This window comes from Protopterus annectens, chromosome 17.part0 (assembly GCF_019279795.1).
Source record: "Protopterus annectens isolate FY-2018-M chromosome 17.part0, PAN1.0, whole genome shotgun sequence".
Lineage (NCBI taxonomy): Eukaryota > Metazoa > Chordata > Ceratodontiformes > Protopteridae > Protopterus > Protopterus annectens.
In genome coordinates this window covers 58789859-58861947 of record NC_056751.1, presented here as the reverse complement: position 1 = coordinate 58861947, position 72089 = coordinate 58789859, and positions in this window count along the sequence as shown.

The following is a 72089-nucleotide window of genomic DNA, read 5'->3' as shown; positions in this document are numbered from 1 at the left end:
GGGTCTCTGGCTAGCAAAGTTTGCAGATGACTGCAAACTGGGAGCCATTATTGAATCCCCAAATTATGTGGATATTCTACAAAAGGGCCTTACAGAAACAGATGCTTGGTGCCAGAGCCATGGGCTCAAGCTCAGTGCCAAGAAGTGTATAGTTATTCCATTTGGGAAAAAACATACACCCATGAATTACCACATAGGTGGCAGTACACTAAACACCGAAAGTGTGATAAGAGACTTAGGAACACAGGTGGACAGTGGCCTCACCTTCAATAACCACATCACCACAACAGTCAGGAAATCCTTCTATGTGGCACACCTCATCACTAAGGGGTGTTCATCCAGAAAAAAGGAGGTCATTGTCCCACTGTACTCATCCCTCATAAGACCCATTATAGAGTGCAACGCCCCATTTGGTATGTACCTCACAAGACATCTGCAACAACTGGAAAGGCCACAGAAACACCTCACTAAAAGAATCGTAGGCCTAAAGCAGATGCCCTATGCTGACTGACTAAAAAAACTCCAGCTATACTCTTATCACATATCGTCTACTCAGAGGTGATCTCTGCTTAACATACGAGGCCATGTCAAACCCAGAGTTGTTGGACATGCTACACTTAAAGAAATCAAAATCCATCAGAGCCACATGTTCCAGGGACCTAAACCTTGTCACAATAAACACAACATGCTGGAGGGACAGTTTCCTGACCCAGAGACTCCCCATACTCTGAAATAGACTGCCCATACATGTCAAGCAGAGCACCTCCTTGGCCCTCTTCAAAAGGAACCTTGACGATTGGATGGGAGATAGGAAATTTACCCCGGGGATCACGTCAGTCGCCCTGCTAGACAGGGGTCCAGGGAAGTAAATATTGTGGGAAGAAATAGCCAGGGAATTGTTATGGCTAGGCTTGTATAGGCCCTAGGGCCAATAGCCTAGTACCAACCTATGAACTTCAGAATGCTTCTAATTGCAGATGTGCAATTCCTCAGTGAACCAGATGCTAAAAACTACTGATATGGAAGATTCTATAAAGACTGTAACGAGGGAGGTGGTGTCTTAATGTATTAAGGCAATATCTCTCACTTTTGAGTGGGCATTCACAGAAAAGCTTAACATTCCACCTTTAAATCACTGCAGTGAGGAGTAATGCAGTTGATAAGAAATCCCCCCCCTCCTATATAGGAGCAGGAGTGAACTGAATATTCACGTGTGAATGATATGTGTAACATGCCAGTACGTTGAAAGATAGCTCAGAAATTGTTACCGCTGTGCCACCCAGTAGAGAGGAGGAATGTTTCTGTTATGCATACCTCCTAACTTTTTAGATAAAGAGTGCAAAGACAGGCCAAAATGTGGGACGAGAACATATTACATTCACAAGCATGCCTGCATATCCACCAGAAACTATACATATTTATTGAAATTTGTATTAATGTTTATTATATAATTGGAGTTGGGCAATGCTGTTCATGTCACAGAGATAGGCGGGAGCAATTTCTGGGGAAGTGAGTTCACTTAAACTCTCCCAGAAGAATAACTCTCAGCTGTCCTGACATCTGCAGACAGTACCTCATCAAATGAGTGATTGAGTGACTGATCACTGTCAATTATAGCAATTTATATCACCAGTCATTGGAGTTACAAACTTATTGTTCAGAAAATGCATGCTGATACAAACCACCTGTTCAATCAACTATTGAAGTGATCTGGAGTAATATTTAAATATTGTCCTTGATTTTGAAAATATGTTCCTGTTACTTTTGTCTTTCTGCAGATTTCTTGCACAAGGAAGCGAAAGAGTGATACTAAGGCAAGTACTGGCTAAGGGATCTGAAATCTGGGTTTCAGCAAGCTGTTCATTTAGCAGCTTAATCCTATGCACTAACAGCAGGACAAAGAACACAGACCATTTCAGAAGGTATTCTATCCACAGAGCAGCGACATTAGGGTGGTATGGTAGACATGTAACTGCCAGGGGGATTCACTGAGTACATGCATGCTGTAGTTTCCTTTTGCAACAGCCTAAATTCCTCAGGTGACTGTCTCATGTAACAGATTGTTTTTTTTTTTTCATATGAACTCCTCCCATGCATTAACCCTCCTTCCCCTTCTTTCATCATGAGACCTCACCTCCCATGCATTAAACTCTCCTCCTTCCCTTCCCTTTCTTTCATTCTGATACCTCCATCCCCCATGCATTAACCCCTTCTCTTCCCCCTCCCCTTATTTAATTCTGGGACCTCACCTCCCATGCATTAACCCCTTCTCTTCCCCCTCCCCTTATTTAATTCTGGGACCTCCATCTCCCATGCATTAACCCCTTCTCTTCCCCTCCCCTTATTTAATTCTGGGACCTTCACCTCCCATGCATTAACCCCTCAACCTCCCCATGCTCTTCTTTCATCATGGGACCTCCACCTCCCATTCACGCAGTTCAGTTTGTTGATTTGTTATTTGGTAGCTGAAGCACATCAGTCAAAAACATTCAGCCATTCAAGAAATGGCAAGTTGTCCTTTGTAAGCTTGTAGGAAACTAATTCAGGACACATTACTGGTTAGTTGCCACATGAACACCTGATTTTACTATTAGAAAGTTGCAAGACAGAGTGCATGACAATAAAGTAGATCCATGTGTTGATTTATTTCAAAATAACTAATGAAAGTAAACTGTATGTTCATAGGTTCGTAGGTTCATACTAGGCTATCTGCCCTAGGGCATTTATAAGCCTAGCCAGAGTGTGTTTGGCTTTAGCCACCCATTTTAAATTAATTTTGTTATGCCCTTTTTCGAGGTTAGTATACTGTGCCTCTGTCTAACAGTGACACAGAAGTGATACCCGGGGTAGACCTATGATCTCCCATCCGCTCATCAAGATTCCTCTTGAAGAGAGTCAATGAGGGACTCTGCCTAACCTGGACTGGGATTTTATTCCAGAGTGAAGGGAGCCTCTGGGTTATGAATCTGTCCCTCCAGCATGTCCTATTTATTTCAGTGCTGAGGTTCAAGTCTCGAGCGTAGCTCGATGGGATTTGGATTTTCTGAGGTGCAGCATGTCCATTAATTCCGGGTTGGATATGGCTTTATACGTCAGGCACAGATCGCCTCTGAGCAGGCAGTATGCCACTGAGTAGAGCTGGAGTTTCTTTAACTGGGCAGCATATGGCATCTGTTTGAGCCCTTTGATCCTCTTGGTGAGGTACTTTTGGGGTCTTTCCAGTTGCTGCAGGTGTCTGGTAAGGTACAGACCAAAAGGGGCATTGTACTCAATAATGGGCCTGATGAGGGATGAGTAAAGAGGCACGATGACCTCCCCTGATCTAGATGTGAATCCCTTCATGATTAGGTGGGCTATATAAAATGTTTTTCTAACCACTTTGGCCACGTGGTTGTCAGATGAGAGATTGCTATCAACTTGGGTCCCTAATTACTTCTTCTATTCTTAATGGATTACCACCTATGTGGTAATTTGTGGGCACTTTGTTTTTGCCAAAGGGGATGACTATACACTTTTTGGCGTTTAGCTTGAGGCCATGGCTCTGGCACCAGTTGTCTGTTTCTATGAGGCGCTTTTGTACGATGCTTGTGTCAGCTGGAGAGTCGATTATGGCGCCCAGTTTGCAGTCATCTGCGAACTTGGTCAGCCACAGTCCTTCCGTGTTGGCCTGTACCTCTGAGAAATATATACCGAACAAGAGAGGTCCCACTTGTAACTGGTTTGGAGTCTGACATGGCTCCAGCAATTCTAACCATGTGGGTTCTGTCCTTGAGCCAGTTTGCAACCCATCTAGTGACATAGGGGTTTATATTTAAGCTGGTGAGCTTATCTATAATGCCTGAGTGGGGTATTGTATCGAAGGCTTTTGCGAGGTCCAGGTAGGCTGTGTGGCCTTGGTGACTGTTTCAAAGAAATCCACCAGGTTTAAGAGGCAGGATCTGCCCTTAACAAAGCTGAACTGGGTAGGATCCAGTGTCTGTAGGTCCCCAATATCTTTATTTATGAGGTCCATGATGACCCTTTCCATAGCTTTGCAGACCAGGCTAGTCAGGCTTATGGGGCGATAGTTTCCAGGATCCGTTGAGGCACCACCTTTGTGGAGAGGGACCACTGTTGCTGTACGCCAGTCTTTGGGTACATATCCTGTAGTAAGGCTGAGATTGAACAGTAGCTTTTTGTTTGGGTTTAGCTCTTCTTGGAGTTCATGTAGGACGCAGCCCGGGACACTGTCTGGTCCCATTGATGCTGTGTTTTTTGCTTTGGAGAGGGCGGCTCTTACCTGAGCATCTGAGATGTCAGAGGGGCAGCACTCTGCTGGGATAGATATTTGCCCTTTTGGTGGGGAGGGGGGGGGTTTGCGCTGAACCTGTCAGCTAGGATGTTGGCAATGTCTGTGGGTTTGGTGTATTTTTTGTCATTTTTGACTAATTCTGAGCATATCTGGGAATTCCCACCCAGGTTCCTAGCATAAATAAATAAAGCCTTGTGATTATCCTTAGTGTCCTGTGCAATTTTTCTCTCGAAGCTGGCCTTTGACGATTTTATGAGTGCCCGTAGTTCCTTTCATAGGTTGTAACAAGCTTCCTACCAGAGTGAGATTCTTAACACTATTGTGTAAGCTGTTCTTCTGGCATAATATTTAAGGCCAATAATGGCTGAGTGTCCATTTGGCAGTAAAACCTTTCCTTCCTTTTATAGTTTTTCCCTTGCTGAATACAGCCTTTAGAGCCTTCCAAAACTAGTCTGCTGAACTCCAAATTTATAGTTATTGTCCCTCAACTATGCATTCAGTCTAGTCTTTAGCATACTTAATGTATTTGATTGTTTAACCATTGCAGGTATCAGATTCCAAATCTGGGTAGTAATTGTATCACATGTCTGTCTCTTGTTATGGTTCTGCTGCTTTTTATTAAATTGCTAGGATCCCCTGTCCTGTATTCCAGGACAGGATTTAAAGAGCGATAGTCCTAATTCTGTGTTTAAGTCATTGTTGGCTAGATCCTTATATGCTAAACATAGCTTACCTCTAACCAATCCATACGGTATACTGTAGAGACCTAAGAATTTAAATTTGGCAGTATAAGGCAAGTGTTTATTTGATTTTATTCTTCTAGTAAAATAGTTTTCTACAATTTCTTATACTCCTATATCTGTAGTTGTTAAGCTACATAAGATCAAGTTATATTCAACTAGAAGTCTTACCATGGATACAAATATATATTTTAATACATTATGATCTAGAATTGCAAATATATTCAGTACAACGCCAACTTGTCTTATTACTCTAGTTTCGATTTCTTGAATACAGTATTTAAAATTCAAAACTGTTCCTGCAGTAGTACCTAGGTCTTTTACTTGATCAACAATTTCTAATACATTATTTCCCATCTTGATCTGACCCTTTATGCATTTTCTAAAAACAACAGCCTTATTTTTTATAATCCTGCATGTAGCCCATTCATTTAAAATAATTAAATGGCTATTTATTTTGTTCAACATCATCAGGAATGTCAATCTGTGTACCAACTTCACAATGGTTGGCATATTTTATTAACTTCTCTAAATAGAAAGTTCCATCTTGAATGTATACACCTTGTAAAATGACACTCTGCTTACATTCAATTAACCATTTTGCTATCCATTTTATTATAAAAGTATTTACCTTTAATCAGTGAAGACACTGAATGTGATCATGTCTTAAGCAATCACAGAATTTGTATCCAACTACACCACAACACATCTTTTCCCTTGATCTCTGTTATGGATACTCCATATTGATTGCCATCCAGTTCCATCCAGAAATATCGTTAGTAAACAGTTGTAATATACACCTCCTGTTAGCATTGTTTGATTCATTTCCTCCCTTACATATAGGAACAATGTATAATTTCTTACACTGAGGTACTTGAACTTTTACCAGCATACTATTAAATACATCTGTTAAAGGGCATACAATTATGTAAGAAATTAGCCTGATGAATTCTCCAGGCATATTATCAGGAATCACTTAATTTTGTTTTAAACTTGACTTATTGATAAAGTTATATTTTCTTTTGTTATTATTGGACAAATATCATAATCTGTATGTATGTGTCTTTTGGTTTTTCCCGGTTAGGGGTCGCCACAGCGGAACTCCAGTCTGCTAATGATTGGCAGTTGATTTTTACGTACCGGCTTGCCAGGCCTGACGGACAACCTTCAACGAAGGTACGCCCATTCACGCATGTCTCCATGCAGAAGATGCTCTAGCTGAGAATCGAACCGGACAGCGTCTTACTGTGAGGTGACAATGCTACCGCAGCACCACCACCACGGGTAAATATCATAATCTGTAATATTTGTAAAAATGTATTACATGCAGGTTATTATTGTTAAAATTAGTTGACAGAGTTCCCCCCACCTCATGTCAATAGTCACTTTATACTGGAATATAAAGCACGAACTCACCGTGTTTTCTCCAGATTTGACCCATCAATGATTTGGCTATCTCTCTTTACAAAGTTAGTGTAACAGGAATGCAGTATAGTTTTATATTTCTAGTTTCAGCAGTTATGCCATCTAATCTTACATAGTTTAATCACTCTTGTGGTTCATATTTCCTTGAAAAGGATTCCATTTGCTTTGCCTCTTTATTTTTATCTAATTCACAACCCTATTGCCTATCCCATCTGCCAGAGTGTCCATGCAGATATAATGATCTGAAGTGCAAATTACTGACAAATGTTAGTAAAATGAATGTGAGAGGTAAACATTGCTCATTTCAGGAATGCCTCGTTTATTCCTAAAATACACAGAATACAATAATACAAGAAGAATAAGCACATGGAGTGCAAAAGTGTGGACTATAATGTGCAGGAAAGGAATAGGATGAATTTTACCAAAGACACAGACCTACTGCAAACCCATTCATCTTCTCCACTGCCTGGTGGGGAACCATATATTTCTTCTGAAATTATAAGGTCAGTGTCAGTAGGTCATAGACTGCGCTGACTTTACCAGCAATCATGCAACTAATTCATAGATTCATAGATTCATAGATTGTTACTGGGCTAATGACCCTGGAGGGCCTTTCTAAGCCTAGCCAAGTTTTCCCCTAAAGAATAAAGATGGCCTGTATGCAAATAGGACATTGAGGGCCAGGCATTTATAAGCTACCTCTGTCCATAAAGGACATGGATGCCAAGTTCAGTGTAAATTTTCTATTCCCCATTCACTGGTCTAGGTTGCACTTAAACTGGTGATGGATGAACTCAGCGTAACATGGATGGGAAGGCTGTTCCATTGGAGGGACAATCTCTAGGACACAAAGCCGTCTCTCCAGCATGTTTTGTTTAAGTCACAGACAAAATTGTAGGAAATTCATAAATGAGAGGGTTGCAGGTGCCTTGTAAGCCAGGCATAAATCACCCCTCAGCAATCTATAGGAGACTGAGTACAGGGAAAGGACTTTAAGGCACTCTGCATATGGCAGGTTTGTTATGCTTTGTATTCCTTTTTTAAGGAACCTCTGTGGTCGGTCTTGTTGTCTAGTCAGGTATATACCAATGGGAGCATTGTACTCTATGGTTGATCTGATAAGGGTGGAGTACAGTAGGTTAATGACCTCTTTGGACCTAGATGTCATGCCCTTTCTTATAAGTTGTACAACATAAAAGGATTTCTTCACCACTTAGGCCACATGGTGGTTGAAGGTAAGGCTACTGTCTATGTGCTTACCAAGATCCCTGACCATTGAATTGACTATTAGGGCATATTGTCAACACGGTAATTAGCTGGGATGGATGACTTCCCAAAGGGTACAGTTATGCATTTCTTAGCATTGAGTTTAAGACCATAGCTTTGGCACCATTTGTTAGTTAGAGATTAACCTTCTTGAAGAATGATAGTGTCTGCAGGGGAGTCGATGAACACCAGCTTGCAAACATCTGCAAACTTACTCAGCCATAAACCTTCAGCATTTGCTTCCATTTTAGAGAAATAAATGTCAAAATACATCAGGGCCAAGTACTGAGCCCTGGAGACTCCGTTAGTGACTGGCCTCTTGGTGGAGGTGGCCTTACCTATTTTGACCACCTGGGTCCTATCAGTGAGCCACTTGGCTATTCAGCGGGTGATATACCTAAAAAAGTGAGCTTGTCTATAATGCCTGCATAGGGTATTGTATCAAAAGCATAGGCCAGATTGAGATAAGCTGTGTGCACAGTCTTACCTTCATCCAGTGCTTTTGTGACCCTTTCAAAAAAAGTCCACTGGCTTTAATAGGCATCACCTTCCTTTAACTGTGATGGGTTCAGTGTTTGCAGGTTACCTATGTCCTCATTTATCATGTCCATGATGATTCTTTCCATGGCCTTACATATGAGGCTAGTAAGACTTATGGGCCTTAGATACCCAGCTCAATGGTTGGACATTCTTTGTGCAAGGGAATGACAGTAGCCATCTTCCATTCCTTGGGCACAAAACCTGACTGAAGACTCCAGTTGAAAAGTGATTCAAGTGGACCAGAGAGGTCATGTTTCATGCTGTTTATTAAACATCCCAGGATGTTATTGGACCCATCAATGCAGAGTTTGTTCTGCAGCAATTTAGAGCTTTCCACCAAAGAGACAACCACTTCTGCTTATCTGTTTCTTCATTGCTGCTTCTGTGGGTTGTTGTAATGCTACAGTGTTGCTCCAGTCTGTATTTCCAAGAATGAGACAGTTTTATCAGTTCTTCAGTTGGCAGTTTTAGACAGTAGCCTCCTTTTCACTACATGGTCAACAATACTCCAGGCCAACAACCTCCACTGGCTTTTCCTATCCCATCTGTATATAGTGATGTCCCAAGTCAAGTTTCATGAAATGCTGCCACCCAGTTAAGGAGCAACATACCTCTCAACCTCTTAGAGCAAGAATTTTGGGCAAAGCCAAAAAAAACTTGGGGGGGGGCACCAAAGCCCCAAAATAAAGGACATATTTTAAATTTTATTCTTATAAACTTATAATATTGTTAGAATAAAATGTTTTGCATTTGTTTGCATTTTCTGAAGGATATGAAATATGAAAGTCAAATCTTAGTCATTATTTAGTGACTTCAATCATCAATGATTTGCCAGGAAACCATACATTTTAAGAGGAAAAGACCAAAAATATTAGGCAAAAATCTGGGCATTCTGCAACATTTTTGACAGCTGAGAAGTATGTAGGGAGGATAATATATCATCTTTTTTGATGAGGGATACTGTCTTGTACATAATACTGGATTAACAATAACCTTTGAATCTCCAACGCCACTTTAGGCCTACATCCATAGGGCACCCTTATGACTTTCTATTGTTTTAATTATATGCATATAATAATGTAAATACATAATGATGTAGTTATTCAAGCAGTAATGTGGCTCCTTATCCTACTTTCTTCAACACCATTATTGAAATATCACTTGTCACATGGGAAGACTTACATTTATATAAAAGAAACCAAACTATATTAACATGGTCACAGTTACAAACAGTACACATCACATATAATCTTCTGTACAATATAATCAATCCAACATTACATAAGTCTGTCAGTTCCTGCCTTCCCGTAAACATCATTCCTCCACCAAAACATTTTTCTGCATGTACTGTTCTTACAGTTTCCATTTTTTCTATGTAATTTGCTCCTACCTTTTTCTAAAGATCCCACTTCCAGTTCTTTTTTCTCTGTTACTATAGTCATCACTTCAAATGCAGTTGGTTTAGACTTTGATTTCCATTTTCTAGTAACTACTTTTTTGGCAACCACCAGCATTAAATTTTACAAGGCCTTACTATATCTAGGCAATCCAGATCCTTTATCCCAGTTCAAAAAAATCATTTCCTTGGTTACACCTATTTGCTCACCCGGTATTTCTGATAGAGTACTCTGTAGGGAATTTTTAAAGTCTGAAAACTCATTATACTCCCAAAGGATATGCTCTCAGCTACCTCTTTATTCACCATCATACCTCCAACATTTGTCATCTACTTGAGGAAAAATTATCTGGAGTTTGCACGGAGTATAAAAATACCTATGCAAATGCTTCCAAACAAAAATTCTAAATCTTCTAGACTTTGTTGCATATTTGGGAGTTATACATATATCCCCCATTGTTGATTTGTGAATTGCTAATCCATTTTCTCTTCCCAGTCTTTTTTAACCCCCTCTGATGGAATCCTATAGGTTTTGTGCAATATTTTATACACATACTAAATGGCTTTCTAAATGTTGAGCTTGGCATTAACCTCCAGTTTAGCTGTAGCTTTTATGCCCTTCACTCTGCAAGTTTCCTTGATAAAAGCTTGCATTGTATCTACCAACACACAAATTCTCAGTTGTACCGAGTTTGTGACAATCTTTTGCTGCCATTTGAACCTTCTTGATTGAATGACAATTGGTTTTAAACTTTCCTATTCACTCCGGACCAAACAGGGGCAGTCCTCCCTACACGCACACATGCGTGCACACACACACACACACACACACACACACACACACACACACACACACACACACACACACACACACACACACACACACACACACACACACACACATTCCACCTACTTCTCTGTTTTATACGCTGGCATAAGGGAAAACATTTTTGTATAGTCGAAAGTGGAAATTATGGAGACAAAAGCACAATGTCTAATTCCATTTTACTTTTCACCACAACATCTTCTGTAGGGTTGTAGGTAGGTATGTGCCATACATGCAATGATGCATTCATTTTCTGAAATGAGATGTGCTACAATATAAACTTACAAAACCCTGACATGTTGACCATGGTTTTATTTTATTAAATTCTAGGTGAGTATGGGACTGCACCAGGAGTGTACCTTGTCTCCCCGCCTATTCATGCTTTTCACAGACAGATTAGCTGTGATGTCCAGTTTGCTACTGAGTGCAAAGTAGCTGGGATAAGAATCAGGACTTCTAAATTAGGGGTCATGGTTCTCTACTGGAAAAAAGTGGATTGTCATGTGCAGGTGAGGAGGGCGCATCTACCTCAAGTGGTGGAGATTAAGTATACTGGGGACTTGTTCACAACAGAGGGGAGAGTGGAGCAGGAGAATGACCAGTGGATGGGTGCAGCTGCAGCAGTATTACAGGCATTGTAGTATACTGTGGTGGTGAAGCTGGACCTAAATCGAAGTACAAAGCTCTCAATTTGTCAGTCAGTCTACACCTCCATCATCACCTATGGTCAATACAGAGTGAGAAGCTCAGAAATCTGTGAGGATCTTGGACAAGAAATGTTGCTCCTCAGGACCAAGAGAAATCAGTTGAGGTGGTTTAGGCACATAATGTTGTTACCTCTTAAGAGAGTTGTATCAGCCACAGCCCTCAGGGGTTTAGGGCAGACCCAGGATATGCTGGTGAGATTATGTCTCTCAGTTGGCCGGAGAATGACTATGCATCCCCCATAATAAACAGGAAATTGTTGCTGGGAATAAGTCCTGATCTTCCCTGCTCAGCCTGCTAGTGCAAACCCCACCAGGATAAATGATTTAGAAAATGGAATGACTATATATATATATATATATATATATATATATATATATATATATATATATATGGATCCCTAAGAGTTGATAGAGTTTTCAGAAACTCCAAGTTCATATTGGCGACTTGAGACGATATAATCAAATTTCTGAAACCCAAAGCTTTGGAATGGAGTTTGCTGTACAGTGAGGATCATGAAATTTACCATTTTCCTCAATGAAGGGGAATCTCGGAGTTGGTATATATAATTTGCAGGAGGTGTGGGTGGTGCAACCCTGCAAAACCATAAAAAAGTTAGAATTTTGTTTTTTTTTTTAAATGTTCAAATTTTCAGAAATTAGATCATATTGTCTCGCTGATATGAATTTCGAGTTTCTGAAAACTAGATCAACTGACATAGATATAAATAAATAAATAAATATATATATATATATATATATATATATATATATATATATATATATATGGGTCTAGGACTATTCCCTGAAAGCACATTTCACTAAAACACATTTGACTGTGCACAATTTACTGAAAGCTCAATTCACTGAAAACACAATTCACTGAAACACATTTCACTGAAAGTTATATATGGCCTTTTCCCCACTGTTGTGTGACCTTGGAGTTAGTATATATAGTAAGGAGGAGGCACCACCCCCCACATCAGGGAATGTGAGGGGCATAGCCCCCCACCTATTGTAAATATGGATACTTGCAATTCCAATAAATGACTCTTTTCTGAACTTAATATATATCCAAAATATGTGGGGGGGGCTATGCCCCCCACTCCCCCCGATGTGGGGGTTGGGGTCCCCCCACATACCCTTACTACATATACTAACCTCAGGGCCACACAACAGTGGGGAAAAGGCCATATATAACTTTCAGTGAAATGTGTTTCAGTGACTTGTGTTTTCAGTGAATTGAGCTTTCAGTGATTTGTGCACAGTCATTTGACTTTCAGTGAAATGTGCTTTCAGTGAATAGTCCTAGACCCATATATATATATATATATATATATATATATATATATATATATATATACATTTTGACCACTCCACACCTAAAATCATTTGCTAACATTGGTCAAGAAGGGGGACAAATTTTATGGTTTGAAATTTCGGAGTTCAGACTTTGCGTAAGTGGGTTCAGCAATGTATCGTTCAACATTGTGATGGTAAACCTATATCTATATATATATATATATATATATATATATATATATATATATATATATATATATATATACAAATACATACACACACACACACACACACACACACACACACACACACACACACACACATATATATATATATATATATATATATATATATATATATATATAGTTTCAAAGTAAAGAAGGAGCCTGAAGTTTGTGGATTTTATTGTCTATTACCAGTTGGTTTTCTTGGTGCTTTGCACTTGAACTCTGTATATATATATATATATATATATATATATATATATATATATATATAAATATATATATATTTATATATAATATAGGTTCATAGGTTCATAGGTTGGTACTAGGCTACTGGCCCTAGGGCCTATACAAGCCTAGCCATAACAATTCCCCAGCTATTTCTTCCCAGAATATTTACTTCCATGGTCCCCTCTCTAGCAGGGTGACTGATGTGATCCCCGGGGTGAATTTCCTATCTCCCATCCAATTGTCACGGTTCCTTTTGAAGAGGACCAAAGAAGCGCTAAGCTTGACATGTATGGGCAGTCTATTCTAGAGTATGGGGAGTCTCTGGGTCAGGAACAGACCCATCCAGCATGTTTTGTTCATTGTGATGACCAGGTTTAGATCCCTGGAGCATGTGACTTTGATGGATTGGGATTTCTTTAAGTGTAGCATGTCCAACAGCACTGGGTTTGACATGGCCTTGTATGTTAAGCAGAGATCGCCTCTGAGTAGGTGATATGCGACAGAGTATAACTGGAGTTTTTTTAGATGGTCAGCATAGGGCATCTGCTTTAGGCCTGTGATTCTTTTAGTGAGGTATTTCTGTGGCCTTTCCAGTTGTTGCAGATGTCTTGTGAGGTACATACTAAATGGAGCGTTACACTCTATAATGGGTCTAATAAGGGCTGAGTACAGTGGGGCAATGACCTCCTTTTTTCTGGATGAAAAGGCTTTAGTGATGAGATGTGCCACATAGAAGGATTTCCTGACTGTTGTGGCTTTGTTGTTATAAAAGGTGAGACCACTGTCCACCTGTGTCCCTAAGTCCCTTATCACACTTTCGGTGTTTAGTGTACTGCCACTTATGTGGTAATTCAAGGGTACATTGTTTTTCCCAAAGGGGATAACTATACATTTCTTGACATTGAGCTTGAGCCCATGGTTCTGGCACCAAGCATCTGTTTCTGTAAGGCCCTTTTGTAGAATATCCACATCATTTGGGGATTCAGTAATGGCTCCCAGTATGCAGTCATCAGCGAACTTTGTTAGCCAGAGTCCCTTAGTGTTGGCCTGTACTTCAGAGAAGTAGATGCCAAACAAGAGCGGTCCCATGACTGAACCCTGAGGTACTCTTGTCATTTGTTTGGAGCTGGATTTTGAGTTAGCTACTTTTACAGTGTGGGTTCTGTCAGTAAGCCAATTGTCAATCCATTGAGTGACGTAGGGATTAATGCCCATCTTAGTAAGTTTATCTGTGATTCCAGAGTGGGGGATGGTGTTGAAGGCCTTGGCGAGGTCCAGATAGGCTGTGTGGGCCACCTTACCCTTGTCCATGGCTCTGGAGACTGATTCACAGAAGTCAATCAGGTTGAGGAGACAAGATCAGCCTTTTACAAAACCAAACTTGGTGGGGTCCAGTGTTTGAAGGTTGCCAATGTCTTTGTTTATAAGTTCCATGATAATGCATTCCATGGCTTTGCAGATCAGACTTGTCAGACTGATGGGACGATAGTTCCCGGGATCCAAGGTGGATTCCCCCTTGTGGAGTGGGATAACTGCAGCTATGCTCCACTCATTGGGCACGAAGCCTGAGGTGAGGCTATGATTAAACATGACACTTAGGTGAGGTGCCATTTCATTTTGTAGTTCATGTAGTATACAGCCTGGGATGTCGTCTTGTCCCATGGATGCTGTATTCTTAGCTTTGGAGAGTGTGTTTTTACCTGTGTGGCCGTGAATACCAGAATTTGGCAATCTTTTGGTATTGAGATTGGCCCTTTATGGGGTGAGAGGGGGGTATAGTTGGCACTGAATCGATCTGCCAAGATATTGGCAATATACTTGGGATCAGTATATTTAATGCCATTCTGTTGTAGCTCAGAGCAGATCTGAGCATTGCCATTTAGAGTCTTAACATAACTATACAATGCCTTATGTTTGTCCTTGGAATCTTTGGCAATTTTATTTTCGTAACTAGCTTTGGAGGATTTTCTGAGGGATCACAGCTTCTACTTGAGGCTGGTAAGGGAGTTTTTTGCATCCTGGGATTTTCCTCTTTTCGGCAACAGTTTCGTCTTTCTGTTGTATAGTTTGTTTTAGGCAGGGGACCACCAGACTTGGTTACTTTTTTTGGATGACGAAAAAATGAAGTGTCTCGTACCTGAAAGAAGACAAAGAGACACTGATAATACACAGGAGCAACCTTTCCCACAGAAATATTGTACAATAATTTTGTTAACAATCATTGTTCTTTCTGTGTTTCTGTTTTTGCCTTTTCTGTTTACAGAATCTGTCAGAAAACCTAGTAAACGTACATCATGACATCCACCTTTTAATACCTACCAGGCTGTTAAGTATGCCTATGCTTCATCTCTTAATATTTCTAATTGTTGGGTATGCACTGCTATTCCTACTGTACATGAGGGGTTAATGTTGAGAACAGTCCCTTTGGGGGCTAATGAAACATGGACCAACTTAATATTTGACACCTCAAATGTTATCTCAAAGAATAAAATAGCATTACCTCTCATGGGTCGTCAAAATGGAACAATATGCTTTCAAAAACTTGGCAAAAACAGAGTTGGGTGGAGCCAGTGTAATACAACAATAGTTCATAATTGTACCACAGATAACTCAGGTTGTGTAACAAGCTTTACACCTATAAAAAGACTTGTTAAAGACCCTAATTTCTTTCAGAAAATGAAGTCTGTGTATTATCTATTGTTTTTAGGGTTGCAAGATGTAGGGGAACGTTTTAATCCTGTCAATAATACCATTAAAGTAAAAGATTGCTACTTTGTCTGTGGAAGAAAGGCATATAAGTGGTTACCAGAAAATTGGTAGTTGTTTTTTAGGTTATTTGGTACCAGCAATAAGACATGTATTTACACTACCCCAAGGTAAAATACGAAATGTACATTCTGTTAATAAACCTATTAATCCCGTAGGTAACATTGATGCATCCTGGATCTATCATCCCGATTTAGCCCACAGTAGCAGCAAGGGGCTATCACACATGGACTTGGGTGATGATGTCATTTCTGGTGCTGGTATTTTTCCAGCATATGGGACAGTAAAATCTATCTGGGAACTCAGAAAAATTGTCAAAACTGTTAGAGACTCTGAGTAATGCAACTTTTTCTGCGCCAGAATTGGTGACGGACGAATTAACAGCAATGAGAACAGTAGTGTTGCAGAACTGTATGGCGCTTGATTTCACCCTAGCGGTGAAAATAGGTACTTGTGCTCTTGTCCAAGAGGAGTGCTGTTCGTTTATCCCGGATAATCAGCACGAAATTGAGAGTCACCTCGAAATTATTCAGAAGGTGTCTGAACTGACAAAACCAGGACAAAATCCATTGACTGAATTCTTCCAGAACTGGTTTGGAAGTTGGGGAAGTGTTTTTATGAACATTCTAATTGCTGTATGTGTTGGTGCCATTATATTCTTGTTTCTAGGTTGCTACTGTATCCCATGCATCCGAATGTTAATGTCTAATGTAATAAATGCCAATATGACAAAAGCTTACTATTATGGGTACAAAGGAAACAAATCAAATGAAAAACTGTATGACCAAGATGTGTAGTAACATATTTTGCATGATAAAAAGTGTTGTTAGGGGGGAAATGTAATAAAATTCTGTATGAACAACTACTTTGTATCAAGCATAATAAGGGTTAAACTGTCATGTGTACAAAGAAAGAATTTTAAAGAACTGTTTGACTTGCTTAAATATGCTGACCTTGAAAGAGATGTTAATCTGAAGTCCGAGAACAAACAGAACTTGTGATTATCTTGTGACAGTTTGTGGTTACACCCTGCATATTTCTGTCTAACTGAAACTCAGTGTCTGGTAAACATCCTGTTGAGTACGTATGTGTACATGCAGAAGGGGCTATAAAACCCCCTGCAGTTTGTACAAAAGTTAGACTGCTGACATTCCATCATCGATGTAGCAGGTCTCCATGTATGTAAATAAAGCTTTTATGTGCTTATTGAAATCGCTGTCTGTTTCTTCTGACGAATGTTAGAGAAATAAGTGTTTTTCTTTTAACATTGGTTCTGATTGGAATGGCATGGTTCATGCATGTGTGGATGTGCTCATACAGTGCCTTAGTGTAGGATTCAGCGGTCGAACTTTCAGTTCCCGTCTGCATGGGTGTCATGAAGTTTGTCACTTCTGACTTGAATAGTATGAAGATGGCTTTGGAGAAGTTTTTTTATGAAGGTTTCCCTACTGGGGGTGGGGGTGGGATGTGGACATCAAGGGTTATGAGCTTATGATCAGACCTGACCAACAAGTGGGTGACCACTGGTGTGGAGCATTGATCTCCCATGTTGGTAATGGCCAGGTCTAGGATATTTGAGCCCCTGGTGGGACTATGGATTAATTGGTCCAGGTGTTGGAATTTCTGAAGTCCAAGAACCTTTGGGCAAAGGTGTTGGTACCTGAGTAGTTTTTCCAATTAATGGCAGGGTAGTTGAAATCACCCAGTATTAGGGTGTTTGGTTGTATCTTAATATTATCTAGTATGTTTAGAAAGGTGTAGTGAGAATCTTGGGACATGGTGGGGGATCTGTAGCAAGCTACAATTTGGATTGCAGTCTTACCTAGTGTTAGTTGCACCTGTAGAATTTCAGATGCATTGTGTTGGGCCACTAGCCTGGAGGTGTGAATATCCTTGGTGAATATGGACATTCCTCCACCTTTAGTGCTTTGGTCCTGGTTTGGAAGCCGAATATGAATATGATTATGGTTCATTTGATTTAAAAACAAAAATAGTGGCTTATTTGAGCAAAACCACAAAACATCAAAACTTATTTCACTGAAAATGTCGCATACACTAAATATGTCTTTAAAAGTTTTATTCTTGTAGGTTGCAAGCCCCCCTGCACCTGTCTATCTTAAATATACTAACTCCACATTTTCACAACTGTGGAGAAAAGACAATACTACTGACACACTGAATCACTGCTGGTACACATACACACATTCCTAGATAAAAAAGATACAACTTAACAGTGGGAATTAGTAAGGAACTAGTACTGATTCAGTCATTTGTGGTTTGGATTAAATCAACTTTTGAGTAAATGGGCCACTGTTTATCTTTTTAGATCAAATGAACTTTAGATCAACTGAACTGTAACTATATATCTATATATATATATATATATATATATATATATATATATATATATATGTGTGTGTGTGTGTGTGTGTGTGTGTGTGTGTGTGTGTGTGTGCATGGATAAGGGTTAGAATAAGGGTGAGGTGAGGAAATAGAACAAGCATGTGTGTTTAGGGTTAGGTTTATCTAAGAGCATATATTTAGTCCCAGCCCAGAATGTATGTGTGTGTGCATTTGAGTTGTTATTGTATTGTGGCAATGCTATGGGAAGAACTTTTTAAGTTAAAATGTATGCCTGCAGCACTGTATGGACTACCTATGCCGTGTATCCTACAACTCAGGCTCCTTCATGTGCATGGGAAGGTACTATGATTGCCAGCTTTGATAGCATAGTCCATGCCTTTCCTGCAATAAGACTCTGCTTTCCATGATTCAGGCTTTATGAGCAGCATTGAACTGTTCAGAAGCACCCCCCCCCCGTGCAGTCAAACTGTAGCTATTTATTTCCTGTTCTACCTTGCACAGCTCTTCCCATACCCAAGTCACTAAGTAAACTTGGATTGTCTGGATTGTACTCATGACTTTACCTCTCTGCATTAAAGACATGGTGATGCGTGACTGAATTCTGTAATGTTTTCATTTTTTAGGGGAGGTGACTTTGCATAGCATTAATAACTGTCAATACATACATGCAAATAAAAAAAATACATAGATACAAATATGGGTGTGGAAACCTGTGGCTATAGAGACAGAACAGAAATTGGGGAGTGGGTGGTTAGGTGGCGCACTACCTCAACTGCAGCACATAAATAGGTGCATAAGGGTCTGGGAAGGTTAGCATTAATAACTGTCAATACATACATGCAAATAAAAAAAATACATAGATACAAATATGGGTGTGGAAACCTGTGGCTATAGAGACAGAACAGAAATTGGGGAGTGGGTGGTTAGGTGGCGCACTACCTCAACTGCAGCACATAAATAGGTGCATAAGGGTCTGGGAAGGTGGAGAGTATAGTCATCCTACAGCATACAGTACACACACACACACACACACACACACACACACACACACACACACACACACACACACACACACACTCGCACACTCGCACACACACGCACACACGCGCACACGCGCACACACACACACACACACACACACACACACACACACACACACACACACATTCTGCCAACAGGGGTACATATAGCAGCATGGCCCCTGAGGGAAGTAGCACCTCCCAGGAGAATGAAGTGGTACCGCAGGCTGTCTGTACACATGACATGCACCTCCTGAGAAAAACAGTATCAGAAGAACATTTGGCAGGGAGTGGTGTAGGATGTGAATGCTGTGAGCAGCCATAATAGATTCCCTGCAACAAGTTCACTGGAGGGTTACTGATATTATACTTCATGTGAAGGAAAAGACATGTGAATTTGTGACAGACAGGTCTGCCATAGAGGGTTGCACTACCCACACAGAAGCAATTCACTCAGGTTGAGGAGTTTTTCGTGTTATTTGTCAGACAGGAGGAGAAGACCCTTATATCCATGGATAGCTCAGATATAGAAGATAGGCTGGCACCAAGCACCTGTATCTCATTTGGGGATGCACCAGGTTAGACAAGAATGTCCACCACAGTACTGTATTGTACAGACAGTACAGTACGCCCTTGTATACATTTGAATGGAATGTCTGTCAACATATGCTTGTGTTCCTTCTTTCATGGGCTCCACTGGTGTATAGTCTCACCAGGTCATGACAGACAGCTTCTACACAATAGTCCCTTATGTCCTCTACTAATGTCTTGAGCTCAAAGCAACTGAACTTTACACTGCTTCTGATGTATGCATGGTCATCATAGGGGATAGGCATGGGATGGGGGTTAAGGTGTTATTATGCCTCCAAATCCATCCCTGATATGACTTCAGCACTTGGCATTAACCAAATGTGCAGATCAGTGATATAGGAACAACTGGCTGCTGTCCACACCTTGGTGATAATGGTTAGTGTGCTCCATGGATTTCAGAAATACATGCAAAAAATGCATAGTGACATGGAATAAAGGGACAGGAGGCAGACAACACTGCTGAGGTCACTAGTGGCAAGCATTACCTTCATTGGTGCCTCCATGAGACACATTGTAGCCATCCTCAGGTCTGCATCCAGAGGCCAATCCTTCCATGCCCATGGTAGGGTCAGGATGCAAGTTAGTCAGGCACAGACTGTCTCAGGTTAGACTGCTGAAACTGTAGAATACACATCCACAATGTCACCTGTGGGAATATAACCTACCATGCCGCTCTGTGGTAACAATTCAGGTCATGGTCAATAGCACTGCTCCTTCTCATCACCTGGGACACCTCATCAAGCTACATGTGCACACTCATGAATCACTACCTCTTCCATATCACCAATGGGCATACAGGATGCTACCTCTGCTTGTCACTGACAACCACTTTCAGGACACCATTGTTGATCATGATCAGTTATGGTATGCCCTGACAAGCTGGATGACCACAGTCTCAAAATTCTACCCTTTCCTGCCATGGAATGCATCAAGGCCCAACAAGACAAGCCAGCCAAGTGGACTATACAAATGGCCTTCTCATGGAAGCTTGACCTCACCATTGGACGATGTGATCCCTGACTCCATAACCTGCTAGAGTACGTGGATACAGTGAACACCTAACATGATCCTACCCCATTTCACAGTGTTGTTATCCTCTTTCATTGGGTCCCTCTTGCCACTTTCATAATGCTAACACATCTCATATTGCTGTAGTCACATGTCGCTCTGTCCTTCTGATCACCTGTGCAAATGGTGAGAACTGTGCTCTGCCCACCACCTAACCTGTGATGGTATGGTTATGTCCAATGCTCTGCAAGACCAGCACATGCACTGTGCTGCATAGTCTGGATGTGATAATGCATGCATCAGCTTATTTTGTGTTGTCTCTGTCATGGTCCACAGCTGTGGACCAAATGTCACTACTTTGCCAGAGCTGCAATGTTCTATGCCCTTCTCTGTCTTATCTAGTAATACTGCTGTTGCTGCTATGGCCTTCATCACCTGACTCTCCATTCTGCCCTTCTGTTGCTGGAACAACTAGAATGGAACGTTCTGCCAAGATTTTAGCCTACCACTCCAACTGTTTACACAATGCCATATTGTCTAGCACTGTACACACAGCAAACACCTTGCTGCAGATTACAGGGCTGAATTATGGACCCTCTTCTGATGTATAGACAATAGAACCTTTCCTTGTGTAGACCAAATACCAACTCTACTAAGTATATGTTTTTGTATGTATTATGGTATAGGTCATTTCCTGCATGGGGATTTGTGGATGGGGGTCATCAACCAGGGCTCTATGACATATCTGATATCACTCACAGCACACAACATATAGCATATGTGGCCTGTTCTCTGCTTGCATGATACCTATGTGTATAGCTCTGTCTACCTATCCTGTTTATGCTGTTATCCACAAGATGACCCTGTGTGAAATCCATTTGCAGGGACCTTTAATATAGGTTGGATATGTGTCAAGTGCCAGATGTGAGAATCATTAGAACTGCCCAAATGGCACATGGATACATTATAAATAATGCTCTAAACCTTACATCCAGCAGTTAAGGGAGTAGAAGCCCTTCCTACTAGATCAGGTATAACCTTTATGGCAATGCATATACAATTTGTAGCTCAAACGAGCTCAGGGAAATTGGAAGTGTTGTAAGATGCCTGCATAGTGGTGGTTCTGTTCTCTAGAGTCCTGGGAAACCAGATATGTTCCTGCACATGCCGCAGCATAATGTGGAGGAACTGGTTCTGGATTCACAAAGCTGATGCCTATATTATCCCTAATATGTCCCCATGGTGCCTTAGTATCCACAGGATTTGGCATCCCATGCATACCCCTCAGTTCTGCATGTGGGTAACAGTTCAATCCTGTACAGTCTCCATATCCACATACAAAAAGGGTACACATCCTGGTGGTCGCCATAGTGGTTGTATATCAGACGCTATCTGAATCTCCTCCACTGGTATAGTTGGTTGCAATGTGGAATACTTCAGGCACTGTCTCCATTAACATGCACTGCTGGGCTACAGCTACAGCCCCTGTAAACATCATTCCTTCATGTATACCATGCTTCTTGATGTGTAAAGTGGATATGTGCTGTGGTGCACTACACCTGTTTTATACACTACTGAACTGGTTATACTACATGGCTCATTTGCACTGCTTACTAAGCTATTTTGATCCTTGCACAACTGCACTATCCATGTCTCTGAAATGCTGGCATGCTGTGTATTGCTGCTATCTGTGCTAATTGGCACTGTACGATGTGCTCATCCTTTCTGATTCCAAGTTTTAGTTGTGCTCACTTACTATACCTGTTAATAGCTTTGCCATACAATTACATGTAAGCTTATTTTGTTATGCATGAATATTTTTATGCATTTTTCTTCACTGATTTTTAATGTAACCACCTGCCTGCCATTTTGACCTTGAAAGAATGCTGATCAAAAATATTTTCACAAGCCCAAATATCCAAATAATTCTTAAAGCACTCTATGTACTCACTATTTATTTGTACTGGAAGTTTATTCCATAATATTGTCATTCTCTGGATTAAGTGGAGCACAGAACCAATCTGTTTTGTCATAATCTGCTTTTTATCACAGAATTCACCTTTTTAGTTTGATTTTTATAGGTTGAGTTTGAATACTGCAGTCTCATGTAGACTCACATAAAACAGTACTGGAATACTCTTCCTTACGAAAAGTTGTTTTGGCTATTTACACACCGATAACTCCTAATGGGCATTGTAAGTTGTAAAAATTCTTAGATTCTCTTTGCATTTTAAACTGAAGGCAAATGCACTCCATAGCCATATAGATTCACTTATTCACACTATCTGAGTTGTACTCAGTCAATGAATGTGAGGTTAATTACCTGGTGAATGGAGCAGAAATGGCTCTTTAAATACATGGTAAACCAGTAATACCAATTTTGTTTCCAAAGTAACAAAATCAGCTTTTCAATTGCTCTTAAAATGTACGTTGCTGCACATTCAGAACTCTGTTATCTATCTCTAATGCACTGGATTTGTAATATATGTATGCTAGAAGTCTGTAAACATAATGTACACATGGGGCTTGCACTTTTGTAATATTTGAGCTGCAGTAAGGACATTTTATTGAGCAGCTCTGCATATGTATGTCTTATGTAGAAATATCAAGGTTTTGTATTATGCAAATACATAACAAATTATTGCATGTCTGCAGTGACCATCTCTAAACAAGATGACAACTAATCCAGTTGAAGGCAAATAAAATTAATTGAAAAAGCCTGTAGTGCAGAATTCTACTTTTTGAATAATGCATAATCTGTGGCATACTTGTCTTTCAAGATACCTGTAAAAAACTTTTACATTCAGAGTTATAGACAAAGCAAAAAATAATTGGGGAAAAGCCCCAAATTATACTCTTTTTAAATGCAGGTACTATTCATTTAAAACTTTTTCAAAATAATTGTCAGTTTTTAATAGAAAGGATGGAGTGAATGTTTGAGAACACATTTTGGGTATCCCTCCAAAATCTGGACAGTGAAGAGGTATGCCTGGAAATTTGTTAGTGGATTCCCCTAATGTGCCTCCTACCCAACATATGACTACCATTTAGATTCAACCACTTGATCATTGAAGAAGTAATCCCTAGCCTGCCCTGCTCTTCCTGCCCACACAAACTGAATCAGGAGAGTGACGGAAATGAAAGTAGAAAAATTATTCCATTTATTTACAGATACTGGCCATGATCACTGCTCTTTCTAAATCTGACAAGCTGATAAAGGTTTTGTAGACTGTACCTGTTACTTTTTGAAAATGATTCTCTTACAATCAGATCATATCAGTGTAGGGTCACCAATCAGCATTTTCTCCACATTGTCAGTCCAATATAACATATTAGTAGGAGGTAAGAAGATGAGACAATAAAGGCAATATATTTCTACATGAGGAAGAGATTTCGGAGGACAGAAAAATGCCAAAATGGATACCTGCAGGGAAGCTGTAGTGAGACGCATCATGGAGATACTGGGTGATAAGTAATGTACTGAGGGTCGTCATGAAGGAACATGATAAACAAGCTGCAGCACTAGATAAGTGGTTGCTAGAGCCCTACCATCCAGAGCACGCTTTTACTAAAGAGAGGTAAACAATTATTTCTGTTAAGCTTATTTCCCCATCTCATTACGTAGAGAAGAAGGTGCTGTGGAGCATCACCAAGTAGAGCACATTTAGTTGTAATTGTCCATTTACTAGTGTCGGAAAAATTATTTGCAAATTAATTAGAAGTGAGCAGGTTTTCAGCAGCTAAATAAAATTCAGTGTGTTCTTTAATGACAAATGATAAATAAAGCAGAGTAAGCCATAATCATCAACACAGAACTGAGTTGAGTGTGAGTGTGTGTGTGTGTGTGTGTGTGTGTGTGTGTGTGTGTGTGTGTGTGTGTGTGTGTGTGTGTTTCTGTCTTTTTCCCCCAAAAGGTTTTTATTCATTTTATAACACAATAGCTTAACAGTATAGTAACAAGAAAAAACAAATAAACTATATACAAAGTCCATAACAACTAAAAAAGCAATATACATAGGAGAACACTTAATATTTCTCTAACAGATTAGCCAATTTTGCCCAAGCAATTAAGTGATGAGTTGTGTTGTTAGTCCTTGCTTTTATAGTAGCAATCTCATTCTTACAAATGTATTTCACAAGATGAATAAACTTGACTTTAAAGGCAGGAGTACAATTTTTAGTAACAATCTTTCTTGCTATAGAGAGGATAGACCATAGTAAAAATATTTGGTTTTTAGGAATGACTTCCGGAACAGGCACATTGAAAATGATAAGGGAGTCAGAAACTATACAGTTGTCATTCCAGAGAGCTGTACAAAGATATTTAAAGTCTAACCAAAATGGGGAAATTATTTTGCAATTAACAACCATATGTATCCAGTCAGCATCAGGGTGTTCACATCTCCAACATTTCATTTCATCTTTCTTGTACATTATTGCTAGTCTGTGTGGGGTGAAAAAACATCTATGTAAAAATGTTCATGTGTATACATGCCAGAACAGGGAAGATGTGGATTCCTTCACCGTCTGTAAACAAAGTTTTTTATCTTTTTTTCTGAGAATGCTTGTCTATTAACTTCACTTGAATAATTCCAAAAAGAAACATCTGTTTTGCTAAAATCATTTCTAAGAATTGTATAAATAACAGATATGTATGAAGTGTTCTTGGGTGAGCTATAATTGTTGAGATAAAATCCAAAATTTTTAAGTTACTCTTATTGTATGCCTCTAATGAGGGTACGAACTTAGTATGTATAAAATTCTTACAAGTTTGGATGTCCATTCAACTGCCATTTTGCAAACTATATCTGCTGATGAAATAGTCTGCAGAACTTATTTTATTAGCTGCGAGAAATTGATTCCAATATAATAAGTCACCCTTCTTAAATTCTAACATTTTCTGAGTATCAAAAGATATCAAACATTCATTTAAGTAAGCAATAGTGTAAGCATAATTATTAATAAATTCTTAATTAATTGATTAGAAAGCATAAGCTTTTTAAACAACAGTAATATGTGGTTTATAAGAGATGTGAGAACAAATTTTGACCTTTCACTTTGAATGTATACTTTTAAAATCCATATAAAGATGTTTGAATGTATTTGAGTATATGGTTCAAGCAATGTCCTATTACTGTTAAGAAGTAAGGTTTCATATACTGATTTCCAGTATGATATATAAGAAGTATTATTCCAAAGCAACACTGTGTTAATAAATGTGTAGTTTAAATAAAAATTAATATTTGGAAACCCTATACCTCCTTCATCCTAGCTTGTAGTGTGCCAGAGAAGAGAAATTCTTGATTTTTTGAGGATACCAAAGGAAGTTGAGTAATAAGTTATTAATTTTCTGTTTAATTTTGAGAGCTGGGGGAATTATTAGAGCTTAGCCAATGAATATGATTTTAGGTAACAGTATCATTTTGATTAAAGTTAGTCTGTCTTCAAATGGGAAAAAGAGTCTGTTCCCACTGTCTATTAGACTAGTAATTGAGTTTATAAGTTGTTGGTAATTAGATGTGAGTGATTTTTTTTTTAATAATTAGATTCAATAATGATACCTAGATATTTAATACACATGCCCTCCCAGTTTATGCCTCTTTTTGATCTAAGTTTCATAGTAAAATTTTTATTCACTAGAAGTGCCTGAGTTTTATTTTGATTGAATTTTAGACAAGAGATGTTTGCAACGAACTCTAGATTACGTACTAGGTGATCTATTGAATTTTCAATATCATTAGAAGTTATTAGTAGGTCATCAGCAAACAGTTGTATCTTGGAGAATAATTTGTCTGACACATTATGTCATTTAATGTTGTCATTATTTCTAACATAATTTGCAAGTGGCTCAACAGCCAGGGCAAAGAGCAATGGGAGAGGGGGCAACCCTGTTTAGTATCTCTTAATATTTCGAATGGGCTAGATAGATAAAATCCAGTCTTTACATAGGTTATGGACTTTTCATATAGTTTTTAAATTAATCCTATAAAGTTTGGGGAGAAATTGTATTTTTGCAGAGCTTTAAACAAATATGGCCATCTTTAGGGATTCGAAAGCTTTATCTATATCAAGGCTTAAAATAGAAAGCTCTTTTTTTTCTTGTTTGCTAAGTCTGTTAAGGGCAGTGATCTAATTACATTGTCTTGTACCTTTCTGTTTTTGATAAACCCGGTTTGGTCTTCATGAATTAATATTGAAAGAATATTATTTAATCTGTCTACTAAGATAGACATGAATATCTTGTAATCAATGTTTAGCAAAGAAAGTGGTCTGCATGATGTGCAAAGGTTGGGCTGTTTATTTGGTTTTAAGATGGGAGAGACAATAGAATATTTCCATGAGGGAGGGATGTTTGCTGCAGTTTTAACTTCTTGGAATGCATTGAGTAAGATTTTCAAGATGTTATCCGATAAGAATTTGTAAAATTCTGGAATTAGACCATCCAGCCCTGGTGCCTTTTTTGTCTTAAGATTTTTTTTATTTGTTCCTTTTATTCTTTAAATGAAAAGGTGTGTCTATGTTATTAATATTGTGTGGATAGCTTCTTTTGAATATTATTAGCAAGAAAGTTGTCTATACTTTTTTTTCATTCAAAAATAAGAGTAAGTAGTTCAAGTATACACAAGTCTAGGCTACAGCTGTGAAGGATCAGAGCAAGTGTCAAGCCAGTAGTATTTATGTTATACTAACTTTCATCTCTCAATTTTCTAACTTATAAGAGAATGTTTAAAAATGATGTACTTAGCCTTAGTTCTGTTTTAATCTGTTTGCATTACTGGCATGTAATCGTTATGAGCAAAAAAGGTATTTTAACAGTATGTTAATAGTTCATCATGTCTGAATCTGAATTTCTTCTTCTGCCACACGATTCTGCAGTATTCCATGTATACTTGTCATCAGGTAAGATGTATGCTGTAGGCTGCAAGGAAGTATGTGAACTGTTTAGGACTGTACTATATTATAACTAGTAAAATCTAACCAATAATCCAAGTACCTGTACTTTTCTTAGATAAACATCTTGCTTACATTGATATATGTTTTACTGCAACTTTTTGAATCTCTGACTGTGCCCTCAGGAGCTTCTCTTTCTCTTGGTCTTTTGATTAAACTCTGTTTAGCAGTGTTGGAAAGAGCTGACTGTGGCATAGTCATACTGTGTGATTCAATAAACTCTGTGCAGGCTTTGCGCAAAGTCTACACAGAGTTTACATGTCTGAGTGGTGAGCAACAGTGCTAATTACATATTCATGCTGTGCACTGCATTTAAATGTAAACAAGATTGGTGTTATGGCCGGCAACAGTGTTGCTGGCCAGTAAACCATGTAAAACAACATGAGTAGTAAATCTGTTTACAGTAGAACAAACTAGGTTAGCGGGATTGGGTGGAATGCCACAATGATTACCAGGGTTTATTATATAATAATTTATATGGTCCAAACAGTACAGGACAGTGTATATAATGCAGAGGATTGTGAAATCCCATTCCAGGCATTCTGTACACAAATTGTTTAAATGATCTGTAAGGGTACATGGACTGCCGTTTAAAATAAACAATAAAGGGAAGTATGTGCATTGAATAGGGACACACAGATGAATTGCAGGAATGAACACAGGGAGAGAGGACAGGTGAAACATCCTAATGTACAGCAGATAAGGGCATGTAAATGGAAGACAGTTGCAGCAGGAACAATAATCACATAGCATCATGGTATAGTACAGACATCACAGTGAAAATGTATGTGACTATCAGACTAGGTGACATAACAATGCAGAAGATGTCTTTCTGACATGAGCATCCTGACATGAACAATGGAGAGGACATCTATCAGGGATGTTATATACAACTGGTGTTGGGTGCATATTGTGAAGCTTTGCAAACTGATTTGCCTGAATATGAGTGTAATGTCAGCAGAGGTCTCCAACAAGTGGGACACAGCTACAGGCTCATGGACAACAGTAAAAGAAGCATACACAATTATGGGCAATACCAAAATAATACCACCATTAATCCCATGTCTCTGATACAACATATGTAATTCTGAGTGATCATAGATGGTTCTGCATAAACATACTTGTGCAACTATTATGACATATCAGCAATCTATGATGGTAATCAAGCATACCGTCCTGACACTGTAACATCTACTGGAGGTTTTAAGAGGGACACTGCTATAACTGTATGTGACATTATGATCACTACAGGCTAGTTGACTGGTGTACATGGCATACACACACACATACACACACACACACACACACACACACACACACACACACACACATATATATATATATATATATATATATATATATATATATATATATAATTTCGAAAAGTCAAAATCTCAAACATCAGAATTCAGATGTTCAGATATTCCAGATTTTGAAATCTTGAAATGCAAAAGAAACAAAACAAAGCTAAAACAAAAAAGTTAGACATCACATTGCTGTAGGAGGGCAAGCCCCCGACTTGGGAGGGTGCAAGGAGGCTTGCCCCCCTGCAGCAACGTGATGTCTTAACATTTTTTTGCTACTTAAATATACCAACTCCAAGATTGCACTACAGTGAAGAGAATGGTAAAGTGTTTAACTTCAAGATTTCAAAGTTTCAAACATCCAGACATTGGGATTCTGAGATTTTGAAATTAAGAAGTCGACTTATATATATATATATATATATATATATATATATATATAGAGAGAGAGAGTGAGCACAATCCACAATGTCATGGTTGTAACATATGCCAACAGCTATGCATGTATTGTATGCATCAGCAGAACAGATATCACACATGCACATGGTGGAACACCTTGACAGGTGTCCTTCATCATCAGACAGTAATGTTTATGCAACAAAAAGAATACCTAGGTATGGCCAATAAGACGTTTGGCAGCTCACTGTGACTTCAGTTACATATCACTGGAAGATGTGTAGGGAGGTACATGAAGAAGGGTGTATTGTACTCAGTTATTGTTGTGATGAAGGCTGTGAACTATGGAGGTATTACGGCCTTTGATGTGGATGTCCTGCACATACTCAGTAGTTGTGTTACATATAAGGGAGTAGTCACCAATGTGGCCACATGCTTGTGGACATTCCACATATCATCTACCCCAGGACACAGGTCACATACCAATTGGTCTGCTTATAGAGTGTGAGTTATACATTATCTTTAGTTTGTGTATTTGTTTTCATAATGTAACAAATCCCACCATGTTTTTGTTTCATCTCATGTTTTGTCATGGCTGTGGTAGCAATCTTTGGTGTGTGTTGACACTGTCTGTATTACATACCTCTCAACCTCTTAGAGCAAGAAATCTGTACAAAGCCATAAATAATGGGGGACAAATTCCCAAAAGTAGGGACACTTTTTAAATATTGCTCTTACAAATTTGGAAAGTTGATAAAATAACAGGTGTTGCATTAGCATGGACTGTCTGAAGGGTATGAAGTCAGAAATTTAAATGTCTGTCAGTATGGTCTGACGTAAACCCTGAGTGATTTGATAAAGATGTGCTAGAAAACCACAATCACGTGAGAAATGGACCAAAGATATGAGGGAAGAAGCTGTACATTCTGCAAAAATCTGTACGGTTGAGAGGTATGCTGTATTATACTAATATCACAGTTGGAGTCAATGATTGCCCGCATTCTGTAGTCCTCCAGACAGCTAGCTGGACACAGTACGTGTATGTCATTCTTGATGAGTGTGACTTAAATAATGGACAGCAAAAGGCCTAGCAGACAGCCTTGATGTACAGACCTGATCACTGGAACAGAGATATAGGTCACGTCACACATTTCAACATATTTAGATGCCACATATGTGATCCAGTGGTCTACCCACTTAGTGATATAGGTGTTTATGGTCACATCTGACAGTGCTGAGTGAATACTTCAGTGTGGATTTGTGTCAAATGCCTTAGCCTGGTCAAGTTCCACAGGATGATAGTGTTGTCATCATACATGCCCTCAATTACCTCTTTCAGGACATCTAACAGATGTAACAGACATGGATGTAGCATTAACAACTCACACATATCTGTTGCACACAGTTAGGATATTACTAGTGTCCATATAGAAAAGGTCCATGATTTCTCGCCAAGAAAATACAAACCCCACAAACCATGCCATGGCATATGTGGATAGACTGAAAGTCCTGTCACTATAATCTGTATTGTATAGAATGAGGTGACTTGTCCCTGGCCTAAAGGCCAGTCTTTGACCCTGTCCTGATGGGAATACTGCACATCTGCAAATCATCTATATTTGATAACATTAGCAGAGTCTGGTATGGAGAAAATGGTAAAAGCAGTGTCCTACATGCTGATGTAAAATACTCTCTGTAATGTCAAGCAAGTGCACAAACACACACACACACTGTAGTGAGAGCAGAATCCCTACCTATCTATCTACACTGACTAGAGAACTCTGTATTTAAAGCAAGTGCCACAGCTCAAGTCTGACTTGAAGAGTGTCAGACAACAGTTTATAGGTGATGACATCAGCAGTGTCTGGTCAGGAGAAAATGGTAATAGCAGTGTCCTACATGCTGGTGTAAAATGCTCTTTGTAATGTCAAGCAAGCACATCAACACATAGACGTCTAAGATGACTGTAGTGAGAATAGAACCCCTGCATCTCTAAGTATACAGACTAGAGAACTCAGTAATTTATGCAAGCACCACAGCACAAGTCTGACCTTTACAAGGCTGCAGGACAACCTATGGTGGATGACATCAGCAATGTATATTGGAGAGAAGATGATGGGAGGCCTGCATGACATGAATGTGTAGGGATGTGCAAGTGTCAAAATATTGTCAATCCATGGGATTGAAGTAACTGTCGGATACATACTTATTCTCTCTGACTAGATAGACACACACACACACACACACACACACACACACACACACACACACACACACACACACACACACACACACACACACACACACACTCTACCCAGTTGACTATAGCAAGAACAGAACCTTTACCTAAGTACACAGACTAGAGAAGTCAGTACTTTATGCAAGTGCAATGACACAAGTCTGACTTTTACATGGCTGCAGGACAATTTATGGTGGATGCCATCAGCACTACATGTTGGAGAGAAGATGTTAGGAGGCCTGCATAACATGGATGTGTAGGCATGTGCAAGTGTCAAAATATTGTCAATCCATGGGATTGGAGTGGTAACTGTCAGATACACACTTATGCTCCTCTGACTAGATACACAGACACACACACACACACACACACACACACACACACACACACACACACACACACACACACACACACACACACACACACACACACCTCCCTGTTGTTTGCAGGAAGAACAGAACCCCTACCCATCTAAGGACACAGACTAGAGAACTCAGTACTTTACGGAAATGCCATGGCACAAGTCTGACTTTTACAAGGCTACAGGCCAACATACAGGTTCATAGGTTGGTACTAGGCTATCAGCCCTAGGGCCTATACAAGCCTAGCCATAACAATTCCCTGGCTATTTCTTCCAACACTATTTACTTCCCTGGAACCCTGTCTAGCAGGGCGACTGACATGATCCCTGGGGTGAATTTCCTTTCTCCCATCCAATAGTCAAGGTTCCTTTTGAAGAGGGTCAAAGAGACACTCTGCTTGACATGTATGGGCAATCTATTCCAAAGTCTGGAGAGTCTCTGGGTCAGGAACCTATCCCTCCAGTATGTTTTGTTTATTGTGATGACAAAGTTTAGATCCCTGGAGTGTGTGGCTCTGAGGGATTGGGATTTCTTTAAGTGTAGCATGTCCAACAGCACTGGGTTTGACATGGCCTTCTAGGTTAAGCAGAGATTGCCTCTGAGTAGATGATATGCGACAGAGTATAGCTGGAGTTTTTTAAGGCGGTCAGTATAGGGCATCTGCTTTAGGCCTGTGATTATTTTAGTGAGGTATTTCTGCGGCATTTCCAGTTGTTGAAGATGTCTTGAGAGGTACATACCAAACGGGGCATTGTATTCTATAATGGGTCTAATGAGGGACGAGTACAGTGGGACAATGACCTCCATTTTTCTGGATGAAAATCCCTTATGTGATGAGGTGTGCCACATAGAAGGATTTCCTGACTGTTGTGGTGATGTAGTTATCGAAGGTGTGACCACTGTCCACCTGTGCCCCTAAGTCTCTTATCACACTTTCGGTGTTTAGTGTACTGCCACCTATATGGTAATTCATGGATACATGTTTTTTCCCAAAGGGGATAACTATACATTTCTTGGCATTGAGCTTGAGCCCATAGCTCTGGCACCAAGCATCTGTTTCTGTAAGGCTCTTTTGTAGAGTATCCACATCATTTGGGGATTCAATGATGGCTCCCAGTTTGCAGTCATCTGCGAACTTTGTTAGCCAGAGTCTCTTAGTGTTGGCCTGTACTTCAAAGAAGTAAATGCCAAACAAGAGCAGTCCCAGGACTGAACCATGAGGTACTCCACTTGTCTGGAGCTGGATTTGGAGTCGGCTACTTTTACAGTGTGGGATCTATCAGTAAGCCAGTTAGCAACCCATTGGATGATGTAGGGATTAATGCCCAGCTTAGTAAGTTTATATATGATTCCAGAGTGGGGAATGGTGTCAAAGGCCTTGGCAAGGTCTAGATAGGCTGTGTGGACCACCTTACTCTTGTCCATGGCTCTGGAGACTGATTTGAAGAAGTCAAACAGGATCAGGAGACAAGATCGGCCCATCACAAACCCAAATTGGGTGGATTACATCAGTACTGCATGTTGGAGAGAAGATTTTGGGAGGGTTACATAAAATGGATGTGTAGGCATTTCAACTTTCAAGATATTTCAAGTTCTGCATGTCACTGGATTGATGAGTGTGCAATGTGTAGTATGTGGTGGTTGTGTTCCAATGTGCAAGTATACTTTAAGAGACAGATTTGCAAACTATATGCAAACAGGTGTCCACATTACTACAAGTATTTGAAAATCTGAATGTGTATTGTCATTCTAAAGATGTGCATGGTATATAACACATTTGTTATTAATTTATGTAGTGTAGCTGATATATTTGTGAACAAGTACTAAGAGATCAGGGTTTCAGTGCACAATTGGAGGTAACAGATGGCTGCATTGTAAATATGTGACATTTTCTTAGATAGGGGCTTTATTTTTTATGTTTCCACATGTAGTTTCATGGCATGAAGACTAAAGGCACAGTAAATAAAAGTAATATATGCTATTATTTACTTTGCTTGATGGTTGGCGAAGTGTTTGTGCACGCATACATTTCTAAGCTGTCCCTATTTGCACACAGTTAAGCAGTACACAAACATGAGGCTCACTGCTAAAATTATGAGAGTTAGCACTGAGTGTATGAAACACACCTGTTGCTTAGCTGACTCTGTGGCAGCAGGTGTGAATGCATTGGCACATTTCATTTTGAGAGCAGATGATATAGGGTTTGAATCCGGGTGTATATAATACTTTTAAATAAGCAGTGATAATGCAATGAAATTATACTTTGCACTAGCTTCACTGTGTGTTACTGTGTTGACATAGCACAGCATGTTTACATGGCATTGCATGGAGGTAACTGCACCAAGAAAGAGCTGTTCACTGTTGCTTGGCTTTGGTGCATGATGCCAAACTCCATGCCAACAGAGGCACCAAAAAGTGAAGAGCTCCATTTTTTTGGGTACTTATGTGTGTTGTGTGTGATTCTATTTTGACCAGATTATAGGTGTTAAAATGGGGTAGATAGGAAGGTGGTGAAATGGGGGGCAAGTGGAGGAAGAACAAAGGGAAAGCAATATAGGAATGTGCAGGAGGGAGGTAGGAAAGAACCATAGCTATCCATTTCTTTAACAGTGTAAACTGAAAATATGTACAGATATTAATTGAATGTGGACTGTGACCTCCAGAAAGAGGGGTGACAACAATGCAATCATGTTATATAGACAACTGGACCAAATCAAGTATGTCAAGAAGACACATGTGAAATGGGGAGCTATGTATGAGACAATTTTTTTTATGGGGCAGGTGCCCATTTTTAATTTTTACTTCAGTAAGAGAGGAATGTTGGGTAAGAGACATTGGTATTTCTGGATCAGGTAAGTTGGGTAGGTAAGGAAGCAAATGCAAACAAACAGGACAAACAAGACAAGACACTGGAATAGTGAGGGACACAAAAGGTTGGGGACACCATGATTGGGGTGAGGGAGAGGATAACTCAAGCTCATATCCATCAAACATAGGGACAGTGAGAATCTAGTTCTCTCCTACAGGACTGTCATCACTGTCCCCTTACTTCCCTGGCTGCTGGAGTGCTTGACATCTTCTCCTCCTGCAGACCATGAGGGAAAGCAGCCTCTCAATCTGGCCTAGGTGTACACCTATGGTGCCATGCATGACCCTATGCACCAACCCTGGCATCTCCTGGTGGGTGATGAAATCCTCACCCCCCACCAATACTCCCGGGAGTACCACAGCAGCATCTGGCAGTGTTGTGCTAACTGAGGGTGAAAGTAGTGCAGGGGCAGCAGAGGCAGTACTGGCAAGTTGGGTCCCAGATGTGGAGCCGGTGGAGTGGAGGCAGGCTGACCCACTAGAGTTGGACTACCTCACTGTGCTGTGAAGGATTTAGTGATTTGTTACAGATGGATGACATGGAGACATTTTGATGACACATAATAGAAAAAAAAGAGATAACGGTTGGGACGAGAGAAAAAAGAAATAAAATTAGTTCCATCATATGCGACATACAATGCATTATCATAATAATACAATTATTTTTATCAGAAGTATTACATTTAAGTATACATCCTAACAGCTAGAAACTATAATAAGGTGCTGCTCAAAGTAATCCTTGCAATGTGCATATATTGCACATGTGTTTGTTCCAATTACACAGATTACAGTTAACAGCAGGGCATTTATGCACTTATATAGATTTTAATTTATGTAATTTTATTAAAGAAATGCAATATTGTATAGCTGTTACTTATGGTATTTGAACCTATAACCTCTGATTACAGTCTTACTCTTGACTCCTAAAGTTGGTTTGTGTTACAGACTTATGCTTTTACAGTTAGGATATGCATGCTTTCTTTGCTGCTATTGTATAGAAAACAAAAACATCTGTCTTTAACTTTTAAAGCTACAATAATGCTTCTCTTGTGCTGCATACACAGCACTTCCTTCCCTCAGTCTATCTAAATGATCAGCATGAGCTTGCCTAATCAACTGAATTTCAGAATTAGCTGTGAAAAGAAAAGAACAGACAAACATTATGCACACCAGTCTTGCCTATATTTAGCTTTCTATGTATTATAAATTCTGTTTATTAGCATACTTGCACAACTGTGGGATGTCACTAGTTTGAAACTCATCCAGCCACTGGTTGAGTGTATCCCTCTTGCATCTTTTTAGGTCATTGAAGTGTGCCTACACTGTTCTCCAGTGTGTGGGATGCCAGGCATACTGGATACAATCTTGGACAGACTATTCCAAGCCTCAGACTTGTACTGGGGGCCAGAATAGTCTCTCTGCAGACCCTTTGGCTGTGGAGCTTTACCAGGAGTTCAGTAAATACTCCAGACTCCTGAACACCCCACCTCTGTGCCCTAAATTGGGCATCTTTCCCTCTAACACCAGACATGCCCAATCCCAAAAGTGGAGCAATGGTAAATAATGATTTCCTGCCAATTCCTGTTATTGCGTTTACTGGTAGTGCACAAATGCGAGCAAGGATGCCATCTGGATTTGCACAATGTTAAGAGGAGAGTAACAGTGTCAAACAGAAAAAAAAAGCAGTTTTAGAAATTGGAAGGTTAATGTGATATTTGACATTAGTTTGAGGGGTGTCTGCTGCTGTAACCGTTAGGTGATTTAACTTTGCAGACATGCACTGGGAGCATACATTTCCTGACCTGATACATTTTGGTTTGGCTTTATACATTGATAAAATTATTTTTTACAGTTTGAGATTCAAACCTATGCATAAGGGACAAAACATTTTCTTCCATAGCAGTGGTTTTCCATGTTTGTCACTGAAGAAGTGCTTCCCAGACATAGTCATGAATCATTCATATATACAGATGACAGATTGAGGTGTTAACCATGTATTTGTTTGACCTGACAAGGTCCTTGTATATAGACTAATTTGTGTATGTGTCTTATTTAAGTGTGGAGACCATCCAAGTCCAGATAGCAGAATTAAACTTACAGATAGATAGTAGATAGTATATCCTCAGTCATATATCTGAACCTTCAAAACACAATAAGGATGTCTTATCCCTCATGCATATAATTCATATCAGTTCCACAGTCTATAATCTTGTATAAAGTGTTATAAATGATATTTAATATAATGTGAAATGGAACAACAGTAAAAATTTCTGGAATTTCCTTTATTAGAACCCTGGAGCGTGTGTATGTCAGCCCTACACTTACCCCTGTTGCCACAGGAATATTGAAGTAACACTTGTATAAGTTCCTGTTCATTACAATAAACTGGACTGTCACAACAGTAACAATATGTTGTGCTTCCTATATTAGAACTCAGGACCATCTGTATTACAGCCCTACACGTAAACACCTGCTGCCACATGAATAGTTAAATGACAGTTGCATAATTCCCTAGTCATGCTTAAGTTCTGTGTGTTAACTGCCATACAATGCTGCTTAGCATGTTTGCATGGTGCCCAACAGAATTAATAAAATGTATCTATTTTAAATTTAAAATGTATCCATTTTAAATTGTTGACTGTCTGGGTCCTGTTTGCAGGTGTTCTGTCTGTTTCCTGTGTGGGCCACTAGTCCATGTGTGTGCACTGCTAAGCATTGCTCAAATGAGATAAGCACAGCTAAACATGACATTCCTTGTGTTCCTCCATTTCCCTTGTTTTTGCTAAGTCGTGCACTGTGCAAACACTGGCATTTAAAAAAAAAAAGAAAACCACAGAAAAGGGAAAATTAGGTGAAATGAAGAAAAGAAATCTATTAAATAAACAGCACTACAAAATTTATATTGATACACATGAAATATTTTTACACAGGTCTGGATTTGAACTCGCACTCCAATGGACATTTGAAACACAATAAAGAGTGTCTTGTTCCTCTTTGCCACACAAACAGCTTTGTAGCAGAGAACTAAAATAATTGTGCATACAACCAACTGCAACATCATCCATGGTACTAACAAAACATATGACAATTGTTTGTAGATGTATTAATTTCAGTAGTGTATTGAGTGATCCACAACCATTTCTGCCTATTACTTACATCACATGACCATTTCTGACTATTGCTTGCATAAATGCAGCTCTGTCTTATCTCTCTGTGCTTGTTTCTCATTCTTGTCTTATCTGACCAGTAGTCTGAGACATGTAGTCTATAAGGCATTCCGTCCTTAAAACATGTGAGGATGTTAAATGGCAATAATATACAATTGTCAACAAATGAAGGGGAGATTGGACATTACTGTACAGAAACTGTGAAATGTGTGCTGCTTACCTATATTTAAAACTTTGATACAGTTACTTCTATACTTTTAAGTCTAACCTGGATGACACACTGGAGGTAGGGAAGTCTGAATTGCTGTTGTGTTTTCCTTCTCCCTACCAGTAATCATTCACAGTTGCAATTATTAGCAACACACACTGAGGGAGTGCCTGTAATATGTTTATATCTGATTCATGGAGCCAAGTATTTGGAATTCAGCAATTCTAATGAGTTTACTCCTCATTTGCATCTTCACAGTGCTCACAATACCTGCACACTCTTCTATTGTTATTTCCGTGAGCTGTAAATGTCCTATATTGTCAATGACACAGGGGTATTAACCATCTAGGATGGACCATATGTACATACATATAAGAGAGTGCTGGCCACAGGTAGACATGACTGGCAATTGCTTAAAATAGAATGTTCTGTGGGAATCTCTACACATTTCAGGGACAGTTTATTTGATAGCACTTTTAGCAAGTCACTGATAATTTATTTGCAAAATGTGTCATTTGCCTGTTATTTTGAAGGTGGTGGAGCAAAGTTGCATTTCTATTTTGGCACAAACACAATTTGCTATTGTTATTCTCCTTGTTTTGGATCCAACCTTGCTTTGTGTATGATTGTATATGTTACAACCACATAGTTCCTTTTTTATATTTGAACATCATGACTGTTTTATGTTTCTCCAGTGGGTAATCGTGACATACTACCTTTTATGTGTTATATCAAACCAGGACTTTTATTTATGTGATACCTATGTGTATTATCCTTCTTTTGTGTTTTATGTCACCTAGAACTATGGCACCCAGGCATCCCAATCCCTAAAAACCCATAGTGACCTTGAAAATAAAGTCATTGTGGAAGCATTTAGGTGTCATTGTGCCTTTCTGCTTGAGAGGAGACATGGGGATATGTCTGGCAGAATGCAAATTTGGCAGCAGATCATTGCTGATGTGAATGCAGTAGGTGACCAGAACAGGACATGTGATTAGGTGTGCCATAGGGCCACTGACATGATTTCATCAGCCCAGAGGAGAGCAGCTGTAGTGGCCCATGCATGGATGGGCAATGGGGAGTGGGGCTTGCTATAGAGCCATCAGTGACACCAAATGTAGAGTTCCTGTGCACTGTCAGGGATCTAGACAGCTTACTGGAAAGTGCAAATTAGCATGTGATTGATGCTGGTGTTTCTGTTTTAGGAAGGACAAGTATGTCCCAGGAGGAGCTTCCAGGTAGGTTTACCTATCCCAATTGTTAAATACTTCTTATATAGTAAAATATTGATAGCAATACTTAAGTTCTGTTTAACATTAAATTTGTTTGGGAGAATAGTTGTAGACTGATACAGTTAACAACACATTCTGGTTGATTGTACATTGTCTTGGGGGTGGACATGTCATCTAAGTTCTTGTTAAAAGTATTGTTAATGTACATATAAAGGTCAAAAAGTTTTTTAACTCCCTGTGTTACTGTTTATTCTGATGATGGTGTCTGGACCTTTTGTTTAACTTTTTCCAGGACCATTCCACAATAGGAAGTCTACAATCATCTGCATTTAGTAAGTTAAGCATTTTCATGTCAGTACTGATGAGCAGTTCAAATAAATATTTAGTTTGTGATGTGGGTCCCATGACTGTTGTGTATATTGCTGTACTTTCTGTAACAGCATATATATTGGACTATAGTAGTGTAGGTATTCATTTTTCCCTGTGTTTATTGCTTATTATCACAGATGATCCTGACAGTGTAAGTGTGGGACTCCTACCACCTGTTATCAGAGTATCAGCAGACTCTGATGATGATGGTGGCCAAACAGCGGCACAGTCATGGGGTGCAGAGGTTAAATCTGACACTGAGATTGACATTCAGCCATCCCTTGTAATTCCATTGGACACAGCCAGTAGGCCTATACCAACCTATTTCAGTGAGCACTCTGGTACTGGACAGGTGAGAGGTGAAACACTCGACCAGAGTGTAGTTACTGCGTCTTCAGTGCCTGTTGACTCTGGTAATAACCAATGTATGTGCAAGGTGCCATGCAGGAAGGTTGCTAGTGGTGCTTGGAGGAGGCCTGCTGTCTCTCCTCCATCTGATCCAGATCTGTCTTCCCGTACCACTCAGTGTATGTTTAGGGCCATCATGGAGACACAGGTACATTCCTATAGGTCCGCCAGAGAAACGCTCAGGGTTGTAGATGTGGCACAGGCTGACATGGGTGACTGCCTCCACCGTGTTGCTGACTGAATGGATCAGATGAATGACACATTGGAACAGGCAGTGTTTATGAAGGAATGTCTGCTGGGAGGGGAATGGCATCCACGTGGGTGTTGGTCAGCTGCATCATCTGATGTTAGCCAATGTGGCCGTGCCTGATCATGCTGCCATAGTGGCATTACTTCCACTACTTCATCAGTGGTTGAGGTGTCCACACCCAGACATGGCAGGCCATGGGGTCATGGTACTGGGCATCCTTGTGAGGGGATTTTGTGCAGCAGACATCAGTACTGTTCAGGTGGCAGCAGTGCATCTGACCATGGAGATGGCCATGCCAGTGCAACTCCTGGCAGAGCCAGTTTTCATGGTTGGGTACAACAGCAGTGAACTGACACATCTACCATGCATGGTTCACACCTGCCTGACACACCAAGACTTAGACTAAGCACAGAGCTTAGTTGTACTCCTGCAGACACTCACACACCAATTTCACCTGGATGGCTCATACAGACACACACATAACAGTTACATGGTTCAGCCATGAAGCTTAGAGCTCATTCTGTCTTGCTGGCCATTTGTTACTTTATCTGAATGTCTGCCTGCTTCTCTTTCTTACTCACATGCACTCACTTACCTTTTGTGTCAGCCTAGGCTTCCTGCCCCCCCCCCAACACTCTGTGCAAGTAATGATAACTGTACTATATCCTTGTTTTCTATCTTTTGGATTCAGGGATACATAAATCTTTTGTCTGATGCTCAGGGTGCATAGCTGACTTAGTGCTTAGTACATCTATGTTTGTGATGTTGTTTTGTTAATTGTACCTGTGACATATTTTGGTCTTACAAAGTTAGACGGTTCATAAAATCAAAATATTTTTTTTACATCAGTATTTTTAATAATCTTCTGAGGGTTGTGAGGTCTGAAACTGAAATGTGTCTCATTACTTTCTAACTTCTCTCTTTAATGATTTTCCAATACAAAAGTATGAACCCAAACTGAGGACATTCAGTGACCATCAGTACTTTTGAGAGATATGAATGTGTTAATCTTTGATGCCTGAGGCCTATTACTTGATAGAGAATACCTGTATTCACATAATTATCTGCTATCACATGTTTAAGTTATTGTTGCACAAATCACCCACCTTTTACTTACTTGCATTACCAAGTAACAAGACACAAGGATATGCAATTCGTACATATTATTATACTATTCTGTTTTAACACTCCAGGTTCAAGACTTACCTTGTAAATCCATCAGTTGCTACAGTTTTAGTTCAGGGCTGAATCTATCTGATGCTAGGAGTACACAGCCATTACATAGGTAGGTAAAGGTTGTGAGCATTGCCTGGCATAAGTGTTACTCTATGTATGTGCTAAGGATGAAGGTTTTAGCCTCTTAGCTGGTGAGTAAGTGGGCTATGCATTGTCTCTTAGCCAATGCAAGGGCATATTGAGCATGTTACATCTGCATACACCCACAGCAGCTACTGGATCCCCCTCTAACTCCTCACCTGTGTGTGGCTGTGGGACCTTGCCATTGGTGGTGGGATGCATGCCCCTTCCCCATGTTGATCCTGCTGAAGCTGCTTTCTCAGGATGATGTTGTGAAGCATACTGTAGGTGGTGAACATTTCAGTGCATGTACATGGATTGTACTGCAGGGTTCTCCCAGATGTATCTGGGCACTAGAATCGTGACTTCAGCAGCCCAAATACATGCTGTATGATATTTCTGGTTTGAGCATGTGCCTCATTGCAGTTCTTCAGCATGTCTGTGTATATTTCTGATGGGCATTATCAGCCATTGCTGCAGTGCATAACCTGCATCCCTCATTAAATGACCATGTGGAATATAACCACTAGTGAACATCTGATACAGTTGGAAGGTATGCCAGATATGTGAGCCATGGTAACTGCCTGGGTTGCCAGCACACACATTCAAGATAATTCTCTTGGCATTACACATGACTTGGCAGTTAATAGAAAGGAAGCCCTTTCTATTTATGTAGAGCCTTCCCTGTTCCCTGAGTGGTCCCTTAACGTCTATATGTGTCCAATCTATGACACCCAGTTCTTCAGGGTAGTGTGCTACAGGGTAGATCTCCACTATATTTGTGTCCATGTCCTCAGGAGTACAGGGAAAATATATGTAGCCAGTTACATGTTGGAGCATAACATTCAGGAACTGATGGGGGTATCCTGGATGCTGATACCTGTGACACCCGCAACATGTCCCCTGTTGGTCTCTGAAAGGTTCCTATAGCTAAAATTCTGAGAGTTACACATGACTTTGTCTCTACTGTTATGAGTTCCCCTCAGTTTGCCCTGGGCCTGAGTTGAGGACGACAGAGGTTGCAGAGTTCCAGTAGTGTGTCTCTATCTACCCTGTAGCATTCTACAATTTCCACCTTATTAAGACTGTGATAAGTTAACCAGGGTCTGAAAACTCTTCTCCTTCATGGCTGTGCTCTATTAGCAGCAGCAGTAGCAGCATAGACTTCAGCCTGTTGCACATACACATGAATTAAAGCAACAGCAGCGCCCAACATTTTTTCTGTGTAGACTCCTTTCCATGGCTGTATTCCAGTATGTTTTAGAATTTGCAGGGAAAACCAGCACTGAGTCTACATGGTTGCTTTATAGCTTGTTGAATAACTGCTCCATCTTGGATTGGTTGATTAGCATACAATTCAGCTGCTTATGCTGTAATTAGCATTCCACAGTGTTTACCGTGGTTGTGCGCTCTACACACTGCCGCTTACTGAATTCAAACCAGTGCACTACTGTGTGCACTTCGTGGCACAATATGCAGACAGTCTTAGTGGAACATATAGAGTTTATTAAATCTGCCCTATAGTCTCAATGGAGGCTACTTTAAGAATTGGTAAGTGTAGTTACTTTTTATTTCTGCACTAATTGCAGGGATGGCCATAATCACTTGGCTCATTTAATACACATGGAATTATACATCTGTAACTTGTCACAGTGCAGTAAGGATACATTTTTCTGAAGTTGTTTAGGTGTGCATCTACTGGTACCACAAAGTCCTAATTTTATAGATTGTACTTATCAAGAACACATTTGTTCCTCCCATCCACCAGGTATGAAAACTTATGCAAATGTTGAGTCATGATTTAGGACCACCTGCTATTGATATTCCCTTATTATGGTTTTGAAAGCTGAGAGCTTGAGGGGTCCATGTTCAGCTACCGAAATTAAAAAAATGTGACCGGCTAAATACCAAACAGTAAGCATCAGATATGAACATTACCGAAAAACAACTTCAACGAAAATAAATTAATTGAATGGCCATGGTTGGCCAACAACCAGGAAGCAATGCGACTCATAAGGTAAGTGAAGGGAAACCTTTTAAATTTTCCCTATTCCCCACTATAGTGCAAACTCTGAGTTGGTATATATATAATAGGGGGTGTGGGGGGCACTGTCCCCCACATTGGAGGTGTGTGGCCACCTTGGTTGGTTGTGTTTGTGATGTTGGCTGACTATGACCCATTCAATGAATTTATTTTTGTAGAAGTTGTTGTTTGGTAATGTTTATACTCAATGTTTATCGTTCGGTATTTAGCCATTAGCAATTTTTTAATTTTGGTAGTCAAACATAGACCTGAGGTTGAGAGGTATGGTCCCAAGCTGGAAGGTTGCAGTGGGCTCTTAATGTTCAGAGTTATGTTCTGGAAGGCTGGGGAGCCTCAGCTGAAGTTTGATGACAGGACATTGTGTCAGTCCCACTGAACAGTGCATAGCATTGTAGCAGGGCTGCGGTGTGGAATCATATACTCACTGCCAGTATTATAGGCTCCACTTTGGCAGTGTTTGCTGGGTGCAGCCATTAGAGTGAAGGGAATTAAGCCATAACCCTCCCAAACTCCTTAGCAGAATACTGTAGCTGTCTGGCAGATGACTTTCACTCCCCCCTCCAACGAGGTCAAATGAACAATAGGATGAGTTAACAAAATGTCTAGTTACTTATGTGGTGAGGCTTATGGTGAGAAGGAAGGACCAGAAAAAAAGATTTAAGAAAAAATATTTTGTGTGAAATGTTTTCAAAATTCTTATTGGAACCTCAGAGAACTGCTGCAGTTTTTGTACTACATGATATATTACATTTATTGTCGTAGTGGACATATTCATGCAAACTGAGAATAAGAGAAATGAAATGTGTAGATGAACAACTATCCCAAAATAGAAGTGTTCTAAATAAAGAGCAAAGTTATGAAGTTACAAAGTTTCCTGTTATTAATGATGCAGTTTCTTTAAAACCAGTGATGAAGTTACATAATTTAATTAATTGATATTGGTCACATGATGTTTTAAATCATGTTTAAGTGTGCACAACTGTCTGATGAAGCGCCATTTTGGACAAAAGTGCTTACATACTTTTTGTGTTAAGTAAAGTAATCATTTTACTTCAGCTTTTGGTAAACTGACTTTGTCTCTTATTTGGAATACAGATTTAACTGGGCAGTGAAATGTTCTGAATGTGTGTGTGATAAATATTTAAATGTGATAAAATCAACTGAACCCAGCGCTACATATTTATACACACCTAGAAAAACATTTCATTACCACAATACTATTACAGAGGCAAGCAATCATTTGATGCTGATATAGTAATGCCCAGATCCATCTAATTATTATTTTCAGTAACCTGGTAGATGCAGTGTTAGGTCATGGCTTATGATTTTTGAAATCTACACTAGATTTCGTATTAATCAGGCCCTAGTGAGATTAACCATGACTAAACCATTATATAAATGAGAACAAGATACTGAATTGAAAGAAAACTTCACAAATGCTAGGCACTGCACCAGATGTTTGGACCTCATCTGCTGAGAATTAGTTATGTGGGATGCCAGTATAACTCACATTAAAGCCCATTAAGTAGCGAACACTTGCTCAAGACAAAATTCCTGATTATATGAATAATTTCTTCCTTCTGTCTTCTAATTTTGCAGATGTGGTCTTACATACAACACTCCTGAAATGTGCATTACTTCTAAATTGCTGATTTAGAACTGCATTATTTTAAAAATGTTTTGAAGTTGCATCTGTAAATATTGAGGTGGCTGCCTCTATGAGGCTTAGCACTAATTAAATTCACTAACCAAAGTGTGTCTCAGTAAGATTATACCAAACACAAAGCATTGCTCATCTTTTTAGTTACTCACAGAAAAAAATGTTACCACTTGGTGGAACCAAGGAAGGCTGAATATTGTTTGGTTTTCTTTCTGAATTTAAGCTCTTCAGTCTGTTACTTTTAATTCATGATAGTTTCAGTAAGTAGAATTCACTTTGTGAGGTCAGAGTGAGTGACACTGGACTGCATTTTCGAAGGCTGTGCTATGGATTGATGATGCAAGGGGTAAAAAATCATGTTCACAGTGTTTTAACATACAATGATTGCCTCGTTGTCACACTGACCTGAGACCTTGACCTGACTAAGCATAGCATCACAAGTAAAGTTTCTGACAGTAAATGAGAGTCTTTAATTGGTCACTTGTAATGGTTTCATGGTTTCTTCTGCTCTTTGGAGTCAATTATCATATCATATTCAGTAGCATTATGCTCATTGTTAAAGTATATATATATATATATATATATATATATATATATATATATATATATATATTAAAAAAACTAAACAAAAATGTATATTACTTCTTCTGAGTTTAGTAACTGAGAGTAAATCTTGAAATAATGGGATGAAAACCTCCAAAATAATCATCTGTTTTAATGCCAGTATAGTAATGAAATATACTTCTGGCAAAAATAGTTTATAAAAGTAAATCTGAACACTCTGCACGTGATATTAAAATACAGAAATGCTGTGCACATAGAAGGTGGTGTGATATGGGTAAACTAGGCTGCACAAAGACTGAATTCTCATGCATTATTTCCCAATGCACTGAGGACTGGCGATCCTCTATAAGAAATCACTGTTGGTGAGCTGTGCTGGTAGTGATGCTGCTTTCAAGGGTAATTTCCCACTTTTTCATTTTGGTGTGAATGTGGAGTTGGTATATATAAGTTTGGGGGTTAGGGGCCAGTCCCCCCATGCGGGGTTCAGGGAGCTTACCCCACCTCTGTAAAAATCACTTAAAAAGTGTTTTTCAGCCATTTTTTTCCAGGGAATGCAGTTCCTGGATTCTGATCATTGGCAGGCTCAACTTTATCTACTCACAGTGGAAACAATGTAATGCCTTTTAATGCACTAGCACTACATTTCACAATACAGACAGAGATACTCAGATGTTTGGACTAAGATGAGCCCTTTGTCTAGGACTAATATTACCTAATGAAGGGCTGATGTTTATCTGAATACTGAAGTAACTGTATTATAAATCTTGGTCCAATAAAAAGTATGATGTCACCCCTGTGTTTCAGTGCATTCTGTGTGTGGAAAGTATGGAGAGAGCAATGGTCCCTCTGAAGACCCCCATATATGAGCCATAAGGTTTCTAAAGCTGGTACTTAAAGTGTTTGCTTAGCTGATGTGTTGGCTCCATCACATATGATCATTTATTTTACTTAAGTGGGTGAGGATGATGAACATATTCAGCAGAGTCCTTCATTTACTAATCAAAAGCAGACAGAGTCCAAGCTGTATCACACTTCATATGGTGTCAAAAATTGTTAAAGGGCTCAAGTTATTTTTCTACAGTATTATGTGTGCTTAAATGCTACAGGGAAAAATGGACCACTCAGAAAGATTAATAGTGAGCTTCACGATAAGTGTAATAAAATAAATCTAATTTGTTGATCACTCATTTAACAGTTCAACAAGGCATGCTTGTATATAAAGAATAATAGTTGTCTTAAGTTCTCTGGAAACACATAAGATAATAGCCTATGACAACCTTTGCTGAAATTTCTACCAAATTTTGATGAGGCCTTTAAGGTAATGCAAGTAATATTAAATAAGACTGGAAGTCCTTTCAGTGCATTTTATGAAAATACTTGTAATGCACTTAATAAAAGGCCTCCAGAAAGCACATATGCTTACACACACACACACACACACACACACACACACACACACACACACACACACACACACACACACACACACATACACACACGTCAGCATGACTACCTTATGCAGTTTTGTGATACTTATTTACATTTCTACAGACCAATAAATACATTATTACTGGAATTTCTGTTTATGGAAAAAACATTGCTAGTATTACCGAACTAAATACATTTACTGAAGCTTTTAACTAAATCAAGTACAGTTTTTACAAGTGATAACCATATATATAGGTTGTCTATGCATTAGTTAACTCATGATTTGCTTTTTTTTTGAATTTCGTCTTGTTTCTGGACATTTTATTGTAATATATGTAAATCTCTCTGCTGAGAATTAAGTTAATGTATCGTGATATAAACAGAAATTGTATGAAATATGTGTTGCTGCAAATTAATGCAGTTTAGTTATCTGGTACAATGACAAGTGTAATAATAGGCCTAATGTTTGTATTGCTGATACTCCACTAAATACTAATGATGGTTTCTTTAGCATTTTTTGAGAGAGACCATAATTCATTACTCAGTATTGTTATAGTAGAGCATTCAAAAATTAAACATAGCCATTATTATAAAAATATCAATTCCATGAGATCATAGCTACTAAAATGGAACTGTTAATCTAAATTTCATAATCAATCACTTTCACAAAATTAAAGTGCATACTTGTTTATACAAAGAGTACAGACTGAACCATAAATGTACCCATTTAGTTTTCAAGTGAACTAAGAGACTTAATCAAACATAAATGGAAAAACTATATTATATGAGTGTAGTCTGAAGAAAATGAATATATTTACAATGAAATAAAAACAGAGCAAGAATTTAATATATAACAAAATACCAAACTCTGAGTTTAGCTTAGCAACTGATTAAACCAGGTATGTTAATAGGAAAGGTTTTATACTTATATAAACAAAAGTAAATCTGTCAAGTCAGACTGTAACATGACTATTAATGAAGTTTGTAATCCATCTTTAATTGAAATATTTAAGAAGAGTTCATAAATAATTGTGCATGTTTCAATGGAAAGCCTTCAGTTTTATAGTTTTTATAGTGCTTTGCTCTTCATCTATTCATAATCACACCCTCCTTAATAGTATGTATTTATTTCACATTGTACTTTTTTCTTTTCCCAAATAAACCTTCATTTTTCTTATTTTGACTACATCATTATACTCTAGCCTTTAATACCCCTCTATTCATTACATTCTAGTGAAGATATTAAGACAACCTACCTCTCTCCTTCTATAGAAGACACTCCTCTCCTTACATATCATCTCCTACCTTTCAGAATCTACCATCACTGACTCTCCTACTGTCCTGCAACTTTTTGTTTCCTTCTACATTGTTATTTCCCCAATACCTGACATCTATAAAATACAGATTCCTATAATTAGTTATGCTACTTTTCAGCTTATCCTCTATTCTTCTCCTCCTACTATGTCATCTTTCATCCTACCATGACTCAATAATATATTGCAATCTCTCCATCTTTGTCCCAGTCACCTATCCATACGTCCTCTTTACACTCTCCACACATTGCACCAAACCTATTTAATATTGCTGATTAATTGCACTTCAACTCAAATCAAAACAAAATTAAGTGCAAGAATCCTCTCCAAAAAACAAGTATGCATTATTCCTCAATATTCTAAAATCCTTCTAGGAGGAGATATTCACCCTAATCCTGGCCCTACCTATCACAATGAACATAAAGATAATTCTGCTCCACATACTTGTGTAGCCCAAGAACAGCCAATCTCCAACACTAGTGATTTATTTTTTTTCTGCAATAAATGTTAGAATAATAATAAATAAAACTGCTGAATTACATACCTGAATTACCTAACATAAGCCTGATGTTCTTGCTGTAACTGAAACGTGGCTTAAACCCAGCATAAACACTCCAAAGTTATACCTCCTGGCTATAATATCATCCATAATTACCATATAAAGAAGGCAGGTCATGGTATTCTTTAATATTTCCCAACACCTACAACATTTCCCCTTACAGCAACACCAAAATTCAAGCAGATCTTCTTATTGTGTTCCTCAAAATAAACAGTTATAAACAAATATGCATTGCTGTCCTTTATATCTCTAATGGTAACAATACAGCTTTACTAAAAAATATCCTACACTGGATATCCTTTCCACAAGAAAAAATATTACTAGGTGACGTGAATGTCAATTAGTTGGAAATAAACTCTAACTCCCGTACTTCTAGCATGAACTTATATGGTTTCACACAACTAATTAATAGCCCCACACATTAGAGCAAGACATCAAATTCTCTATTAGACTGGATCTTAGTATCAGACTCTAGCAAATGCTCCACCACAAGTACAATGTCAGACTTTCTCAGTGATCATCTCCCAATCTATATGGCTAGACATCTCACACACCCATTTAAACAGCATATTTATAAAACAGTGTGTAACCTATCCAAGTTTAACCCAGAAATGTTCATTACTATACTATCATCTATTAACTGGAACTTCCTAAAATTCCTCCCCTTAGACAATGCTGTAATTGAATTAAATACAATTTTTCTAAATATCCTAAACAGCCTTGCACCTCCTAGAAGGAAGAGACTAAGAACAAATACTGGAATTTGACTATCCAAAAAGCAGGATAGAGAAAAAGCATAGAAAGAATGGTATAAAACACCTCAATATCTTGAAAATGGCAGAATGTTTTACAATCATACTTATGATGCCCATCACTGCTACCAATATGTGATGACCACCAATATATATGTTCCCCATACTGGGCTGGTAATCAAGGAGCCTGAATCCTCACCACTGACAATGGAGAGGGACATGTACTTGGAATACAAATAGATGCACTCAGTATTTCCAGATGCAGACCTCTCTGCATCAAGTACAATTTCCCTTAAGAGCACACAGGGAACAAACTCAGCCCGGGGTCTGGATGTCTCTATATCTGTGCCCCTCCAGGTCCCCAGTAAGACTCCCCACTGGTACAGCTGTAAGATTAGATCCTCAGCAGAATGTCCAAGCCAAGTCCTCCAACACCCTCTCTGTGAACCCAGTGCTTTGTATCCCTGTCCCAAGTAGTACACACACACACACACACACACATGGGAAAGGGTGGTACAGATTACCTTCTCTACCAACTTTGCTCAGATGATAAGATAGTTATCACTGCCACCAGTCAGTTACTATAAGGCTCTTAACAGGGTATCCAATTATACAAGTAATATTAATACTACTACAAATGGTAGTAGTTTACCAAGATTGCTAGGCATTCTGGAGTGGCCCACACAGTATCACCATAAAAATATAAGCACTCTTCAAGGTTAGATACTTTCTAAAAGGACTAGCCACAATAAAAGTTTAAATATATTTAATAATAAATAATAGAATAGCATAAACATACTGAATATTTAAAAATAAATAATAGAATAGCATAAACATACTGAATATATATTTACAGTAAATCACAGAGTTCAGATTACAGAAAATATTGAAATTAACATTGATGGATAGACTCATACAAATAAAGAAAAAGAATATCTAAACTAAGCTTCACTATATTCATGACTGAATCTAAGAGAATTACTGTTCCCTAGTTAAGTTACTTACTACCACAAGGCAAGATGCTATGGGTGAGGATCTTTTTAGTCAAGCTTCCGAAACGGAATGCTCAATACTCAGAGATTTCTTTTTGTAATATCTAAAATATAATTTCCAAGAGGGATGGCAGCATGACCTCATCTGATCACTTGACTCTAGGTTCTCACAGTAGTCCCCCTTTGAAGCTGAGACAGGAATTTAGCACAGATGGCCACAATACACATCCAAATGTTTATGACAGTGCCTGGGGCCTCCCCTCCTTTCACTGAGCTAATGGACAAAGGCTCTTCCCCAGACCCAGCATCTCTAGTCCTATTCAGCACTGTGGGGTGACTTTTAATGGTTTATCAGCTCATTTACATTTCCCTGGATTTTCTTAAAGTTAATCTCTGCTGTGCTAGTATCATCTATCAAAGCATATATATTTAATTCAGCTACAATAATACACGTGCATTTCTCTTTATTTCAGCAGGGTGCACTGTTGATACATTTTAACACAAGCAAAGCTCACAAATCCACTTTCAGCAGAAATGTCTGTAGACAATCACTTTGATATACAAATGACATACTGTTCTAATTAATTTGTAACACAAGCATCTTGTATAAATCAGTTTGATGTTTAAATAACACATCATTCTTTACAAAACTCCAGCTGGCTATGCTGGCACTTGTTCATATCATCACCCCCCCCCCCACCAAAGACTCAAGCTAGTTTTTTAAGTGACCCTTCAAAACATGTCTTGAGAGAAGTAAGCCTATCTGGGAATATGTTACCCCATTCCCTGTTTTGAGAGCCTATCTGTGTTGGCATTGCTGACCCCACTATGGTCTTGTACTGTCATGTCATATACCTGCAATCCTAAGCTTCACCTTAATAACATGGCATTTTGCTGGCTGGCTCTATGTAGCCATGTTAAGGGATTGTGGTCTGTAACTGCAGCGAATTTCCTTCCATACAGATAAGGCTGAGGTTTTTCCAGCATCCATACTAAGGCTAGACATTCCTTTTCTACAGCTACATAGCGTTCCTCCCTGGGTTGGAGTCTATGGCTCAGGTATACCACTGGGTGCTCTTCTCCCTTTGAGGAAACCTGGCTAAGTACTAAGCCCCCACCCTACGGTTTGAAGCATCCACCTGCACAACAAATTATTTGCTGTAATCTGAACTGGCTAACATAGGGGGTCCTGCCACCACTCCTTTAAGCTTCTGGAATGCCTGCTCACATGCTGAGGTCCACACTACCTTGTCTGACCTGTTTTTCCTTTTCAGGTCTGTGAGGGGAGCACATTTAGGACAAACTTTCTATAGTACCCTGCTGTCCCCATGAATGCCCTCACAGGTGTTTGGTAACAGGGCCAGGTGATGCCTGAATGACTTCCACTTTGGCAGGTTCTGGTCTGATCTTGCCACTCCCCACTCTATGTTCCAGGTAGGGAACCACTGCCATACCCACCTGACACTTACTGGGCTTAATGGTCAACCCTCCCTCTGCAGTCTCCCCAGCACATCCCCTGACATGCTGAAGATGTTCTTGCCAGGAATGGCTGTAGATGACAATATCATCCAGGTAAGCAAGGGCATAATCTCCTGTTCCTGCTAGGATATGATCTACCATCCTCTGGAAAGTTGCTGGTGCATTTTTCACCCCAAAGGGCATCTTCGTGAACCCATACAAGCCGAAAGGAGTCAGGCTGACCTCTCTCTTACATTGGGAGTCAAATACACCTGGCAGCCTTGCACCTCCTAGAAGGAAGAGACTAAGAACAAATACTGGAATTTGACTATCCAAAAAGCAGGATAGAGAAATAGCTCTAAGGCTTCATCTGTCCTAAGCATGGGCTAGGCATCTGATTCTGTGTGACTATTTAGATTCCTGAAGTCTGCACAGAACCTGGTGCTGCCATCCTTCTTTGGTACCAGCACCACTGGGGTGGCTTAGGGACTGCTGGACTCCTGGATTACTCCCAGTTCCAACATCTCCTGTATCTCCTCTCTCAGAGTCTGTCTGACCCACTCAGGCACCCTTTAAGGGGTCTGGTTTATAGGTCTTTGGGGACCTGTATCTACATGGTGCTGCACCAGGTGGGTATACCCTGGTTTCTCAGTGAACATGTCCCCAAACTCCTGTAACACTGCTCAGATTTCTCGTACCTGGGTAGGGGATAGCTGCTGGGACATTACTACCCCTTCCATTTAGGTGTCTGAGTCTCACTGAGATCAGTCACCAGCTCCCCCACATACTCCTCCTGGCATCCACTGCAAATACTCAGCACAAGGGCCTCTCTATCATGGTAAGACTTCATCATGTTAATATGGTACAATTTGTGCCCCTGCCTCCTGCTTATCTACCATGCAGTTAACATAACTGACCTTCCTTACCACCTTGGCGGGTCCCTCCCAAGCTGCCTGCAGTTTATTGTGTCTGACAGGAATGAGAACCATCATCTGCTGCCCCATAGCATACTCTCTGATGCAAGCATTCCTATTGTACCAGACCTTTTTCTGCTGTTGGGCTTCTGTCAGGTTCTCCTGATCCAAGCCATGTGCTCCCTAAGCCTTGCCCTGAGGTTTAGGACATATGCCACAACACACTCCTTATGGGATTCACACTCACCCTCCCACTCCTCGCAAATCAAATCTAAAAGCCCCCTCACTCTATGCCCATATAGCAACTCAAAGGGTGAAAAACCTGTGCATTCATGGGGCACCTCTCTGTAAGCAAATAATAGTTAGGACAAATATTTGTCCCACTCCCTCTTAAACTGGTCTGCAAATGCCTGTAACATGGTCTTTAGTGTATAGTTTAACCTCTCCACAAGACAATTAGTCTAGGGGTGGTAGGGGGTTGTCTTTAGGTGCTTCACCCCACAGCACTCCCACAGACAAGCCAGCATGTCTGACATGAAATTGACACCTCTTTCAGTCAGTATTTTTCATGGGAAACCTACCCTGCTGAAAATCTCTAGCAAAGCATTTGCCACCTTTTCTGCCTCAGGGTATGTGGTAGCATAATCTACTACCACTAGAATATACTTCTTCCCTGTGGAACTTGGGGTACTCAAAGGGCCCACAATATGCATAGCTACCCTCTGAAATGGCTCCTCTATTACAGGCAAAGGCATCAAGGGAGCTTTGACCTTGGCTCCTGCCTTGTCTACTTTTTGGCACTGCTTACAGGTCCTTCAGTACTCTGTTACATCCCTGGGAATCCCATGCCCATAAACGTTCTGCATAATATGTCTCTTGGTTTACTTTATGCCCATATGACCTGCAAAGGGAATGTTATGGGCTATGGCTAGAAGTACCAGATAGTAGGCTCTGGGCACTACCAATGTCTGTATTACCTCATCTTCTATCCCTCCTTCGGGGGTCCAGTCTCTATCCAGTAACCCTTTGTTCCAGTATACAGAACCCTGTTTTCCCTTGAGAATCAGGTGCCTCCCTAGCAACCTCCTTCAAGCCTTATAATGTAGGGTCTGAGAGCTGAGCCTGTCTCAACTCTTTCTCTGTAACTCTTCCTAGATCCCCCTCAACAGGAAGTCTGGTATCCTCTGACACCGGTGCCTCACTGTCATCCTGGATGCTACTACTCACCTTTGCCCTTGCAGTCACTCTGACCAAGGGAGCATCAGTACCCACCAGCAGCTGTGGCTCACCTTCAGTCTCACTGTTATAGGGTAGCCCCATCCCTGAAGTAGACACATCACCAGTCCTGGCTTCAGGTGTGCAGTCTATCTGAGTCTTCCCCAGGCTACCAGACCCACATGCCTGTCTCCAGGCCTGATTGCAAGTCACTGCATGCACACAAGGTACTGCATTGTCAAAATCATTCCCTATCAAGACATCTACAGAGATATTCTCAAACACAACTACTTTCTTGCTTCCTTTTTCACCTTTCCAGTCAAGGCAAACCCTGCCCAAAGGCATTTGGAATGTGATCCATGTTAAAGCTCTGACTGGAGTGGACTGCCCAAGCAAGTACTGCTCCTCTTTAACTGCTGCAGGCTTCACAATGGTTATGTCAGAGGCTACTTGTTCCCTCACCAAAAGGTCTGCCAGGCCTTGAAAAGTGGTGACCTGACACCCACTCACCCACCTATGAAAATGCATGCTAAGTTCAGCAATATAATCGCATATGCTTTCATCTGCCTTGCGTCTATGATCATGAAACTTTTTTCTGTAAGCTTCAGGTGTTAACTTAAAACATTGTAATAAGCAGTGCTTCAATTTTTTTTAATCTAAACAATCAGTATCAAACAATTTAGAAACAATAGTTACAGCTTTACCATGGAGTAAGGGGGTGGGTAACTGTACCCAGAGCTCTCGGTCAACATTATACTGTTTTATTTATTTATTTTATTATTTATTTTACATTTGTTGACTGGGATAGTCCATCTGGGTGTGAGCCCATTTTCAGCGGAAGCCCGGGGAGAAAAGCTCCAACAAAACAAGAACAACATTGACAGGTACAGTGTCAGTTTTACATAGAATTTAACAGAAATATCTAGAGACAATAAAGAAAGTACAATGTACAATAGGCACTTTAGTGAAAAGGAGAAAGTTATTACAATGTAGTAAAGTTATATATATATATATATATATATATATATATATATATATATATATATATATATATATATATAGGTCTATCTGATAACACCGACATGCCAAAACACCGACAACGAAATAACCGACACAAAAAAAAGACAAAAAAAGAAAGTTCAAAAACACAAAACTTCACATGTCCGACAAACCAAAATCCCGACAATCAACAAAACAAATACCTTTCCCGAAAAACACACACACAACACAAGCACACCAAAAACCTTACAAACCTACACTAAACCTTACATACACAGCTATCTATGCACTAACCTTAACCCAAACCCTAACCCTAAGGTCCATCACTATCGCACACTTATCTTACCCACACCCTAACCCTAACTCACTTAATCTGCCCCTAACCCATAACTCTGTCACTATCACACACTTACCTTACCTGCACCCTAACCCTAACTCTCTTAATCCGCCCCTAACCCTTAAGTCTGTCACTATCGCACACTTACCTTACCTGCGCCCTAAACCTAACTCGCTTAACCTGCCCCTAAACCTAAAGTCCGTCACTATCGCACACTTACCTGACCCGCACCCTACCCTAACATCCGTCACTATCATACACTTACCGTATCCAAACCCTAACCCTAACGTCCGTCCCTATCGCACACTTACCTTAACATGTCAATGTTCTCAGCATTGGGATTCTCAACTGTTAGTCTTCTCCGTTGTCGATCTTCCAGTGTCAATGTTCTCGTTGTTGGTGTTCTGCACTTTTGTCGTTTTCAGGTAGACCCATATATATATATATATATATATATATATATATATATATATATTTATATATATATATATATATATATATATATATATATATATATATATATATATATATATTTTTTTGAGGGCAGGGGTCCATCTTTAGTTGATCATTTGAGTATAATTTAATACGTGTACATATGTATACCCTTACAAAAGAAAACAAATTATCAAATTATACTCTTACTGCAGGTAGCTGATAGGTGGTGTTAACAAGTGGGAGTGGGGTATACATGGAGACTATAAAATTTAGGGGATGAAATTTGATGTGGGTTTATGTGGTATTAGCCTGGCTTGGTGCAGGAGCAAAGCCAGCTGTTAGTGAGTTGGTCTTTGAGCAGAGTTTTGAATTGGTGCAGGTTGGTAGCATTTAGGATGTGTTGAGGGATTGAGTTACAAAGTTTAGAAATGTGGTGGGAGTAGAGGGTGTCCCTGGCTTTGTTGTTGCTTTTGGAAACTTGGAGGAATGTTTTGTGTGTGGATTGGAGTTGCTGAGTGTTGGCATATGGTTGGAGTAATTGTTGTAGGGCTGGGGTTCTGTTTGGCTGGTATATTAGTTGGTGAGTAAAGACAAGTTGGGTATAGGTTAGTTGTTGTGGGAATTCTAGCCAATTTATTTGTTGCAGGGCAGAGCAGTGGTGGGACCTATATGGGGAGCTAGTGGTGAACTTGGCTATTTTATTATAGGCGGATTCAAGTTTGGTAAGGTCAGTTTTGTTAAGGTTTGTAAAGATGGGAAAAGCATAGAGAACAGTAGATAAGAGATGAGTCCTGGTGATGCTTAGTCTAGAATGGCTAGTTATGAAAGGATTAATTTGGTAAAGAGAGCCTAGTTTGATGTGTGTTTTTTTAATGGTTTGAGAGAGGTGTAGGTCAAATTTTAATTTGCTTTCAATTGTGACACCTAGTAATTTGGTATGTGAGCTGGTGTTTACGATTGTGTTGTTGGAGGAGTGGATTTGAAAAGTGGCTGAGGGATTGGGTGTTTTGGTGGGGAGAAAGAGCATGAGTTTGGTCTTGCTTGGGTTCAGTATGAGGTTAGTGTTAGTTAGCCAGGATTCTACTTCTAGGAAGGATTGTTGTGTTATAGCCTGTTGTTGTGTCAGAGAGGGGTTGGTGCATATCAGGGTAGAGTCATCTGCATATAGGATGACAGAGGCGAGAGATGTGGACTTACGGAGTTGATTTGTGAAAATGGTAAGAAGTAGGGGGCCTAATAGGGAAGAATGACTGATATGTAATGTGGCCAGTTCTGACAGCAGTTTTGCTGTGAAACTGTGTTGAATGCCTTTGAGGAATCTAGAAAGATGGATGAGACATATTTATTCTGATTTCTGTGTTTATTTATTGTGTTAGTAAAACTGAGGAGGGCGGTTGTGGTACTGTGGTGGGGGTGAAAACCATGTTGTGTGTTTGATAGGAGGTTATTGGAGAGAAGGTAGTTTAGAAACTGGGAGTGAATACATTTTTCTAGTATTCTGGAGAGGGTGAAAGAATGGCAATGGGCCTGTAATTAGTAAGCTCAGTAGAGTTGCCACCTTTATGCAGAGGGGTGATATAGGAGACTTTCCAGATTAGTGGGACATGGTTCTCAGAGATAGAGCAGTTGATGAGGATAGAAATGGGGTAGGCTACGACTTCTGAGGCAGCTTTGAGGAATTCTTATGGAAGGTTGTCAGCAGCTAGGCTGGTGGGCTTAAAATACTGAGTAGTTCTTTTATGGTCTGGGTTGGGACAGGGTTAAAGGAGAAGGAGTTTACACCCTCATTGTTGGCTACAGGGATTGTAGTAGTGATGTTTTGGTCATAGTCAATAAGTGAGTGAATTGTGTTTATGAAAATGGAATTGAATTGTGTTGCGATGTTATCATTTGATGGGGTGTGGTAAGATTGGGGGTGGATGTACTACCAGGTTGCAGGAGTTTGTTTATAGTGGTCCAGAATTTTTTGGGGTTGTTTTTGTTTCTTTGCTGTGCAGTGATGTAGTAGGCTTTTTTGTCAGCTTTTATCTGGGATTTGACTTTATTCCTAAGTTGTTTGAACAGTAGAAGGTTGTCATTGCTTTTGTTAGTTAGCCAGTGTTCCCATGCCTTGTCCTGTTTTTTTAGTAGGTCTTTGGTGTTGTTTCTAAGCCAGGGTGTGTGGTGATGTTTTAATTTAGCTATTCTGCAGGGGGCCAGGCTGTTTAGGATGTCGAGGAAGGTGGTGTTAAAGTGTTGAACAGCGTCATCTAGTGGTAGTGTTTTAAGGGGGGACCAGTTAATTTGTTGGAAGAGAGAGTTGAAAAATGTGGGTATTACATTTTTTCTTGTTGCGGATTGGCCTATAGACTACTTGTCTACGTGGACTAAGAGTGTTTCTGATTAGGTATGTGGGTAGGTGGTCACTTATGGTACTGGGGAGGCATCCTGCTAGAAGGGGTGTGTTATTTTAATTTGTGAGAGTCCAATCCAGGATGGATTGTCTGTTGGAGGTTTTGTCTATTCTTGTGGGGGTTTGTATGAGCTGGGAGAAACCATATAGGTTAATAAAATTGGATGGATTATTGGAATTATAGGTGGACCAGTCAGTGTTGAGGCCACCCATAATTATGGTTTCTTGGTGGAAGGTTGTGGATAGCCAGTGAAGTATGTCTTCAACTGTGCTAGTGTTATCTCCTGGAGGGATATAGATAGCCACTATGATTAGTGTTTTGTTCTTGTCGATATTCGGTTTGGTGATAAGTAATTCTGCATTGTTAGATGTAGGAAGTGTGGTGTTGATAACTTCTAGGGCTAGATTTTGTTTAAACATTATTGCTACACCTCATCCATGGTTATTTTGATGGTCAAGTCTATATATGTTGAACCCTGGGGGAAGTATTTCATTGTTTTTGACATGTGGTTTAAGCCAAGTTTCAGTCAAAATGGTTATGTCAGGAGAATTTAAGTCAATTAGTGCATGGAGGTTATGGATTTTGTTTAGTATACTTCTTAAATTTATATTAAGAAAGAGCAGGGAGTGTTGTTTGGGGTGAAGGTGTGTGGTGGAGTTGATTGAGGTGTAAGTGGTAATTTGTTTATTGGTAGTCTTGGGGCCAGGGTTGAAGTGGATGTCATCACTGAGTTTTAGTTTTGATAATATATGAAATAAAGTTGTTATAAGTTTGCTTAGTTGTTTGTGGTTTCTAAATAGTGGTTCATTTTTGTGTCTGGTTTGATGATATTTAAGTGGGAGGTAGTCTATTTATGTGTTGTTGTAGAGGTTGGGTGAAATTTGGGAGTTGTAGTGGTGGGTTATGGGCAGTGGAGAGTTGGTGGGGTGGCCATAGTAGATGGGGATGTAGAAGTTAGTTAAATGATAAAGAAGGGCTAGTGTGAATAGGTTGGCTGTGTGGAGAGATAAGGTAGTAAATAGTGTTTGTTTTAGTGGATGTAATGATGTGTGTTTTAGTGAATGTAACATTGTGTGCTTTATTAGTGTGAGATTGTTAGAGTGGGACTAACAGGGTGTGGTCAGAGTGTGTTGTGAGATGTTGGAGGGAGAGGTGATAGTTGTGAGTTTGTGGGTATGTGGTAGAGCAGGGATTAAAACAGACAGGAGGGTGACTATGTGGGAGGTTAGAGCAGCTGAATGTGTAGGTGGATATGTGTTGTATTGTAATGGTGGGGGAGGGGTATAGTGGAGATTGGCCTGTTTTGATTACAGGGTGTGACAACTGTCAGATGTGTATAACATAAGAGAGTTGTTTGTATTGATATCAATGTATTGATAGCATTTTGTAATGGTAAAAAGGGTAGGGATTGGTAAAAAGGTTAATATATGTGTGCTAATGGGTGGGTGTTGATTAGAATTAGTGTGAAAATGTGGGCTACTTTATAATTCAGAATTGTATAGGTGGTGATTGGTAGACACGTGTGAGTGGGAGTGGTTAGATTTAGATACATTTGAGTGATTTTAAGGGTGGGAGGGAATGGGGGCAGGGTAGGGGAGCGGAGTTAATCCAGAGTGTAGTGAAGGCAGAAGGTAGCGGGCAGAGCCAAGTTCTATAGCTGCACAGCAAGGAACAGTCACTTAGTCTACTAGGTACTGTGAAAAGTATCTATGCAACTGACAATTTTGTAGACTAGGAATTCTTAGAGAAATAAAAACCTTATGCCAGGAGTGAGTATGGAGTGGGAGAAATATGGACAAGTGTATTGGGATGGAGAAGACTGAGTAAAACAATTATTCCACACTAGGAAGTATTGGGTTTAGAGAGATGTCTGGTGGGGGTGGAGGTTACCGGTAGTCTGCACTCCCTGAATACATTCTAATAAAATTGACAATCATAGAAGGGTTAAATCATTAACATACACTATAATGTTCCTGTACTTTAAGTAAACTGGCCACAGACTTTTGCAGATGCAGCTTGCTGGTAGAGAACTGCTATAGGGATGCCTCACAGTGTTTGTATTAGCTGAGAAATGAAGGTTACACTACTGGAAGATGCTAAAACAGCAGGCAGAACAGGCTAGAATAGTTTGCATACTCTTTCAAATATATGAATAAAACCATCAAAATGATCACCTTCATGGTACTGAGGAAGAAGTTTACTGACCTTTATTGTTTCTGGGCTATGGTTACTCCCTTTCCCATTACTTTTACGACCCTGGTGAAGAGTTAGCATTTCCTTTTCATGTTGTCTCTGCCTCTCATTTTCTTTTGCTTCCAGACTTCTCAGTGTCTCTTTTTCTCCAGCCTCCAAATGCCATATTTGCTCTGCTGATTCGAATTCCAACTGTTTGGCTTCCAGTTCAAGTATCTTTAACTCCAGATGGGTTTTTATGTCCTCTGAGAAAAGTTGTACTGTCCTGTTTCTGAGAGCTGCAAGTTCCCATCAACAGTTTGGTTATCTTCCTGGTTGCTGGTCTATGCTGTAGCTGTGATTAAGGCTGTAATCATTTACCCTTTAGTCAGGTTGGCATGCCCAGTCCTTTGGCTTGGCACATTTCAGTCAACTGGTTCCTTCTTAGCTTGCCATAATCCTCTGCTGACATCCTTGCCTGCTCTCCCTGACTAACTAAGCTAACAAAATGTATATAAATGTAAATGTAAATTATTGTGATATGAAACTCTGAATGTCTACCACGTGGCTGCTTGAAAGTACAAACACCTTCTTTAGTGATCACTGCTTACAGGCTCAGAAATTCAATATCCACACCATTGCTCACCAGTGTGTGAGCAAGTGATGGTCCCACCACTGCCAACCAACAATGTGATGCCCACCACTGCTACCAGTATGTGATGGCCACCAATATGTGTCATCCCCATGCTGGGTCAGTAATAAAGGGGCCTGAATCCTCACCACTGACAGTGGAGAGGGATGTGTACTTGGAATGCAAATGGATAGACTCAGTATTTCCAGAAACAGCCTCTCTGCATCATGTACAATTTCCCTTAAGAGCACACAGGGAACACACTCATACCAAAGTCTGGATATCTCTATATCTGTCTCCCTCCAGGTCCCCAATAAGACTCCCCACTGATACAGCTCTAGGCTTAGGTCCTCAGCCTACTGTCCAAGCCAAGTTTTCCAGCCCCCTCTTTGTGAATCCAGTCCTTTGTGTCACTGACCCAAGTAGCTGATACACACGCACTCTTTAAAATTTAATTTTTAGACACACACACACGCACACGCACACACATCTGGGAAAGGCTGACACAGATTACCCACTCCACCAACTTTGTCCAGACTATAAGGTAGTTATTACTGCCACCAGTCAGTTACTATAAGGCTCTTAAAAGGGTATCCAATTATACTGTGTAATAATACCAATGCAAATGGCAGTAGTTCACCAAGATGGCTAGGCCTTCTCGAGTGGCCCACACAGTGTAACCAAATAAATATAAGCACTGTCCAAGGTTAGATACTTTCTACAAGGACCAGCCACAATAACATTTTAAATATATTTAATAATAAATAATGGAAGAGCATGAAAATACTGAATATATATTTACAGTAAACCACAGAGTTCAGATCACAGAAAATATTGAAATTAACATTGATGGACAGACTCATAGAAATAAAGAAAAAGAATATTTGAAGATTCACTATATTCCTGACTGAATCTAAGAGAATTACTGTTCCCTAGTTAAGTTCTTACTACAGCAAGGCAAGAAGCTGTGGCTGAGGGTCTTTCTAGTCAGGTTTACCAAACAGAATACTCAATACTCTGAGATTTTTGTTTGTAATATCTAAAATGTTATTTCAAGAGGCTGGCAGAATGACTTCATCTGGTCACCTGACTCTAGGTTCTCACAGTATTTCCCTTTGAAGCTGAGACAGGAATTTAGCACAGATGGCCACAATACACATCCAAATGTTTATGGCAGTGCTTGTGGCCTCCCCTTTTTCAGAGCTAATGGACAAAGGCTATTTCCCAAACCCAACATCTCCAGTCTTATTCAACACTGTGGGGTGCCTTTTAATGGGTTATTAGCTCATTACATTTCCCTTATTTTTCTTAAAGTTAACCTCTGCTGTGCCAGTATCCTCTATTAAAACATATATATTATATTAAGCTACAGTCATACATGCACATTTCTCTTCATTTCAGCAGGGTGCACTGTTGCTACATTTCAACACAAGCAAATCTTACAAACACATTTTCAGCACAAGCATCTGTGCAAAATCATTTTGATATACAAATGACATACAGATGTAATACATTTATAACACAAGCATCTTGTATAAATCATTTTGCTTTTCAAAGGACATATCATACTTTAAAAAACACTAGCTGGCTATGCTGGCACTTGCCCATATCATCACAGTACTAAAAAGCAAATAACTGAAAAAAAAAAAAAAAAAACAATACTTTAATAACTTTGAAAATAATAGTAAACAAAACCTTAAATTTTGGACATCCATTAAAGGAATCTTACATCCTGGACAAAAATTCAACCTAAACCCCTCTCCTGATAACTCACCACTTGAAACTGCAAAACAATTCAGCTCTGACTTTATAGGTAGTATAGCATCTCTAACCAAGGATTCTTCACCATCTACTCCCAACTCTGCCCAACAGCTACATATCACCACATCCACTTTCACCTTCAAACCTGTGCCCACATCCTATGTAAGACTACGCTTAAACAAACTTAAACCATGTTCTACTTCAGCTGATGACCTTCCAAGCGAGTACCTAAAAATAGCAGCCGACAGCATTACTTATCCTGTCTCAATCTTTATAAATAGGTCAATCTAGGAATCCCATGTTCCCTCTCTCTGGAAAAAGTCACACAGTATCCCTCTGCACAAAGAAGGAAATTCAACAGACATGTATAACTTTAGTCCTATAGCAGTCTTATCTTTCCTCGCCAAATACTTGAAAAATGTATTCAAAAACAATTGCTAATTTCCTTGATTCTTCTGTTATATAATGTAACAATTTGTATTCTCTGTGCCTGTTCTGGAATTAAGTCACTCCTGGTGTGTACAGATGTGTCCTGTTTCTCTTGAGTCAATGATCATGTCTTATTTTAACAATGTAAAACCCAGAAGCTATGAATGTTTTTACTCTGATGTCTCTTCTAGCTCTGAATGTTTGTCTACTGCATTTTGTACTCTCACACTTTCTCCTGGGAGTAAAGACGTTTTACCTCTTCCCATTGTGCCATAGTAGACCATCTGTTTTTTTTTTTTTTTTTTTGGAACTTCTTGCCAAACCTCCTTTACATTTGGTATAGCCTTAAGATGAAGCAACACTTACTCATTTTAGCTTTGAGTCCTCTCCCTATTACTAGTTTTGATGTGTAGAACTTGCTGGCTGTAGTGGAGTGTTTCAATATTTTAGTAAAGCTTGGTAATTGTCTTGCTTTGCATTAACAACACATTTTCTCATGATGTTCTTAACGATTTTGAATCATTCTTTCCACTTGCCAAGTGGATTATTGCTATCTCAGACTGATGGTAATATGTTTAAACTCCCATTCTAGTTAAAAATTATGGAAGTCTTGATTCATGGAGCTTTGTTTAGCATTTTATCTTAAAGCTGATCAGACCCAAGTATTCTTTTTCATTTGAGCCACATACCTTGCACACAGTAATCTCATCATAATCTATGTAGGACACCTGTACTTGCATAAATTCTTTCATCTTGTCATCTGGCCATTCTGTCATTACTATCTCTTTCAGCAACTGTATTGTATGAGCCTCTGTACAGTCCCTACATTCTTGTACTATTCTTCTAATACTGGTAGATACAGAATAATAAACATCACTTATAAGTCATGATTCAGCAATCGGTCCGTACTTTCTTTCAGATATGCTACATACATTGCATCTGAAGTTTTTAACTCTCTTTTTGCTTTGCGCACAACTTTTAGATCCTACATCTGTAAAGTTAACAGCATTCAGTGATGATGTAAGGGTGTTTTATGTAGTGGCTTCAGAGAAATGCTCTGCACTGGCTTATGATGTGTCAACATATAAACATGTCTCCCATGCATGTAGTGATAAGATTATATAAGATATTATAAGAGTTCAGAGCTTTACACAATAGCATATTTGTACCTTAGCCAATGCTCATAAACCAAAGACAATTTGTTAACCCTCCTTTAGTAATACTTCTGTGAGATCATAATAATGGAGAGTCACAGATTATTTCACTAATATCTTTAGCATTGTGAAACTTCTCTTGTTCCTGGCCACAGTTCTATTATTTGCCCTTTACAAACAGTTTTACCAGAAACAAACAGGCTTTTGACTGATTTAAAATAAATTAGGATAATATTGAATCTTGGTTTATTATGTTCCATTCTATATTTTACCCACACCAGTATATCATTAATGATATTTACAATGCCATCCACATTCTCAAATGTTTGTGCTGGAAGATATCAGGTACGGATGAAATATCAAATGGCATTCTCAAGATCTGCATTATCCCAAATAGTTTTCTAAAAGTGCACAACTTTGACAGAGCTGGATCAAGTATGGTTTGTAAGAAGCCCTGGTTTACATTAATAACTAATAAATATTTAGATCTTGGCATCATGGATGCGCCTTCTTCAATAACCGTGAGTGGACAATGTTCCCTTAGAATTGCTTTGTTCAAAACTTGCAGATCTATGCCGACTCTTATCCTAATTGGCTAACCACAGTAACCATATTCTTAACTAATGGAGCAAACATTTTAGCTATTGTCTGTGGTTTGCAAATACAAATCTTTGACTGCTGTGATTGTCAAGATATTACACTATGCACCAGTACTAAGATTGTATTAATATTTTGCTATTAATGCACAGTATATCAGTGCAAATTTTCAATTTCTGGCAAAACATCTGTATTTCTGCTTTTTCCTAAGTTACTGTATTTAAAGAAACAACTCCATTGCAAATAAATTATCTAAACTTCTATTTTTATCAGTTATTTATAAAACATTGTGCTCACTTTGTTTCTGTTCTTCTCTTTGTTTTACACATTTTTAGAGAAATGATTTTGTAAACCACAATTTCTGCACGCTTTATACATTGCAGAGCAAGCTTTGCCCTCCTGTCTGTATCTACATTTTGAGCAACATAGTGTCAGTTTAGCTGTTTCTCTCAATTTTTTAACCACTGGATACTCATTGATCAAGTGGAGGTTGCATTTCTGTAGCAGTGTGGCATCCCTTGAGCCCATCATGTCTACAATTCACAGTTCATGCAGCATAATCTAGAATATTAACTCCTCTCATTTGGGATCGTCAGCTGTTCTCCACTAGAAGAGACGAGGTATGACAGGAAAGCACAGAGACAGAGAGTTGTCATTACTGCCCACAAAGGATGACTTTATACATGTTATAGAAAAAAACATACTCCTCTACTGTTCTGTCAGACTATTGGCAGGCTACTGCAAGCCATGAGATATGGTCCCAGGCATGTTCCAGCCTCTCCCTTTAAGACAGTGAGAATGCCTTATTACCCACCCAATTACCAATTTGGGGCACCTTTTTAACACAGGTCTACATTGGGCTTACAAGAACCACCTGCTCCTGCCAAAACATCTTCCCTCTTCCTTCCCCACATTGAGTGACAGTCCTGCAAAGTTTCATCATTCCTACCTTCCTACTAATTTAACTTAGGTCACCTAGGTAACAGTCAGGGCTTTATCTTTACACATGAAAAGAGGTGGTCCTGCATTTTTTCTTCTTATTTGTATTACGCAGTCATATCCTGGTTCCCAGTTCTGCCTTTTTTCTGCCATAGAATTTCTGTACTGTTTTGCACAATTGTTATGTACCAACAGTTTCTTTTCAGCTTCATTTTTTATGTCTTGTGCACATCACTTCATCTACAAGCTTTCACACATATTTGTTATTTCATTTGATTCAGTTACAGTCACAGCTTTTAGTGCTAAATTAGTTTCAATCCAGTGCTTGCCTCTCAATTTATCATTTTATACCAGACAGTTCTGCCTCTCTGAGTGATGAATGATGCATATGTTTTAACTTTCTGCTTCAATACAGTCACACATGCATCATTTTATTCTAGTAGTCCTTGGTTTCTGGTTAAAAAAAAAAAAAAATAAAAATATATATATATATATATATATATATATATATATATATATATATATTATATATATATATATATATATATATATATATATATAGCAGTTTTTTGTAAGGTTCACAGTACTGCATTAATCTGTCTTAGATTACTGTTAAGTTAGTTTTTGTCCCATTAATAAGACTACAGTTTTATTTTCATCTCTAGCAATGTGAAAAAAATGACTTCCTGAGATTTATTATTATTATGATACACCAGATGCTAGTCAGAAATGATCAAAACATTCCCTACAAGATTCCTGTGGAGAAGGTTCTACTGTTTGAATATGTTATAATGTGACTTTAGTCATTTTTGCTCAAATATCTTGCTTTGTAGCTGTATTCAAAATGGATGATAGGAGTACTGACTGAGAAGTTTCTGAACTTTCCACATGTTCATTTAATTTCATTACTCTATTTTTATTAGCGTTTTAATTTTTTTTCTGTTAGCTCAATACCATTTCTGCTTTCAGGTTTCACCCACCAGACTATTTGCTATGAAGTACTTAAAGTTCATTACTTCACCATTTTGCAACAAATGGTATCTTGGTCATTTTCACCATTCTCATCTCTGCTGAATGCAAAAGATGTTCTGCTTATAGCTCCAAAAAGAGCACTTTAATTTGGACCAGGCTCTATCCACAGCTTCTGTACACCATGTGATATATCTGAAATTGCATTCTATAGTACCACTATACCACAATGAGTATTCAAATAAAGATAAAACACATGCAAGGCTACAGAGATTCCAACAAATCCAGCTCAACAACTTAAAATGTAATATTAGTGCTGTTGTTTTATTTTATAACAAAACTTTTTCAGTTGAAGTGAATCAAACACATACACTGTTTAAATACAATTCTAAAAGGTCATGTTATAACATTTTAAAAGCATGTGATCAGCTTAAAATCACGAGACAGCCAAACCTTTTAAAATCATGTGATCAGCTTAAAATCATGTGTTAGCCCAAAACTTGTACAATTATGTGATCAGCTTTAAGTCATGTGACAGTCTAATCCCCTGAACAAATTGTGCATTAAGGCAACATATTCAATAAGTTCAAAATTGAAGTAAACAAAATCAAAGCCTGAATATCTGAATATATCAACCTGTAAAACTTTCTTTTTCCAAACAATAATAAATAGTTTTATGTAAGAGCACTCATTAAACAGTAAATTTTATACTGAGAAAATCTGCCTGATAAAAAAGGTAGCATTATCATCTTTCTAAAGCCCTTTGTTTTAAAAGGCAGCTAATAGAAATCTGGTCATTAATCCCTGGCCAAGAACTTGCATTAAATGTGAGCTGTCAATATAACTCAGGTTCTTCCAACTTAAGCTGCCATGGGTCACCACGTTCACTAGGGGTTACCTTTAACATAATTACACATTTAAAAATGTGGTCTGGCTATTCCATTAAGTGTTTGGCTAGGGCATTGTTTGTTTTCCTTTTCTCAATGTCATATAGATGTTCAACAATTCTTTCTTTCTTTGACCTTGCGCTAAGTTTTGCCTATGTAGAAAGCCAGGCAATGTTGACAGAGTGCAGCGTATACTACCCTTCCTGTCAGACAGTTAAATGCTCCTTTTATATAAAATGTAAAATTCTTTATAACAAACCGTTCACCCATCAAAATGTAGGGGCAGATGGAACAGCATCCACATTTAGACATATGATGAATTTTATTACTCTTATGTGTGGATGTTCTGTTAAAATGTTCCACAATGTTTTTAACATTACAACCCCTTCTGTATATTATGTGCGGTATATCCCCCACTTTCTCAATAATGTGTCTGTCATCCCTTAGAATAGCCCAGTCCTTTTGAATAATGCTCCTAATACTTGCACTGTCAGCATTATAAGTTGTGATAAAGGATCTGGTAAAGGTTGTGTTTTGTAGTAGATGATGTGCGGGTTTAGGGATGTTAAGTTTACTAGAAGAGGTAATATTGTCAGCCATTAAATCTCTTGCTGATACATAAATTTCAGGTCTTGGTGTTTCACAATTACCTAAAATTGGGTTAAGGAAGCCACTTTCTCTTTCATTTATCAATTCGTACATTAGTTGATTTACCATACCAAGTGGGTAACGTCTAGCCAAAAACATACTCTTTATTATCTCACATTTATCTAAAAAATGATCAAACCCTGACACCATCCATGCTGCCCTTATGAACTGACCCTTGACTACAGAACGTTTTTGGTGGTGGTGGGGGGGTGTGTGCTTTAAAAATGCAAATAAGTGTTTGAAAAGGTGGATTTTCGATAAATCTGGGTAGAGAATTCGTCAATGTCTTTAGATAGAAGTATGTCTAGGTATGCAATCCTAGATGTACTGGCCGCAAAGGTAAACTTTAAAAAGTTTGTTGTTTTATTAATGTAGTTGAAAAACATATTAAATTTTTCAAGGTCATCATTCCATACAATAAAGATGTTATCCAAAAAACAACATATATTTAAGTAGCAAGGGATGTGGGGGTGCCGGGGGGGCTTGACCCCATTAATACTTGGAGTAAACTAATATGCTTTGTCTTTTATTTATTTCTTTATGTACTTCTGGTGGAGTATAGTAAGTGTTAGTATCCTGTAGTTTTTTTTTTTTGATATTATGAAATTCAGTATTTTGAGTTTTCACTATTTTGAACTTTCAAGATTTTGGACACAGTATTTTGAATTTTGAGCTTTCAAGATTTAGAAGTGGCAGTATCCTACAGGATTAGAGGAAGGCTCTGCCTTCCATAAGGACTTACTTTTGCTGTTCGATAGACACGGCTTTGAATTATTGAATTTGATTTGTAAACATTACAAAGAGTCCATCAGTGTATTGTCTGGGGAGCTTACTGTGCTGGATGAGGCTGTAAGACATGATTCCAACTTCAACAGATATAGATACGATTATGACTGTATTTTTACTAGCATCAACCAGCAATTGTATAAAATTAATTCCAACAAAGTTAGGAAACTTCAGAGGGACTTAAAGGCTTATAGGGAGGGGGTGGCTTATCCTAAACCACCCAGATCCCAAGGCGATTTTTTTTTATCTCCAGCTGCCTATTCCTTCGGTCCCACGCCAGCCATAGATACTTCCAGGACCAATAGGTCATCATTGGGGAATGAGGTGGGTACTCCTGGTGGTTTGGCTCAACAGAATCAGGCTCAGCATAGTGATCGGTTGACTTCCAGGAATCAACTATCCGATTCAGTATCAGAAGCCGAGGATCAAAATTTTCAGGACAATGCCTCAACCCTCCAACCTTCGCCGGGGAGGAGGGTGGGATACAGAACCAGGAGGAGGAATTAGGTTTGCCTGTCTTTCCTACAGTATTTACAGCAATGAGCCTGTGTCAGATTGTTACCAATACCAGAAAGGACTTTAAGATCTACAACTATTCAGGGTTTGTTTTTACTTCACCATTGGTGGACCTCCTGGCTAAGGGTTTGACATTCGTGCCCAGTAGGAGAGCAGATGTGGCCAATACATTGATTGATCTTAAGCTTTTCATTAGAAAGCTCAATTTCCAGCTCATTTTTGGTGATCAGGTCATGAGGCCGAAGGATTTTCACGTTCCAAGTACATTTAATCCCTCTCTACATCATTCCCTTTGCCTCTTTGAATGACTGTGTGACTTAGAAATGAACGAACTGCCATTTATAACATCAACAAAGATGAGCAGTGTTTTTTGGAATTGTTAACCAATTCTTCTGTGAGGGTTATGCAGCCTGATAAGGGGGGAGGACTAGTAGTGATGGAAGATGTTGATTATATTCAGAGAATGGAAAAAATTCTGGCATCTGAAACTTATAGGGAGGTTTCAAGAAATGAGTTGAATCAGAGTGTGACCAGGCTCCACACTTATTTTAATGACATGTTCATTAATGGAGTTATTAATGTGGAAGTTTTTAATTATATTTGTACCCCTAATCCCAGGATACCTGTTCTGTTTGGCAATCCGAAGATTCATAAGAACGTGCATGACCCCCCCATGTGCCAACTGGTGAGTGCAAGGGGAAGTGTGACTTATGCTGGGGTGAAGGTGGTGGACATGATTTTGAAAAAGTATGTGTCGAGTGAGTCCCATATTTCCAAAGACTCTTGGTCATTTCTTGAGAGGGTCAATAAAATTCCTTTTTCAGGGGAGAGTAATTTCTTGACAATTGATGTTATTGATTTGTACTCTTCCATCCCCCACTCTATAGCGTTAGAGTGGATTGAAGCCATTATGACCATTAAACAAGCACCTGCTGGGGACATTCTGATGGTGAGGGAGCTATTGGACATCGTTTTAACCTGTAATTTTTTCTCCTTTAACAACCGTAGGTTTCACCAATTAATAGGGGTCCCTATGGTGTCTCCCTGTGGGGCCAGTGTTGCCAATTTGGTGATGACTTACTGGGAGAGAGAGTTTGTCTTCCCTAATTCCATCATTCAGGAGAAAACCCTGCTTTACACTAGATTCTTGGATGATATTTTTATCATCCTTCAGGGGGAGAGGGAAGTGGCTGAGACACTGTTAGATAGTTTTAATACCTCCACTAGTTTTTTGAAATTTACACAATTTTTCTAAGGAGAGGATTTTTTAGTTAGATGTGGAGTTATTTAAGGATATCTCTTCAGGTTGTTTTATTGCTAATATTCATCGTAAAGCAACTTTATCTAACAGTTAGTTACATTTTGAGAGCAGTCACCCCTTCCACCAGAAGAGGTTAATAGTAAAGGGGCAGCTGGTGAGGGTGGCGAGGATAGTGTCCAAGTTCAGTGACTTCCTTGAAGAATGTGAGTTTATTCGTGAGCTTTTTCTGAATAGGGGATACCCAGACCACCTTATAGCAGAATTGATCAAGGAAGTTTGTGGCAAGAGGGAGAATGGGTTCTATGTACCAATTTTGGGGAATAATGTAGTACCCTCGAATTCTGAGCCATCCCATATGCAAGTACGTGTGAATTACTCTTGCAGTTTCATTACAACTTTCAATGTCGATGCAGGGGACATTTTCTCCATCATAAAGAAGAACTGGAGTATTTTACGATTAGACATGCAAGGTAACTCACAGTTTGAAACAATGCCTAAGGTGGTATTCAGGAGGGGGTTGAACCTGAAGAGTA